This window comes from Solanum dulcamara, chromosome 7 (genome assembly GCF_947179165.1).
Source record: "Solanum dulcamara chromosome 7, daSolDulc1.2, whole genome shotgun sequence".
NCBI classification, from domain to species: domain Eukaryota; kingdom Viridiplantae; phylum Streptophyta; class Magnoliopsida; order Solanales; family Solanaceae; genus Solanum; species Solanum dulcamara.
Window position 1 is genome coordinate 73,474,282 of NC_077243.1, and position 72,089 is coordinate 73,546,370.

A 72,089-nucleotide genomic window follows, 5' to 3' on the forward strand; every position below is an offset into this window, starting at 1 on the left:
ACTTACATTTCCTAACTTAATAAACTCAGAAAAGTAATAAATTTTGTACTATCATCTTATTTTTTCAATTGATGATATTAAATAGGTCTTCTTGATAATCTTTTTTACTGTTTTAATTCATTTTCAATTTTAAATGTGTTATTAATTTGCACCAAAAAGTTACTAAATGAAAATTTACCCGATATATATATTGTTTATTAGATTTTCAAAGTGAAAGAGGTCATTTTGAAAATCATACTAACAACAATATTTGAATAACAACATAACAATAATAACGGTAATAAAAGCGCAAATAAATATAAGACTATCTAGTACATATTAAAATAATAATTTGTAAAGGAATTGGAGAAGTTATCGTTGTTGGAGGTATTGGATGGGCCATTTCTTGAGTCATTGGCCCCTCAGAGATGATCCCACTATGTAATAATATATTGAAGGGCATTTGATGTGGAATTCTCTTTGTCAACCTTTTCTTTCACATACTATTGTTTGAGATTTTGATTGATCATGTAACACATATCGTTGAGATCATAAGGGTCCATGCCAATTGAAATATTTTTTTCATTCAACATTTCATACATCTTATTTGTGAACTCCCTGCAACTGTTTTTCTTTCTTATCTTCCATAGTTGCTCTTCTATTTTCTCGATTCTTTGCTTGGTGAACTTTTCTTGTGTCACCGTGTTTTTTGATTCCTTCAAACTCTGGCAACTCTCTGAACTTTGTAAATGTGTTGGTAGCAACATCTTGATTTGGAAACACTTCAGGTTCACTGTGATAAGGACTATAGATGACGGTAGTCACTTCAACATCACAAAGAGTGCCAAGTCTTTTTCAGGAATCCTTTTTGTCTTTTCTTGTATGAGGTTTTTCTTTCAGTATTACTTTCAATAAAAGCAAGGTTCACTTTCTTTCTAGGCATAGTTAAAGCGGGGAAGAGGAGAATTTCTGTGATTATTTGGATCTGGGGAGATGGAATGACTTTATTATCGTTGTTGTGTATTTTTTTTTTTTTTTGCCTAGAATTGACTCATATTTGGTTTGGGGGTGGGGGTGGGTGGGGGGGGGATTTATATTCTTTAAAATTTTGAATAGTTTCGATTAAAGGATTTTTAATCGTCACTAATGGCTATTTTTGGTATGAAACTAAACAATGGCGGTTAGATAATATATACAGACTACAGTGTATGGCTCTGGTCTTATGCTGACCAATCTTCTTGAGTCAAACTTTTCTTATTAGTAAAATAAATTTGTTGGTTTAAGTTTTTGAATAAATAGTATCCACTAACAATGGTCATAGAGTAATCACAAAAGTGTTTTTCATCAAAAAAGTTAAAAAAATATATTTTTAAATTTTAGGAATGCACAAAATTAAAGATTTAAACAAGCAAATATTTTAAATAATGGCTTAAAATTTTAATATATCAATTTCGACAATATTTGAATATGCGTAAAATGTCAATTCAATAATTATTTTATAAACTACAAATATTTATTGAATATTAAATGATGATATGTGTAAGATTATAATTAATAGAAACACATTATTATTTTCTCCAATTTTGAAAGAAATCATATTTGGTAAAAATATTATGTTCCCTTCAAATATGTTAAAATTTAAATGCTACTTAAATTTGACTTTATTATTGTCTGATACTCACATCATTCAAATCACATTAAAAAAAATTCTTAATGCTTTTGAGGCAAATCAATATGAAATAATTGCACAAAATACAGATCAAAATAATGCGTTTACACAGTGGAAAAAGAAAAAGAGAAATTCTATTCATTTTAAGAAAAATTATCAAGAAGAGGAGAAATTAATTGTAAATTGTCTTACTAGTTTTTTTAATAAATTAAAATAAACATAATACGCTGATGAGATTTCATCCCTTACGATAACTAATTATTGGGATGTTTAATCCCAACATAATAATATAGTATTTAGTTGGTAAGAAAGAAAATAGGAGTCACGTAACTAATGTAGCATTTGGTTGATAGTAATGTATTAAGTTATGTGGATATATAAAATGTAGAATAAGAATACATGTATTAGCAATATGATGATTAAATGACGTAAATGTAAATTTAAGTAGTATCTACAAAAGATAGTCGTAGTGTAATACTAAATGTGTTTTTCATCAAGAATTTTTTTTTAAAAAAATTAATTTATGGATGAACAAAATTAAAGATTGAAACAAGAAAATATTTGAAATATTGACTAAAAATTTTGAAATATCAATTCCGACAATATTTGAATATGTGTAAAAAAAAACATTGATTATTTATAAAAATAAATATTTATTGAATATTAGTTGGGGATATGTGCCTTATTATAATAGTTGCAGCGCTTATAGAAATACATTATTATTATCTTTTTCATTTTTAAAAAAAATAATCATATTTATTAGAAATTTTATGTTGCTTTCAAGTATATTAAGATCTAAATCTTATTTAAATTTGATTTTATTATTGACTGACTCGCGAACATGTTGCTCAACTCACATTGAAATTTTTTTGTTAATTTCTTTTGAGGCAAATAAATATAAAATAATTACAAAAACACTTATCAGAATAATGCATCCACACAGTGGGAAAAAAAAGAGGAGAAAAATTATTATTTTAAGAAAAGTACTAAAGAAGGATAGAAATCAGTTTAAATTGTTTTACTAATTTTTTATTAAATTACGATACACACTATACTCTAATGAGATTTCCTCCTTTGCATGGTAACTGATTATTGGGATAGCTAATCTCAACATAAAATATAACGTAGAATAATATAGTATTTAGTTAATTACATACAGGAAAAAATAGTAATCACATAACTAATGTAGCATTTGATTGGCAGTATTATAAAGTTATGTGGATATATAGAATGTAGATTAAGAATGCATGTATTAACAATACGGTGATTAAACAATTTAAATGTAAAGTTCTCTTTTTAAAGTATATAATTCATGTATAATAATTTATATTATTATTAACCACATCATATATAACAACCCTTTTATTATTAATTATTACATAAATATTAATCTCTTCATTATGTTTCCACATGATTAGTAGTTAGTTATTTAGCCACGGCCAAAATGGCTAAATTAATCGTGGCTAAACTAATAACTTTTTGGTATATATTTTAATTATCCCTAGAAAAAATATATCCAAAACTAATCTTGTTTATATTAATTAAACTGAGAAATGTAACACGAATTATCTTTTTTATGTTAGTCGACCTAAGTTGCATTACTGTTGGATTAAGGCTCATCCTGCGAAGTACGAATTATACTTAAAACAAGTTTTTGCCTCATACAATTCGAGCCAAAGATCCCAAAACGCTCGGTAGATTTGCAAAAACCTAGCAACAGCCGGTCAGGGCGAAGATAAGCTTGCTTCTTCACAAGCTTAACGGAATAAATCCTACTCACTGAAGGCTAAATTTCTCATGATTTTGCGCGAAAGCACGCTCAATGATATACTGGAAACATATAATTTCTCTTTTGCAGCCTAAGGGCAATATAATAACAAAGGTTACCCCCTCCCTAACAGCAAAGTTGTAATGTTCTATGGACAAAAATATGATCAATAATTTTCCTGCATTTTGTTTATAAATAAACCCGCGCTTGCCTTGATGAACAGCAAGTCTGTCGGAAGCTGTATTCCAAATATGTTGATTAATCACATATTCCTACATTCTGACAAATACAATTATACAAACAAAGCTACTATGTTACATCCATTGAGCTCACTCTGATCCAGGCTCCGTTGGGCTCCATACACGAATCTCTAAATCTAGCTGCCCGGATGAGCTCAGATGAGCAAAAGGAACCAGGAGAAAATCCACTGGGGGTAAACCTTGAAATCTACCTGGAAAACTATGAGCAGATGATTTCAATCTCAGTGAGCTGATTCCTCTTTCTGATACAACATCATACAAGAAGCATTCCTTTGATGAGCTTGGACTGATACAAGTAATAACAACGGTATACCCTATACTTTGTGTTCCCTTGGATAGAAGAAAGAGGACCCCGTCTTTTTCTTCTTGTAAAACAAGGAAAGTTTCCTTCTTGCTCAACGAGACACGCAATGGGCAATCATACTGGAAGCGCCTCCCTGAATCCCAGTGCTCACTGCTGAAATGTGATGAGAGTTGTTTGGAGGAATCAACAACTTTACAGTTCTGGAGAGGGCATGGGCATGGTGCAAAAAGGCAGGCCTCTTCGTGATCTCTTTTCTTTGAGTAATCAACAATTTCTGTGCATCCATACTTGATGTTTCCGCAAGGTACTGGTCCTGAACCAGCAGCTACTTCAATCTCTGCACAGACTACATTTCCTTCTATGCTATCTGTGTGTGCATGTTCCTGAAGGGGAGCACCAGCAAATCATTTTGGTCGTCAATTCTAAGAGAATACTTACATTAACTTTTACCATAAATGATAATTTATTCAAAAGAAAAGAAAAGAAAAGAGACGATTGGGGAAGCCTCTCAGGTTCTGAGATATTTAAAAGTATATTTACCCTGATTTAACTGTCATAAGTTATCAGGCACAGAGAGCTACGTATAGTTCTAGTAAGAGTATGAGATTTAAAAAGTGATATTACAACGTTGACATACTCAACAGAAAAAGATATTACAACATCAAAGCATCTTAATCTGCCATGAAATGTAGTAGCAGAGGGAGATCATTTTCACACTTCCACTCAGGCATCAATAAATGAATTCTGGACGTACACCAAATACAAGAGCAATTAGGGTATTGCTGCTAAAATGAAATCCACATATGTATTTGGGTTTAGGATAACTATTTTTTAGTTTGTGATATTTTATTCATGATTTACCCTCATTAGCCACTCAATCTCTTATTTAAGGAACCCAAACAATCTAATTCTAACGTCTCAATATCGTTTGCTTCTAGGTCATAGTACAAATCATGTGTGAAAATGATAATAGTAACATGCTCCTTCGGGTCTCAGTTCAAGGTAAAACATTTTAATTAGTAGAGAGCAAGAATTCGATGGCAAATCACCTGTTCTGTGAAGGTATCCTCATACTCTTGATCTTCCATTTCCTGCAAAGTAGATGAAAGTCACCAAGATATCTATAACACAATATTAGGAAAACAAAAGCACAGATATGGCAACCTGGAGTTGAGGCCCAACGTACTCCTCACCCTACCCCTCATCCAACTACCCCAAAAAAGGAACAAAGGAAAAAACTATTGTAAGTTGTAGCAAATGCTGAGGTAAACATACACCTTGCTATTTTTGATAACCTTCTCTGTTTTATCAGCTCTATGTTGATCTTATTCTCAACGTACTTTCTTTTCTTCTGACAGATTGTCTGCAGGGTTCTTAATTTGATTTATTAAGAAGATGAAAGACCTGTATTTAGCTTTTATCTCCATTAATAAATTGGTATGCGACTTGGCCAACAGTCAATGAGGACTAAGGCTGCCAAATATAGGCAGCTGACAACAGCCTACTATATTCAAACAAATTTAAGCATTGTACTTAGTCAACACTAAACGCCCATATAGATGAATATATTACGACGTAAGAACAGATACCAGGCCTTACTTGATACTTACGAGTTATGACTATTAGACTAACGGGTTACTTATGAGAACAACAAATTACTAAACCACACCTCCCCTATACCTGTGCATGAGAAAGCTCTTGCATTGGTTCCACTGCTCTCAGCGGCATACCATCAGTTTGGGCTTTGTATCCCAATGACCCCATCCCAAGTCCTCTCTCCATGCAGACTACCTGCATGAGAGAATAAAACTAGAATACAACAACCACAACAAGCCCAGTATAGTCCCACCATGTGGGGTCTGGGGAGGGTAGAGTGTACGCAGATCTAACCCCCACCTTGAAAGGTAGGGCGGCTGTTTCCGAAAGACCCTCGGCTTAAGAGAGAGAATAAAACTAGAATAATATGAGAAAATATTGGTTCAATAAATCAGACAATTGGAATGTACCTCCCCTGAGCCATAACCACCAAGTTCCTTCTCTTGCTTTTCTCTCTCACTAATCTCCTCCTCACCCCATGAGAATAGGCAAGGAAAAGCTACAGGGGCTGATTCATATGCTGCTCCAACAGCAACACTCTCATAGTAAAAGAGCTGCAAACCAATGAAAGATTAAATTAAGCACTAATTAGATAAAACAGAGATGGGTATTCACATCATTCACACTCACCTGGAGAAACAAAAGACAGCCCCCAACTGCGCGTTGCTTCCCTTGACGAAAACGAGATATCTCCCGCACTAGCCGGTCAAGCAAGAACTTGCCCCAATTATATTGATGGAGTACATCCATATTTGTCAAAAAATGGAGGAAAGAAGGGCTTACGTCAAGCCTTGCAGTTGGGCACAAAAGAGTGCCCATTACATAAAGCACGAATGACCTTTTGAAATCCTCCCCAGCTTCTGGAGCTGCAAGTCGTTCCTCCAGAAGACGGACAGAAATCCCACGATTGGTTGCATTGTATCTTTTACGTAATTGTAAAATCAATTCATCAGACCCTGAGTTCACCACATCTTTTCCACTGGCAGGCAAGCCCATTACAAGTTCCACATCCCTTGGAGTTAAGGGTATCCTCTCACCACAGATTTCCAAGCTGCGTCTTACAGTATTGAACCTCTCCAATAACCAAAGACACAAGCTTCTTCGAAGAGTCCGACATCTGAGGCCAAGGATGCTACCAAACCCCATGCTCTTTACAGCTTCCTTCTGGTCAGGTGTGAGCCGTTGTAAGACATTTAGTAGACGGCCAGGGGAACACCTTGTGACTAGTTTGGTCTGCATAAGTAATCCATCAATAAAGTTGAGCATAAGAAGTCAAAGATATTAACCATTCTTAGCGTTACCAGTTCCATCATCAAATAAAGAAAACCTTCAGGAGGGGGAGGAGTTTAACCTGTCTTCTTGGCTTAGGAGCACGGGCAGGTGCTGAGCTCAGGTACTTATCCCACACTTCACGGGCACGAGTAGTGTACTTTGCCTTCTCCTCAGGACCCATGAGCTTCCATGCATCTGATGCTGCCTTTGTGGCCTGAAAAGTGATGTGCTCTTACTAACCTGCTTGTGTGTGTGTAACAAACAGGTGTACACTAATGCATCTCATACATACAAATAGATTCTTACAGCTTTCAGGCCTGAAGATTCAGGATGTGTAGCACTATACTCTTTAATAAAGTCACGGCTGAAAATATTATTCCCAGTGTTAGCAAAACATGGTAGTCCAAAAGCAGTGGAAATTAGATAAACATGTTACAAAAAATAAGGTATTTTGCTCAAATAAACATGTCACCTGAAGTGCACCCAAGAGCAAGCAGGACGAGGAGTGGCTACTTGCTTTTTCTTCTTTTTTCTACTCCCTTCTGGTTCACTAATACCTTGATCCTTCCTCTTTCCCATTGCAAATTCTCCATCACAGGGCACCTTAAAATCAAAGAATGGAGAAATTCAGTTACTTATAATACCCATCCACATTAAAAAAAAAAAGAACATGAAAACATGTATGCTGAAACTCCACCCTGTGCGCACCCAAAGTGGCTGCTGGTTTCCCTTATCATCATCAAAAAAAAGAACATGTATGCTAAAATTCCACACCAAAAATGTTACAAACGAGTCAAATCACGACGATGATGCCAAAAAGCACATAGAATCCGAAAAAATGAACTCTTTTGACTGTACAGCAAATGAACAAATTCACCACATTAAGAAAATGCGACTGTTATATGCTATGATGCTCCCAACTACAGCATTAGCTGAAAACATGTCTGCAAGCGGGCTGCAGCATTATGCATGCAAATTCAGCAACTCCTAAAGTCAGGCTTATTCATATGGCTAATTTAGTAAAGATCCAGCTACTCCTCAATGTCAGTTTCTTCATACTGTCAATTTCCTTAATAAACAGTGCATTTGTTTTGTGATTGACATGCTATTAAACCATGTAATGAAGTGAAATATGCTGATAGTCCAATACAAAACAGCCAAGCAGAGCTGATACCTGCACTTTGATAGTATAGTGTCCTTACTTTAAAGACAAAGTTATCATTTTTACATGGTAGATATCCTCAGTCTCTTCAGAATCCCACTAGTACTTTGACAAGTCAATAACTCCGCGACAGGAAACCTGGACTATCATACTTTCAGGCACAAAGGGCTAAATATACAGTACCCAGATTAGATTGTTCCATTTTTCTACATCATCTTTTAAATGTAATTTAATTATCATGTGCCCTGTGCACTACAACTCTGCCTGTATGAGCTCGCTCACATTGCCGGTTCAAGCCTGAATAAAGGAGGGTTGCTGAGGGTCAATTAGAAACAGCCTCTCTACCTCATAAAGGTGGGTGGGTGGGGGGGGAGGCTGCATACATCTTACCCTCCCCAGACCCCACTTGTAGGATAACATTGGGTTTGTTGTTGTTGTTGTTGTGCTCTGTTCACTACCTTCTAAAAAAAGTACAATTGGTACAGTAACATTTTTAAGCAACTCTGTTTTTCTTCGTCCAAACAGTTAAGCAGTTGCCTACTCCCTTTGTCCCAATCTATATGGAACCATTTGACTCGAAACAAAGCTTAAGAAAGAAATGAAGGCTTTCGAAATTTGTAGTCTAAAATAAAATTTGTGTGGCTATACATTATTTCATTAAAGATTAAAAAAAATTGAAGCTAAGTTATTTCTAATTATAGAAAGCTAACATTCTTTGTATAGAGACTAAAAAGGTAAGATTGCCACATAAAGTGATATGTCCTGCTTCAATGAATAATAGCTTCTTCTCTAATTCTAGTAAATTCCTACTGCAGTCTAAAGCTGAACGGCTATTTAACACACAAAAGTACACATAGAAACTGAAAGAGAGCCAAATGATCATGAAAGCTTTGATTTGATGAATGATAAGTGGATGCTGCACTTGGGCGAAAACAAAGAAATCGAAAATTGACTGTAAAGCAACAAAATGAGGTACGATATAAGGAAAAAATCAAGATGTAAAATCGAAGGGAATTGAGAATTAGAACCATTGTCATTGTATAGTGAGAAGGAGAAGCTTTGTCGTTGAGATCAGGTGGAGAAGCCTCAACCTCGACCATGTCGATTATAGCAAAGTACAAACGGAGTATGCTTGGGTTCCGGCGGTGACGGAAGTTGATCGACGACGAGACAGGGGGACAGTTCGTCGGCGTTCGGGGAATTCAGGAGTTTAGATTATTATTTTTTTGTGCTGATTAGGGTTGTACCTTTAGTTCTTTGCTTAATTTGATTTTGTTTTCATCGGTAATAGGAAGAGTACAATCGGGTACCGGTTTAGCCCGTTTCCTTTGTTTGTTCGTACCTGCATTACCAAAGTACTACTAGTACCATTTTTATTTAGGAAATTTTTTGAAAATATACGGTGGTTTATGTGTGCCCAACACAAAATATTTTAGGGCAAATTTACTATGCTAGATAGAGTAAATTTATCCTTTGTTAATAATTATGATTAAATATGTTTTTATTGCTATTAAAATAAATAAAATTTACCTTTATTTTTAAATAATGAAAGCTTAGCACGTGTACCGTAATTAATGACTAAACTTTTTAATTGGAATAGGGAAAAAATTGAGTTCAAAAAAAGTTTGACCTTTTTCCTTAATTTTAAGTTTTTAGAATTTTTTTATTTCTCCTTTCTCTCTTTTTGTCACTACCTCTATCGTTAATCGCTCTTTCTTCCTCCTTCTTCCTTTGATCCCTCATACGACTGCAGGGACCACTAATCTGATTAATGAGACTTCCAATTGTGGTATTAATTTGCAAAGTGAACGAATTAATTCTAAAACAATAAATTACAGATTATTTCATAAAAAAATTGTAATTGCATTTTTTTAATTTAATTTTAAAATTCTTTATTAAATCTTATTTAACTTCTCATGTTAAAATTGCATATATCAATCAATTAAATTAAATTTCTGACAATTTAACTCATTGAGCGATTTAATCTTATATACTTTCCCTTAACTTATTTCATGTGACTAATGGAAACTCTAAGTACAATAAAGGGGTATTATCAATCTCAAGGTCGAGACATAGATTCTATCAACTAATTATTATTTCGCAAATATTATTTGTTATCGTCCAACCTACTAGACATATATTAACTCACAATAGATTCTATCAACTAATTATTATTTCGCAAATATATTTGTTATCGTCCAACCTACTAGACATATATTGACTCACAGTAGAGTCTCACCTTAGATAAGTCAAGATAATAAATCAATTGTATTGGTTATAACAATTATATTCAGATTAAGAGTATAAATACATTTAATGATCTAGAGAAGTTGTTTTATAAATATTTAGAACATAAATAATTATCTCTACTTGATCCTTTCACTACAAACAAAATGTATTAGCACAAGAAGTCGAAGTTATATCATTCTCATAATCAAAATAAATTATATTTAATCTTGTACTACAATCATACATACGATTTTATCTAATTTCCGTCTTAGATTATAAACATAAACTTTATACTTATGAATCAATGATTTAATTTCCATGTTTAATGGTCATTCACCGAGATCTGAAGGCAAGCAATGTTCTCTTGGATGATGATATGAATCCAAAAATTTCAGATTTTGGATAGCCAAAACATTTCAAATGGCTCAAGAGATAGCAAACACTAACAAAGCAAAGGACTAGACTTAATGGATATATCAGTTTTGGACTCTGCAACAGTATTTGATCTTTACATAAGTCAAGCCTATGATAGGGGGATTGATCAATAACATCATATAAGGAGGCCACAACTTATTCCCTCAATGTGGGTCTCTAATTCCTTGTGATAGATATAACAAACTTAGCTTGTAGTTGTACATGTGCTTATTTGTCATAGTTAGTGTAACAACCTATTTAGTGTTACTAAAAATACATACAGTAAAGATATATGAATGTCATTCGTCATAAGAGTAGGATCAATTATTTGATATGCGAGTGCATTAGTTGTGAATTAAGGTCGTACAATGCCCCTAGCACAAAGTTAAGTTGAAAGTGTTTTTCCGATGTAGTTTCAGACTTGAGTTTAAACTAAGGTCAACTTCAAATAACCATAACTCTCAGACTATAATGAATTAGGTGGTCCATAACCTATCAAATTAAAGGTCTATGGGTATTCTTTTCAATGCCACCAAATTTGCCTCATTTGGAGTACGAAGTAAAAAGTTATACTCAATTTACTGAGCATTGTCCTTGCTGATGTCGCCATAGCGGGATTTAGGCTGCCGTAGCAGGATTTAACAGGCCAGAATTAAAAAGGGGCAAATTTTTAGTATCTCCTTCTTCTCTAAAGTTCCAAAATAGATGAGGGTTACCCTAGAAATCCCAAAAAAACTACTCTAGGCTTGGAGAGAAGGAAAGAAGAGATTCCTAGCACAAGGAAGGCTACAACCCATGTGTTTCAGGCCAGTCTCCAGAGTTTCTCCCTCCAAAAATCAGAGATCATGTTATAGTCCTTCTACGACTGTTTGGAGCCCAGGTAGGCTAGGTTTCTCAATTGAATAGTTATAAACTCATTCTCATCGCTTAATATAATATAAATTGATGGGAGATTTCATGTCTAGGCCTTCGGGCACAGAATCTAGGTGGTTAAATGATTGTCAATTATTGTTAAGAGTGAGAATGTATGTTGTGGGTCATGATTATTACGTGACTAGTGATAAAGGTCCAATCTTTGAATGTTAACCTTGGTGAAACTATTTAAAAGGTCAATGACTCTAGTGAGATTAAGTGTAGACAATAGCTGGATCATAATAAAATCCTGAGACTTGAGGATTATGGGCTATTGATGTATATAAAGGGATGTGTTTATACAAATAATTATGTGTGTTCAAGTTGATTATTCCTTTTGAATTACTTGAGTAATGCGAATCATGAAATAAAGGGTGATTGTGAATGACTTAGTGTTGATAAATCTCATATCATGAACCTATTTGATTACATGTGGCTTTAGGTTATGGTTTAGTCTATATCATAGAGAGACTTTTAATAGTTATTGAGTAATACTGTGGTGTTTACTATGCATTTAATTATTGTGGTTGGGTGATTGATATGTTGTTGTGATTTGTGTACAATTTCAAGACCATGAAATTCATAATCTTGATCTTGCTCTACTAAAATTAATGCATTGAATAAAGAAAGCTTGATGAAATATTGTATGCAATGAACCTGTTAGTTGATTGTGCAATTATGTGAACTATTTGCTGTGGACTGTGATTGTATTTGTGATTATGATATTGGATCGCATGTCAAGTTTCGACACATATATTGGATCGACGATCACGTTTTGACACATATATTGGATCGGGTGTCACGTTTCGATATATACTAATTATTGGATCGGGTGTCACGTTCCGACACATACTAACTATTGGATCGGGTGTCACGCCGACACACTAACAGTTTAGGTATGGATTTTGTGAGAGAATCATTATGTGGCTATCATCTCTGAATTGATCTTGAGTATATATGTGATGATAGAGAAATTGACCCGATTATAATTGAGCATGTCCTTCATGTGTAATAATTGATATGAAAAGACTGAAGGTCCAAGGGTTATCATGTTGACTGTTGTATTTGAGATTTACATTGTAAAATTATATATTTGACCTTGAAATGGTAAATTGGTAATATGCTTCTGTATAAGCATGTTCAGATTATGTTATGGTGGCTAGACGCGTTAGCATCGTATGTATGAGGCCGTAGGTAAATAAGTGAAAAGCAGTTGATGGATGATCTAGTAAGATTGGTGACTTAGAGTCAGATATTGATGATGTCCTGTTGGTACATGTGAAGAAAGGGGATTGGGAGAGAATTTGGAGATTTTGTCTCAAGGCAAGATGCCCTGGCAAGAGGAATCCTACTGTGGCGAGGCCGCCAGAGCAGGTTAGGTCCGCCATGGCGGGCCAACGCTGTTAGAATATGAGCCTTAGTCCACCTAAACATTTTCATCTTTCAAGTGAGATGTTATTTATTCTAGGGCCAAGTGTTGGTGTGAAAGCTGAAGGCAATAGACTAGTTAGATAGAGTTGGTGGTGGGCCGTAGTTCGAAAACTCCTCTATGTGATAGAAAGGCTAGGCCTGATCTGTAATAAAGTTGCCAGTAGACCAACTAGAAGGGATGGGAGTTAGGCTTGAACGACTTTAATGAGGTTAATGACAATGATAAGAGTTTGTGCATAAGGATTTGGCGAGTGCATTTCCTTAAGAGCATATTTTCTTCTTGTTGATTTCTTTATATATATTATGCAGTGGATATCGGGTTGACCGATGATGCCTACCAATACGTGTTGTTTGTACTCATACTACTCTTGTTATGCCACTTAGTATAGTCTGGTTGAAGGGTCAGTGATATTTTATAGGTAAAGACGAAGATAAGTATCCAACAGCTTTTACTCTTCCTTCCTTATGGTGAGAGCTGTATCTAGGGGTGTACATGGACCGGGTTGGTTCGCATTTTTTACAAACCAAACCAAACCATTTGTGTCGGGTTATTAAATTTATAAACCAAACCAAACCAATTAAAGTTGGGTTTTTCGATATCAATTTTTCTCGGTTTTTTTTGGGTTTTTCGGGTTTCTCGGATTTTTTTGAGTTTTTTCGGTTTTTTTGGATTTTTCGGTTTTTTTCATAGTATCTACTAAAAAGCACAGAGCAATGCTTCTTAAAAAGAGTTCTAGTACAAAATATCAACATATAAGATGGATGCGGAACACTGTTTGAAGTTTTAACTTTATAATATAACTTTATACGACGAGCTTTTTTTGTATATTATTTAGATGAGCTTCTCAAGTCCAAATCTAAATGTAAGAAAGAAAACAAAAATTATGAAAAAAATTTAAAAAATATTTATAAATTACATTTTAATAAATATTTTTATGTATAACATAGTTTAAAATTAGTATATCTATAATCGGATCGGTTTGGGTTCGGTTTGGTTTTTTTTAGTTAAAATCAAACCAACCCTATAATGGTCGGGTTTTTTTTCCAAACACCAAACCAAGTCAAACCAAACCACTAGTCGGGTTTTTTTTCCGGTTTGGTTCGGTTTGTCGGTTTGGTGCGGTTTATCGGTTTGCCCTGTACAGCCCTAGCTGTATCTTGTTTTTATTTATAAACTGTACTCTTAGAGGCTCTTGTACCTGTTTATACTAGTATCCTTGGGGGCGTTAAAGTTTTTTTTGTAATAAACCTTTGGAGAGTTTTTAATTTAACATACAGCGATCTCATATTTCTTTTAGACTTTTAATCTGCATTTTGTCAAACTTTCGCATGTTCTTTTGTTTAAAGGGTTGAGGGTTCTCCTACCTAAGTGTTAGAGTAGGTACCCGTACGATCCGGTGGGTTGGATCGTGACAGTTAGACTAACTTTCCTTGTCAAATGAGTACAATATTGGATCACTTGTAAAATTCAGTTTTGTTATTTAAATCAAAATTCAGTTTGTGTTCTTCCCTTCTTTTCGTAATCTGTATTATCTTCCTTTCATCCATGTCATCATGACCACTCCATCGCCTTTCCTCACCTTCATCATCATAATAAATTCCTGCTATTATATTCATCTTTGCAGGCATTTTATGCAGGAGGATAGCAAATCAAAGATGTAAGCTATGCTTTTAATTTCTGGATTGAACTGCCGAGTACAATAATAACGTAGACCAGTAGTTTAGAGATTCACAAATAATCTTTTTGATTGGTATAATTGGCAATTATGTTATCCTCTGTTCTCTTCTTAGGATGGAAACTATCAATCATTAATCTAATGGTTGTTGTAAAGTGAGAAGGAAGGATTACAAACGTCCATCTTACCAGAAGTACTTTTTTAGAATGCGCTTTTGAAATAAACACTTTTCAGAATAATATTTCTCTTGCATAATATCATCAAACATAATGTGGAAAATCCTTTCAAAACAAGGGACAAAGTAAATTCAACAATACAAATTTAAATCCCAAATATAGCAACACCAATCCAATAACTGCAATGGTTGCAAATGTTGATGTACCATATCTTCATGATGTAAAATCTTTTTTTTTTATTATTTTATGTTTTAATTTGTCGAATAATTATTTAAGTTGTTTGGCTTGATGTTCTTAATTATATTTATATCATCATGTTGATATTATTTTAATATTTAATATTTTTATTGATTTGTATATGTATAATATTGATTCATTGAAAATTTTGTAATATGTACTTTTTAATTAAATAAAATAAAATTTTAATTTAATTTTTTATAATAGATATTTAAAATATTTTTTTCTATAAAATAATAATATTAAAAGTGCATTGATAACTCGTAATTTGACTCTCAAAGCAATTTTTAAAAAAGCTTAGTCAAACATATCGGTTTATCAAAATACTTTCAAATGAAATGACCAAACACAAATTGCTTATTTTTAAAAAACACTTTTCTGAAAAACTATTTTAATAAAAGTGCTTATAAAATAAGTAGTTTTTAGCCGCTTGGCCAAACAAGCTCGATTTGCATTAGCTTGTTTTAAGTGTTTTTAAGTCAAAATAATTCTTAAACACTTATAGAGTATTTGGATAAATTTTAAAAAATACTTATAATCATTTTATTTTAAGCTAAAATAACAAGCCATAAGCCAAAAAGCATTTAAAATAAGTCAATATAAAATCAAACAGATTATAAGTCATAATTTATAACTTATGGCGTTATAGTATCAAAGTAATTTTACTTTTAGTTTCTGCATATTAGAGAATATTGTGTGCCTCCCATGGAACAAACAAGTAACCAAGTAGCAGCCAAGCAACAAACATCTACCGGGTGATTTTCTCTTTTTGAGTACAAATTCAAGTGATAAATCAAGGAACCAATAAAGACTTTTTAGGAAAAAAAGTAAAGGTAGTCAACAATCAGCTAAAGCAAAAAAGCAGCTGGGAAGCTACCCATATACTAATTGGGCAGACAAGATACAAGAACAATACCAGAAGATCAAAGAGAATGCAGAAACTTACCCCTATGGTTTGCTTATAGACGATGGAGAAAGTTACGTAAAATCGAGAGTCGAGTTCGAGTCCTTCAAGAAAGACTCCGAAAAATTATCGAAGCTGAGGAGTCAGTAAGTTATCTTCTTATATATCAACCAAGTAGATAGTTGTTTTTACCAACACAAGTGACTACCTTTTTCTTTTGTGCTCAATACTAAATTGAAGTTGTCAACTATAAGGATATCACTCCTTATGTGATGATGCGTGATCATAAAGACAAACTTGGCTATGAGTTAGCAGGCATATGAAGAAAACAATATCACTTACTAAAAATTGATGTACATTTCTTGGCATTTTTGAGACTCCTGACCCATAATGATGATTGAAAACAAATGCTGGGATATTTATATATTTTTGGGGGCTTAAAATTAAGGACTTAAAAACACCTTTTGTTTTAATCAAATACTGATAAAATGCTTTTAAAATCATTGTGGATTAAAAACTCTTAAAATAAATTAATTTAAACGGACTTTTTTTAAATTTTCAACTTATGACTATAGACTTCTGAGTCAATTTATTATAAATATTTTTTTGTTTATTTAAGTATTTGATAAAAATCAAAATTGCTTATAATCAAATGTTTATAAGCCAAAATCATAAAGTCATATCTACCTTATGATTTTACAGCTTATGGACATTTTTGTTGACCTTTTATGATTTTACGCTTAATATATTTTATAATTTTTCAATCACTTTTCTTAAAATGTATTTGTAATATTTCATATAACTCTTTTTGTTTTTTGACAACCAACTCTTATATTAATTACCAGAAACGTCATTACATATCAAGTAACTAGACACAACATACTTTGTTCTCATTTGTATCCCTCATTACTTGGGCTCTAACAAAACTTATTGTTAGTACTAAGAAAACTTTGTAATCTAACATGAGACTTAACAATGGTAGTGTAGGCTATCTCTTTGGCCACTACTTCTTCTATTCTACTCCTCTTTACAAAGACTCTATTGTTCCTTTCTATCCATACTCCATACACACATTCAGCCATAATAATTTTAAAAGCTTGTTCTGATAATGCCCTGCCCTTCCCTTGGTTGATGCACCATTGCAAGAAATGGTTTCAATCTGTGGATGGAAGGGCTGTCTTCTAAATCCATTCTAGTAATCTGTTCCATAATTTGATGGAGTATTGGCATTGGACAAACACATGTTCAACACTCTCATCTGCACATTGATATAATGCACATGTTCTGTTCACTTCCAATCTCCATTTGGTTAGCCTATCAACAGTAAGTAATCTCTGTTGAAGCAGGAGCCACATAGTGAAATAAGCTTTTGGCCTGACTTCAATCTTGAATATAAGACACTTCCATTCTACTCTGGTCTGATCCCCTATCATAGTCAGGTAGATTTGCCTAATCATACTTCCCTTTCCGCTTCTAGCTTGTTGCATTTGATCCACCATCTATTTAGCATTCATGATTTTCCTGACCATCCAACTTGCCTGTCCTGAATTTGGCGACGTCTCTTGTTCTTTTATATAATAAGTGTATATCCATTTGATCCATAACTTGTCCTCTTTGTGTGCTAAATCCCAGCATAGCTTGGCAACTGTTGCTTTGTTCCATAGCTGCATATTAATCAAGCCCATGCCCCCTATAGATTTAGGACTGCATACTCTTTCCTAGGCCACAAGAGCCTTTTTTGTGACTTGTCCTTCACCTGACCATAAGTAGCTCCTGTATAATCCTTCATGCAGCTTAATAATTTTTGCAGGAATAATGAATATCTGTGCCCAATAAGATTGAATCCCAAATAACACTGTTTGAACCACTTGTGCTCTCCCTGCATAGGATAGTTTCCTAGTAGTCCAAGAGTTAATTCTAGCCATAATTTTCTCAATCAGAGAATACCACTGTAAAATAGTTAGTCTCTTTGATGACAATGGTATACTAAGATACTTAAAGGGAAGTTCACCAATTGTGTATCCTAGTTGTTGAATAATTTGTTGTCTAATTAATGGTGCCACCCCTCCATAATAAATGGAACTCTTACTCAGATTGGCATGCAGACCTGAAGCTTGAGAAAATATAAAGAATTTCTTTTGGAGGGATTTGATGGACTCTATATCCCTTTTAGAGAATATTAGCAGATCATCAGCAAAACATAAATGAGTGATGCCTAATTTGGAGCATTGTGGGTGAAACTTAAATGTTTTATCCTCTTTTAGGCCATTAAGATATCTACTAAGGTATTCCATTGCTATAGTAAATAGGAAAGGAGAATAGGATCTCCTTGTCTAGGTCCTTTAGCTGCTGCAAAAGCTTGTGAAGTGTTTCCATTCACAACAATAGCATACCCGACTGTTGTCACACATGCCATGACCCACTGTGTGAACATTTCAGAAAATCCTAACTCCTTCAGTACTTGTTCTAAGTAGAACCATTCCACAGAATCATAAGCTTTATGTAGATCAAACTTCAGCATACTCCTAGGTGATATGTTTTCCCTAGTATAAACTTTTACCAACTCATGAGCTAGTATAATGTTACCAGAGATCTTTCTCCCAGGTATGAATCCTGCCTGACTATCATTAATAATTGTGGGCATAACATCATGCAATTTGTTGGCCAAGACCTTTGCAATAATTTTATTAAGTACAGTGCAACATGCAATGGTTCTGAACTCTTTCACAATACTTGGACTACGTACCTTTGGCACAAGAGTTACTAGAGTACAGTTAATAGGATCATATATCTTTCCAGTGAAAAAGAATTGCTTCACTGCATCAATAACCTCATGCTTGATGATATACCATGTGTGTTTGAAGAAGAAAACATTATATCCATTAATATCTGGGGCCTTATCATTACCTATGGCCTGTAATTCCTCATATATATCCCCTGTTCAGACACTTTTTCACACAGCCTAATCCTCTGTTGCCTAGATAGAATAGGCCCTCTTCTTATTATATGAGATAATATTTATAGCTGGTAGAGTATTTGCTGAAGATCCCATTAATCATTTATAAAACTGCACAAACTCATTTTGGATATCTGTAGCCTCATATAATACCTAGCCTGATAATGCTGTTATACATTTAATTTACTTTTATTGAGTCCTATCTTTGATCAAGGCACTGAAATATTTGTTGTTGGCATCCCCAAGTTGTATCCATTTTGCTCTCGATTTCTGTCTTAGTGCATTTTCTTCAATCAAGGACCACTTCTCTAGCCTCAGTATTGCCTCTCTTTCCTGATCAATCAACGCATCAGTGACTTGGTTGTTGATACTCTCTTGAATTCTAGCAAGGTCATCCCTAGTCTTTTCAATCTTCTAGCTAATAAACTTGAATTCATAATTATTAAGCTTCCTCAATTTTGATTGTAGTGCTTTAAGCTTTTTCCACACCTGCTCCATATTATCCCCCCCACCCCCCCACCCCCCCCTTATAACACTGCTTCCATATGTCGTCAACTATATGCATAAAGGATTCATGTTGAGTCCACACATTAAAAAATTTGAAGTTCACCCTAACCTCCTGTTGATTTTCTTGTAGAGTAAGTAGCATAGGACAATGATCTGATATTCCAGGCTTTTCATATCCAGTAGAAACATGTCCCCATTGCATCAACCACTCACAATTACCAAAAGCTCTATCAATTCTACTTGAGATTCTATCTACCCTATACTGCTTATTGGTCCAAGTATAATATGCTCCCTTCCAAGGCAATTCAGTTATACCTATATTTTGAATACATTCAGCCAGGTCCTTGACTTCATTCATAGTAACTACTGCTCCAGCTAGCCTATCTTGAAGGTATAAAAGTGCATTAAAATCCCCAGCTATAAGCCAAGGTAGGGAAATTCCTTGTGCAATTGTATTCAAATCCTCCCACAAACTCTTCTTTAGCTCTATAGTGTTGAAACCATAAATCACAGTTAGCATAATATATTGTTCCTTGTTCCTGTGCTTGATTTCGCAATGCATTACTTATGCAGTACTTAGTATTCCTTCAACTTCATACCAATTCTCATTCCATACCACCCAGATTCTTCCATTAGAAGTTGCATGATAATTATTCAATATCCCCTATCCAGGTGTTATTCCTCTCATTGTTGCCTTCATATTATGTTCCTTTATTCTAGTTTCCACCAGTCCAGCTAACTTTATTCTTTTTCCCTAAAGGTAGTTTTTGAGTTCCTTTTGCTTATACCTTTTATTCACACCCCTCAGGCTCCAAAATACCCACTTCATAAACCAGCTTTAGGTGCTCCACCTCTATCAACAGGTAGTGAAGCAAGTTTGCTGTTCATAGGACTCTCATACCCATTTCTAGTTGATATAGTTGCCAGAATTGGAAAGTTTTCAAGACTAAGTTCTGGTCTTGCTTCCCCTGCATTGGACCTTTGATTAAACTGTTCTCATCTCTAACTTTAGGTCTAAGACTAGATACCTGCTCCTTCTCTTCACTATCCACATGTTGCATCTGAGGTTGAATCACACCTTTATATTGCCATTCTTGAGTTACTTTTTTCACAGGTCTACTACTCCTTGTCTGTGCATCCTTGTTCATTTTAGGGGGTTGACATATGTGTCCAATCTGCTGACATTTATCACAATATTGAGGCTTCCATTCCAGTTCCATTTGTTGCAAAAAGGTTCCTTCACTAGGATCTATCACAGTAATTTGCTGAGGGATAGCTTTGGTAATATTAACTTCAATAAGCATTCTGACATAAGATATTCTAGTCTGCTTAGTAGTGCATTCATCAGCAAATAAAGGTACTCCAATTGCATTTGCTATTCTACTCAAAGATCCTACTCCCCAATAGTTAAGAGGCAACTTTGGAAATGTTACCCATAACGGTATTTCAGTTAAAAATTCATTTCCAAAGTCAAAATCAGAACTCCATTGCTTCAATATTATAGGTCTATTATTAATAGTATAAGGCCCAGAGTATAGTATCTCCTTCATATCATTCAATGACTCAAATTTCACAATATAATAGCCCTCCTCATGAAAGTATACATCAAGTTTTATCACAGTTGTCCAGTTCAGATTCACATATCTTTTCATGGTATTGTACCCAGGGCATTCTCCCACAACATAATCAATAAGTGCACATTTCCACTTCTCTTCTTCCGATTGAACATCCTCCTCTTCTAGTTGTACCACAGCTTGACCCTCTATTACTTGCGGAGTAAAATAAGCTAGATTCATACCATTGTTAGCAACTCGATTATTCTTAAACATATTGTCACGGCCCAATTCCTTAGGTCATGATGACACCTACTATAACGCACCAGTAGGTAAGTCAACCCGTCAACCCGGAACATCAAGTAATGGGTTTGAGGGCAGAAACTAAACAAGAGTGGAGAATTATAAAGATAAGTAGAAAGATTAAGCGGAAGTAACTCAAAATATGATATAAACAACTAAAGATCCCTTCCAAAACCTGGCAGTCACAAGTACAGAGCTGCTACAAAATAAAAGACGAGTACAAGTCCCGAAAGTGGACCGAAAATATATACAACAACTGGCTAGTCTCAAAAGGCAAAAGACGGGTCATCCATACTGAAGGAGACAGAAATGATCCAAAAACGCCACTGCAACAGGCTCGATCTATCCACGGCGATAGCTGGTGCTCTGTCAGGCATCACGAAAGTAGATGCAGAGTGTAGTATGAGTACCAAGACAACAGGTCCCCAGTAGGCATCATAGGCCGACTGAGAAGAAAAGGTAGAAACAATATGAAAAAAAGAAATAAGCCTAAATAGGAATCAACACGAGCATCAAAAGGGAAAAGAGTACTATCTATGAGAACTATAACTAACTATATCCAACTGGCCCCCCATAAGCCCAGTCAGTACACTCGTGCGCAAGTTAAATAAAAACCCGGATGAGCCCCCATAAGCTCGCCGAGTACACAAAATAGCTACAACTACCAAGGCTAGGAACCAAGAATCTGCAATGTCAGGAACCGAAGAACTGTAGCATTTCCAAAGCCCCAAATCTCCAAGAGTCAATAAACAAGGGGTGCTTTAGGGGTCAAGGCCAGGACTAGGACCCAGATGCTCGCTCGAAGGTTCAAAGTGGCCAAGGCCGAGATTGAGTACCCGGATGCTTGCCATAATACATTGGTACAGTCGAGGTCGGGACAAGGTACCTGGATGCTCGCTATAAAACATCGATATGACTGAGGCCAAGACTGGGTACCCGGATGCTCGTCATACTAGAAAGCCGGCAGAGGCCGGGGCTGGGTACCCGGATGCTCATAGATAAATTATCCCATGATGCCAAATATTCTCCTTCCCAACTAGAATACAACAGTACCAAAAATCTTTTCCCCAATGAGTCAATTGATATACTGCCAAAACTTGAACTGGAGCCAAAGTCAACGATCACGAAATCTATTATTGCCGACGCATCATGAAAGTCACGATTATACCGAGTTATGGATGAGGGTATGCTTAATAGCGACGCTTAACTAAGGCCAAGCTACTAGGCACTAGCCCGCTATACCATTCTACAAGGATTTAAGTCCATCGGAGCGACGTCGTGGCATCTAAAGCAAGTTTACATCCTATACTAAGGTCAACATACTCCACAGTATCAACAACATGCTCATTTAAATCTCCTTATAATACTAACAAATAACGACAGGATACACATGCTTCTAAATACCCAAAAACCCCGATAAAAAGCCTAAATCATGATTTCTTACGCCTAAGATATACAATTAAACTACCCAACCCTATTTCCAACTATTTCTACATGCTTTCAGACATTCCAGTTCAATCTAAAGAAAGGAAAACCGTAACCTACCTGTAGGCTAAATACGTGAGCTCTAAATTACTGTCCCGAAGCTTTTCCCTTCTGAACTGCTTTGGAATGCTATCACGCTATCAAAAACAGAACTACGACGTCGATACAGTCATTTAGACACTAATTTCATAATTTTTGGAGGCAGACCAATTTCGGGGTCTAAAATAAAAATTGTGAAACCCGCATATGAAATTCTGGATTTGACCCCCCTAAACAGGTTCCAAACGTCACCCCGAGCTCACAAATCATATTTATAACACAATTTGGGGTGGAAATTTACGCGGGACGAGCATGCAATCAAAACTCATAATTTCCAACTAAAAGACCTAAAAATGACAGCATCAAGATCAACTAATTCCGAAGAAACGAGACCCTTCCAACCTAAACAAATTACACTACGATGATCCTTGCAAAAAAATCCACAATGTAGCCTCAAGAATCACTCAAAATGGAGTTATATTGACCAAGATACACTCTTCCAAAATTCAACAAAATTTCATTTCAATAAAGACTAAATCAGTAAATAAACACGCATTTTTACCTCAAACGAAGCTTCACTTCACGTATCTGAGCTCACTAAGAGATTTCTCACGAAATTCTCTTGAATTTAGACCCTTGAATCACCAAAATTGGGTTTATATAGGTCAAAAAATAATTTCTCAAAGTTCTTCAAAAACTCAATTCGAAAATAGACACTGCTGCAAATAAAATTACGATTTTTACCTGAATCGAATGCTCCAAATCAGCTTTCAATCTATCCAATACATTCTCCACGAGAAATATCACAATTTTGTCTTTTGAATCATCCAATTTGGAGCTCTATAGCCCAAGATAAAGGGTTTTAAAGTTGGAGGAAATATCCCAAAATAAAAGGGCGGCTGCTGCTGCAATTTTTCAGATTTTGGAAAATCCAAAATCTACGATGGGGTGCTCGAAATTCGTTCGGAATCTGATAAAAATAAACCATATATGCTACCCCACTAAATTCGATGTTCCGGACTCAATGGCGCATTCATAATTTACATACGAGATCATTTTAATAGAAAGTGAGTCTCACACCCAAGAGTCATTTTAAGTCACATTCTACAAAGGGCCTCAATATTAGTCTGAAAGCCTCGAAAAGTGAACGAAGGGTCGTTCTAGACCAAAATCGACATTCCAAAATTAACCGCGCTGTCAGAATTTTTATTCGGACGCGTTTTCCAAGAATGTTGACCAAAGTCAACCATATGCTAACTTTCAAAGTCAAAAGCGTCAAATGACCCCAAACTCGTATCGATTGTCTCGATGGTCATGCCAACAATGCTACTAGACTAATTTGACCATTTCGGAGCTGATAGAATCATCAGAATTCGAATTCGAGGTTTTCTTGACCCGAAACTCGAAAAGTCGCAACTAAACCAACTTAGGCCTTCAAAATATCAAAATGGGCTTGGGACCTCTAAAACTTCAACTAACATTTCTTCTAGACCAAAAATCCTCTCCCGAACCTAAAGGAGTCGTCGGAATTCCATTCCGAGCAACGGAACTCCAAAAGTTGACCAAAGTCAAACCTTGGTTTAAAGTTCCTCAAATTCTCAACTCAAGGCCTCAAATCTTTGTTCCAACTCCAAAACTGATTTCGTAAAGTCTCCTAAGCCAATCTCAATATTTCAGAGCTGTTGGAATCGACGGAATTCCATTCCGAGACCTGTAACTCCGATTGACCCAAATACTACTTTTTAATATTTAAAGCTTATGAAACTCAAAATTTCCAAAAACTTAACTTTTCATAGAATTTTCTAAAAATCAACACCTGGTACCAATCAAAAATGACCCAGGACAACTAAAGAGAGAGGTAAAATGATCATTTTATAAAAATTTCAAAAATGACCTTCTGGGTCATTACACATATTTACCCATGTCTCCTTGTGCTCGTCTTCATCTATCTTCTCCTTCCCTTTGTTGATCTTTATTCCTTCAGTTTCCCCTTCTGTTACTTCTTTCGATTTTGCAGCTACAGTGATAACAGATTTTACTATTCCATTGATCCCATTCTCCTCAGATTGCTGAACACAAGCTGGATCTAAGGTTCCTTGTTTCCAGATGCAGCTGGAGGAGTCTCACTCAGACTCAATCTCCGAGCTACATCAGATCTTATTATGCCCTCTAGATCTATTTGTTGCTCCTCATTTATTTGTATCTCTTTGTCTTTGTCTTGCACCTGCATGTCTTGTTCTCCTATCACTCGTGCCCCCACTGAGCTCCCTATTGTCATCAATGGAATTTTCCGGCCACGCCCTCGTTCTTTCCCTCTGCCCCTTCCCCTTGCCCATATAACTCATTCATACTTTTATTTATAAAATACTATGAAGAGAAAAATTATAAATAACTTTAACAATGTTTCAATACTTCTAAGTTCTAATAGAAGAAATGCTTCTTAATATATAGTTTTTATCACACTAATTATTTATTATTAATTTTTAGTACTTTTCTCCAACATAACTATTTATATTTATTTATAAAAAAGTTCAAATGGGCACCTAAAATGCTTTTCCAAATTGATGTTCACCAGTTACCACTACTTTAAAGTAGCTAACTCAAAAGAGCTTATATTTTACCTTTTTCACGCTATATTTTAGAAACTAAACGACAAATTCTAAATATTAATTCTAATTTAATAATTGAATCATAATTTAAGTAATATATCATAGTAAATTTATTAATAATATAAAATTCTTTACTCCATGAGTAAATACTATTTAATTCCTTTAAATATAGTAGATAAAAGACAACATGTTAGTTTATGTAATAACAACAATAATATATTTAGTGAAATTCCACAAATGAGGTGTGAGAGTAGATTGTACGCATATCTTATCACTAACTCGTGGAGGTAGAGAGACTGTTTTTGGAGGATCCTCGGCTCGAGTATAACAAATCAAAGTAAGTGAAAAGGGAATTAAACTGACTATGAAAAAAACATAGCTACTAATATGGAAACAGTACAACAAAAAAAATAAAGCAATAACTGAAAAATCATAAATAACAAATAATAAAAAAACAAGACACTACCAAAATAAAGCTAACACTAGGGCAAATGATCTTGGGCGCATTTATAAGCCCATGCACTATGTTTGGCCATTGTTGTGTGGCATTCTGAGAAGATATTGAAGCCAAATGACTTATTTTGGATGGAATATCAAGCAAGTGTGCAATAAGGTATGAGTTCCAACATATGCAGGAATTTTGCAAAGCAAAAGGCAGAAAAAATGGTCATAGCGCTATAGTGGCACGATGCGCCACTACAGCGCCAAACTCTGCACAGATTCTAGTGGCGCGACGCGCCAGGATGCAAACTACTAAGGCTTGTTTTGGGTGCAATAGTGGCGTGATACCCCACTGCAGCGCCAAGCAAAAAACTACAGGCATACTCTGGGCGCGATAGTGGCGCGATGCCCCACTGCAGCGCCATCAACTTTTCAATTATTTATTATTCTGCCCATCAATAATTGAAAGGGAAAAGCACTTTAAATAGTTTCTTGTACTAGGGCAAAAGGGAGAGACGTTTTTGGAGGCAGAAAAAGAAGAGAAGAAAGAAAAAGAGAAGCACAAAAACATCTTAGGTTCTTTTCTTCCTTTGTTGTATTTTAATTTGTATGGAATTGATTCCTTGGTGTTGTTATTTAACTATGAGTAGCTAAACACCCAAATTCTGGGGCTATAGCTACGAAACATGGTTTAATAGCATTTAAACTTGGTGGACGATGGGTTATTGATTTTAATTACTCTTCCATTCTTGTGGTTATGATTTTAATGTTTGGCCAGCATTAAGATATATGTGTTGTCTATCTTGAAATCGAAAGAGGACAGGTAGATAGAACAAAGAATGGAAGGAATGTGTTCATACTAATATATTTTTGCGTGATTAGCAGATAGGATGCTTGTGACACATACCTATTTACCACATTTGGTTATGATAAAGGATGATAGTTAAATGCATTTTTATTGTTTCATACCTATCACCACTCAATGATGTAGTTAGGTTGGCAATGAAGATAGGCAATTATAGGCCAGGAAACCATAATTGAATTATTAACCCTTTTTATCAGTAATTAAATAGCCCATCGGAAACTAAGATTGAATAATAGTAAACTTGATTTCACGTTATGTTATAGCCCTAGAATTTCTTAAAGCCTGATTAATATACATAACTATTGCATTGTTTTCACTTCGAGAAGGTTTTTATACTTCCAAAAATCAGTAACAAACAATCTTAAACTCATTGCATAACTATAATTAGTGTAGTCATTTGAAAGAAACTGTTTGCCTTATCAAGGTCCCTGTGGGTTCGATATCTGGCTTGAAAGAGCCGCTTTACTACTTGAGAGACTACGTACACTTGCGTGTGCAATTGTAGCTACAACAAGTTTTTGGCGCCATTGCCGGGGACCTTAGAAATTAGGCAAATTGATTGTGCTAGTGTTAACAACTTGGTCTTAGTTGTGAATTTTTGCAGGTAACTTAAACATTATGCTGGACAGAGACAAAGAGCTTGTAGATCCGTTATCCGAGCCCGAACGATTCTTTCAACGGAAAAGACGAACAGTGGCTTCGCAAAACTTAATACATAAACTAAATCTGGCGGAAAATCATGATTTAGAAGGAGAGGTCTTGCCAGAGGAGCTCCCTGCAGCCATGGCAGCCAGGATAGTACGTGATGTGGCAGTCCCACTCACTGCAAATGTCACCTCCAGCATTCAGAAACCGTTAGCTGGAGGGAGATTTGAGTTAAAACAGAACATGGTGCAATTGTTGCACTCTAATGGACAGTTCATGGGATTGCCTCATGAAGATCCTCAAGTTCACATCCAAAAATTTTTGGAGATCAGCGACACTTACACGCCAATTGGGGTATCTCCTGATTATGTGTGACTAACATTGTTTCCTTTTTCTTTGATAGGAGAAGCCAAGAGGTGGTTGAAGTCGGAACCACCAAATTCAATCACTTCATGGAATAATTTGGCCCGCAAGTTCCTTATAAGGTTCTTCCATTCGGGGAAGACGGCTAAGTTGAGGACTGAAATTTTAAGCTTCGAGTAAAAGTTAGGAGAAAATTTGTACCAATCGTGGGACAGATTTAAATCATTACTCATTAGTTGCCCTCATCATTATCAAGCTAACGAAGTGTTGGTCCATACCTTCATAGAAGGGTTGGAACCTAACATTAAAATTCTTCTTGATTCAGCTGCAGGTGGGCAAGCCTTGGAGAAAACATATGATGAGTTATACACATTGTTAAATCGCATATCCCAAGAAAATCCGGAGTGGAATGGAGGAAATGCTAGACCTGGCACCCAAAAACAAGCAAGCATGTTAGAGGTTGATGCAGTAACTGCATTGACAGTACAAATTGCAGTAATGCAAAATATGATGACAACACATTTCAACACTCTAGCAAAAGGAAAGTAGCAGGCTTCAGTGAGCATGGTTCAACAACAATATATGTGGTGCGAAGTATGTGGAAGCAGTAAGCATGTGGCCGAATATTGTGGAGAAAATCCAGAATCAATAAATTTTGTAGGTAATGCACCTAAGGGTGTTGGCAACCAAAACTATGGAAATACTTACAACCCAAATTGGAGAAACCATCCTAACTTCTCATGGGGTAGAAATCAACAAAATCATCTTCAAGGGCAAACTTAATACAGATCACAAGGAGGTGGACACCAATATAATAATCCTAGTCAAGGATACAATGCTCAAAGTCAAGGTGATCAAGGATCAAAAAAATTGGAAAGCATGAGTGTTGAGGACATGTTGAAACAAATCATGACAGACCAAGCCAAGCTAGCTTCCGATGTTCGACAAAATCAACTGGCTACCTAAAATTTAGAGAAACAGCTTGGGCAATTGGCAAGTGCATATAGTTCTCACCAACAAGGGGGCTTACCAAGTAACACTGATCCCAATCCCAAATAGATGAATATCGTGAGTATTCGCAGTGGTCGCCCACTCACTGAATTAGCTCCCAAAGCACAATCGGTAGAGGAAAAAGGCAAAGAGCAAGTCGGGAAAGAAGGTGAACCTAGCAGTTCAAAAGCAATAGAGGAACCAAAGACAAAACCTCCTCCTCCATTTCCTCAAAAATTTAAAAAGAAGAAAGAAGAGGAGTGTTTTGCAAAGTTTATAGATTTGTTGAAATAGGTGTAAATTAATTTGCCTTTGATTGATTTTTTATAGGGAATCCCAAAGTATGCTAAATTCTTCAAAGATATTATGGCCAATAAAAGCAAGTTAGCTGAATTTGCAACTGTGGCACTCACTGAAGAGTGTAGTTCAAGAATTTTGAACAAAAGTAAGCTTCCAGCTAAACTAAAAGATTCAGGTAGTTTCACGATGCAGGTAACCATCGGTAAATATAGTAATGCAAGAGGTCTCTGTGATCTGGGTGCTAGTATCAACTTAATGCCTAGATCCATGTTTAAGAAATTAGGCCTGGGAGAACTTAAAGCAATAACTATTTTGCTACAATTAGCGGATCGTTCTATAGCTAGACCTGATGGTATCATTGAAGATGTTTTGATATAAGTAGGATCCCTCATCTTTCCTGTTGATTTTGTCGTTTTAGATTTTGAGCCGGACCCCAATGTTCCTTTTATCTTAGGATGCCCATTCTTAGCAACAGACGGGGCACTAATTGATGTGGCTGCATGTAGATTGACTATGAGAGCATATGATAAAGTGGAAGTGTTTGATGTATATCATGCACTGAAATTGCCTGCAATTTATGAGGAGCTATCTGTTGTAACCATCATTGATGAGGAAATATCAACTCAATGTACTACCTCAAATGATCCGTTGGCGAAAGTCGTAATGGGTCAAGATATTGAAGAGGACATAGAAGCTAAGGAGCTAGCAAGTGTGCTTGATATGCCAAATATTAGCATGTGGAAGAAGAATGTAGAACCCTTGAACAGAGAATTGGGTCCTTCACCCAAGCCTTCTCTCGAAGAAGCCCCTAAATTAGAGTTAAAAAACTGCCAGCATATCTCAGGTATGTTTTGCTTAGAATAAATAACACTTTACCTGTAATCCTTTCATCTGCTTTGTCTGAGGCACAGGTCATAGTAGCATTGGAGGTACTGAAGAGGCACAAAAAGGCAATTGGGTGGCAAATGGCTGATCTTCATGGCATCAACCCTACTTTATGCATGCACAGAATTTTCATGGAAGAAGGACATAAGGCTAGTGCACAACCACAACGCTGGTTGAACCCCATCATGAAAGAGGTTGTGAAGAAAGAGATAATTAAGTGGCTAGATGCAGGCATAATAGACCCAATTTCTGACAGTAAGTGGGTAAGTCTAGTTCAATGTGTACCAAAGAAAGGGGGAATGACTGTGATAACCAATGGAAAAATGAGTTAATCCCTACAAGAACAGTGACTGGGTGGCACATATGCATGGACTACAGAAAGTTGAATGATGCAACAAGAAAAGATCACTACCCTGTGCCGTTCATTGACCAAATGCTTGATAGGTTAGCAGGCCAAGAATACTACTGTTTCTTAGACGGATATTCAAGTTACAATCAAATTACCATTGCACCAGAGGATCAAGAAAAGACAACATTCATATGCCCTTACGGGACTTACGCATTCAAGCGTATGCCATTTGGCCTTTGCAATGCTCCTACCACTTTTCAGAGGTGTATGATTGCAATATTTCATGATATGGTGAAAGAGTTTGTAGAGGTTTTCATGGATGACTTTTCAGTTTTCGGAGAGTCTTTTGATCTTTGCTTGAAAATCTAGAGAAAGTACTTGCAAAGTGTGAAGAAACAAACCTTGTCTTAAACTAGGAGAAGTGTCATTTCTTGGTAAAAGAGGGTATTATGTTGGGACATAAAGTGTCAAAAGATGGGTTGAAAGTGGACAAAGCAAAAATTGAAGTGATTGAGAAACTTTTGCCACCAATCTCAGTAAAAGGAGTTCGCAGTTTTTTAGGCCATGCCGGATTCTACCGGCGTTTCATCAAAGATTTTTCAAAGATAGCCAAACCAATGTGTGGGTTGCTCGAAAAAGAGGTAAAATTTGTTTTTGATGATGAATGTTTGCAGGCATTTGAACTCTTGAAGAAAAAGCTGATTGAAGCCCCTATCCTGCTAGCTCCTAACTGGGAGTTACCTTTTGTGCTGATGTGTGACGCAAGCGACATAGCAGTGGGTGCAGTCTTGGGACAAAAGAAGGAGAAATTTTTTCATTCCATTTATTATGCAAGCAAAACTCTTGACTCTGCTCAGGCCAATTACACGGTCACGGAGAAGGAAATGTTGGCGTTGGTCTATGCATTTGATAAATTCCGCTCTTACTTGGTAGGTACAAAAGTGATTGTTTTTACTGACCATGCAACTCTTAGGTACCTATTCAACAAGAAAGATGTCAAGCCAAGGCTCATCAGATGGATTCTATTGTTACAAGAATTCGATATTGAAATCAAAGATAGAAGGGGATGCGAAAATCAAATAGCAGACTATCTATCAAGATTAGAGGGTTCGTCCCATATGGCTGAACAGAATCCGATAAAGGAGGAATTTCCGGATGAGCAACTGCTGCAAGTAGAGGTACAAGATCTCCCATGGTACACAGATATTGTGAACTACCTTGTTAGTGGAGTGTTTCCTCTTGATGCTACCTCACAACAAAAGAAGAAGCTTATGCATGACGTTCGTCTCTACATATGGGACGAGCCTTATTTATTCAAGCGAGGTGTTGATCGAATGGTGAGGAGATATGTGCTAGAAGCAGAGGTACACCAACTATTGGATGCATGCCACTCATCACCATATGGTGGCCATCATGGAGGAGAGCGCACTACACATAAGGTACTTCAATCGGGTTTATTTTGGCCTACGTTGTTTAAGGATGCTGTAGTTTATGTGAAGAACTATGACCAATGTCAAAAAACGGGCACCATATCACGAAGACATGAAATGCCTTTGAACAACATTCTAGATGTTGAAATCTTCTATGTATGGGAAATAGACTTCATGGGTCCTTTTTCGTCCTCATGTGGAAATCAATATATATTAGTGGTAGTGGATTACGTGTCCAAATGGGTTGAAGTCGTGGCCCTTCCCACAAATGATTCGAAAGTGGTGAGCAAGTTTTTAAAAAAGCATATTTTCACTCGATTTGGCACTCCCAGGGCAATTATCAGTGATGGAGGGTCACACTTCATAAATCAAATAGTAAAGAATCTCTTGGCTAAGTATGGGGTGAGGCATAAAGTTGCTACAGCATATCATCCTCAAACTAGTGGGCAAGTTGAGGTATCCAACAGAGAGGTAAAACAGATATTACAAAAGACTGTGAATGCTCAAAGGAAAGATTGGTCGGAAAAATTAGATGAAGCTCTTTGGACATACCGAACAGCGTACAAAACACCCATTGGAACCTCCCCATACCAAATGGTATTCGGTAAAGCGTGTCACCTACCAGTGGAATTAGAACATCAAGCTTACTAGGCAATCAAGAAGCTTAATTTAAATCCAGAGCTAGCAGGCTGGAAGAGGTTGAATCAATTGCACGAGTTGGAAGAGTTTAGGCTCCATGCTTATGAAAATGCCAAGCTCTACAAGGAGAAAACAAAGCGATGGAATGACAAGCACATCATCACTCACACTTTCAAACCAGGAAAAAAGGTGCTCCTCTTCAATTCTAGACTCAAGCTCTTCCCTGGAAAATTGCGATCCAAATGGAGTGGACCTTTTGAGGTAGTGCGTACAATGTCACATGGAGCTTTGGAATTGTGGAATACAATGAAAACATCTACATTCTTGGTAAACGGACAAAGAGTAAAAAATTACTTTGGTGAAGATGTTCGGGAAGAGGAAGCCATTGAACTAGAAAATGAGTGAGGCAACAGCTGGGTCGTGCCACGACAGAAAATAAGGCACTGCACGGGAGGCAACCCGTGATGTGTATCGTAACTTAGGACTTATAGTTTATAATTTTATTTTTCTTTAAAAATAGATTTTGATATTGCGATTATATGTATATATTGCATCGAGTCACGACCAAAAATAAGGCGCTAGGTGGGAGGCAACCCACCCAGTTGTTTATATAATTGTGAAAATTTCATGTGCAGAATAGCAGATAGCAGTGTAGAACAAGCTGGAGTTTGGAGAAACATAGGCAGAAAAACAGCTCTTGGCGCTACACTGGCGCGATGCGCCACTGCAGCGCCATAATGAAATTCTGCAGAAATTCATTATGGAGCTACACTGGCACGATGCACCACTACAGCTCCCAAACCTGCAAGTAGTTTAGTGGGGCGCCGCGCCAGGAGAAAAACTACTGAGGAATGTTTTGGGCGCTATAGTGGCGCGACGCTTCATTATAGCGCCATAACAAAATTATGCAAGATTTCAGTGTGGAGCTATACTGGTGCGATGCGCCACTATAGCGCCACCAGCGGGTTCAGGCCAAAAGCCTGAATATCAGATTTAAAATAGACCAAAACCCCCAAAACCCTCCATTACCTCCATTATCTCTATTTTTTCTCCTCCACGAGCCAACCCTAAAACTCCGACAACCTTTCTCTTTCAACTTCCCACTTTAATTTCTAAAACTCCCAAAACTTTTCCCTTTAAACTTCCACTCTAATTTCTATAAATCACCTTCCTCCACACACATATTATACCACAAAACATTTACCTCACCAAACCATCACTAAATCTTCCTTCTCTCCTCTTTGAACTTTTTCAAACAACCACATTGCCAAGGATTCGATTTCTTTCTTCCAAATTACCCTTCTCATCTCTAATGGCATCCAAAGGAAAACAAGTAGCCCAAGGAGTTGGCAGCAAGAGGTCCCGAAAAACTGGGACTTTTTCAACCACTAGACAAACAAGCTCAGGGATACCACCGCATCGATTTGGTAGGCAAGCAGTGGAGCAGTATAGACTAGATTGGTTTGACTCCCAGAAAGAAGCTAAATACATGGGAGATAAATATGTGAATGAAGGAAAGGTACAGACAGAGTTTCCCCGAATTCACGAGATGGTCTACAATCTGGGTCTTCAATTCATTTTTGAAGACCAAGGTGAGTGCAATCTAACTCTTGTCCGTGAAATTTATGCAAATTGGAACACTGATCAGTCAAGTACCAATAAGGTAGAGGTTCGGGGTAAAGTTATACGTTTTTCAACTAGAAGTTTGAATAAATTTTTGGGGATACCACATTGTGATTTTAATGAATTTATAGATATGAAAGAACAACCACCATACAGAGATATTCGTTATACTCTTTATGGTACTAACTCCGTTGCAAGATGGGAGAGAGCAAAAGACATTGGTAGGCACAGTATGCTGCATTATTCACATTTGAATAGTGAAGCCAAGGTGTGGTTGAAAATCGTGTGCAGTGCCTTGTTGCCATGTAAGCATGTGTCAGAAGTGACTAAGGAAAGGGTTGTGCTAGTTTACCATTTGATGAAGGGGTTGCAGGTAAATGCAGGATCGGTGATCAGTCGCAATATGCTGAAATTCAGAAACAATAAGAGGTGGTGTTTCTGTTATGGAAGCATAATAACCCGAATGTTGAGGGCTCAAGGAGTTGAGGAAGAAAGTCACGATTTAAGTGCACCAAGGGTGCCGCATTTGATTTGTAAGGTGGTTGACGTGACAAAAATAAGGAGTCATGACGTAGCATAGAGACAAATATTATCGGTCGGAGAACGACAAGCTTGCGACGAAAGTTGGATGGGTCGCATGTTTGGAATGGAAGAATTGCAATTGCGTATTGGTGGTCATCCGACAACGGACAACGAGAAGACAGAATTGGCAGAGCGCTATCCTCTTATGGATAGTGCTATGCATATGTGCAGGGTGGGGCCAGCTTTTCAAGAGCCTCTGGATGATGATGAACCCACCATGGAAGAGGTGGGAGAAGACGAGGAAGATGAAGAACCAGAGGATACGGCTACCACTGCTATTATGGTGGTAGATAACACAACCACCATAACTGGAGGAGATGATGACTGAGCTATGCAGGGAGTTCTTTCTTTCACTCTTAAAACTATGCATTGTTATAGAGCACTGGGGACAGTGCTTTATTTAAGTGTGGGGTGGGAGTTGGAATTGATCATTGTACCTTTGTAGAAACTTTATTTAGTGCATTTTTCATTTTGGGTTTCTTGGTAGTTGTTTTCGGTTCTTTAGCCAAGGATAGTCCCTTTTGAACCGTACAAAATAAAATGTGTTTCAGTCTGTTTGTATGGAAAATGTCTGACTAGGCTATGCATGTGAGGGAAGGCATGTTATGAAATGACTAGTTTAAGATACTTAAATTCTTGTATTTGACTCAGGTGATGCATGCTTAATTTTAATTCATATGATTATGTAGTTGGCATTCAATAGTTATCATCCTTCAATTGTACATGTGTTATGTGTGAGTGAGGATTGTATGTATTCAGTGCAGACATATCGAGAGCTAGAACTTGCCTGGGGTGTATGCGAAACAAAATAAAGATTGTATAGTTTAGGAAAGAAAATAGGCATTTCTTAGATAGCCTTGGTTATTTTCCCTGGTTTTGTACTAAACCCAAGCTTTCAATCCCCTCTTATCCTTATTAAGCCTCATTTTGCAGTTCAATTACCCAAAGTCCTAAGCGCTCGGAGAAATAGATAATGATCGGAAAAAAAAGGATAAGCAAAAAGGAGGAGTGTATATTAAATATATATATATATATATATATATAAGAATGATTCTTACCTTCCCATCATTTTACATCACAACCGATGAATACCTAGTAATCCTAATACTATTGCATTCTTGTACTAGTAGAGTAAAACACTAAGGGCAAGCCTATGGAAATCTTTGTGTCGCACTTGAAATCATTTGAGAGAGTGAGTGATTGTGTTGCAATATACCCACAACACTAATTTAGCGCTTGGGTGTATTTTGATGTGGTGAGATGCACATGTTAAATTGTAAGAATTTGATAATCTGTAGAATGTCCAATTAAATGATGCATATGGATTTGCTGTGTTATAGAGTCAGTTCTTGAGTTTAAGAGGTGTTGAACTAGTTATGATGATGTGAACATGTGTATAGCCAGGTGCTCAATGTATATCTGAGATAGATTGCCTTATGTTCATGCTATGATCAACGTCTACGCTCAATTCAGGTGTTTATTCGAGGACGAACAAAAGTCTAAGTGGGGGGTGGTGATCTTGGGCGCATTTATAAGCCCATGCACTATGTTTGGCCATTGTTGTGTGGCATTCTGAGAAGATATTGAAGCCAAATGACTTATTATGGATGGAATATCAAGCAAGTGTTCAATAAGGTATGAGTTCCCACATATGCAGGAATTTTGCAAAGCAAAAGATAGGAAAAATAGTCATGGCACTATAGTGACGCGATGCGCCACTACAGCGCCAAACCCTGCACATATTCTAGTGGCGCGACACGCCAGGATGCAAACTACTGAGGCATATTTTGGGCGCGATAGTGGCGCGATACCCCGCTGCAGCGCCAAGTGAAAAACTACAGGCATACTCTGGGCGCGATAGTGGCGCGATGCCCCACTGCAGCGCCATCAACTTTCCAATTATTTATTATTCTGCCCATCAATAATTGAAAGGGAAAAGCACTTTAAATAGTTTCTTGTATTAGGGCAAAAGGGAGAGACGTTTTTGGAGGCGAAAAAAGAAGAGAAGAAAGAAGAAAGAAAAAGAGAAGCACAAAAACATCTTAGGTTCCTTTCTTCCTTTGTTGTATTTTAATTTGTATGGAATTGATTCCTTGGTGTTGTTATTTAACTATGAGTAGCTAAACACCCAAATTTTGGGGCTATAGCTACGAAACATGGTTTAATAGCTTTTAAACTTGGTGGAAGATGGGTTATTGATTCTAATTACTCTTCCATTCTTGTGGTTATGATTTTGATGTTTGGCCAGCATTAAGATATATGTGTTGTCTATCTTGAAATCGGAAGAGGACAGGTAGATAAAACAAAAAATGAAAGGAATGTGTTCATATTAATATATTTTAGCGTGATTAGTAGATAGGATGCTTGTGACACATACCTATTTACCACATTTGGTTATGATAAGGGATGATAGTTAAATGCATTTTTATTGTTTCATACCTATCATTAGTGTAGTCATTTGAAAGAAACTGTTTGCCTTATCAAGGTCCCTATGGGTTCGATATCTGGCTAGAAAGAGCCGCTTTACTACTTGAGAGACTATGTACACTTGCGTGTGCAATTGTAGCCATAAAAACAGACACCACTTAATCAACCGGACCAACCTATGCAACCCAAACCAAATTCGGCCTCTCTTCCTCAATCTAGGTCGCAGTCTTACACGGGCCCAGATCATACCTCACCTCATGCTGCTTCTCCTACACCCAGCCTAGCTATTTTGACCCTTCCTCACACCACTTCTAGCCCTACTAATCCCATTTCACACCGTATGACCACTCGTGCATCTAATGGCATTTTTAAACCCAACCCCAAATACTCTTTCAACTACCACACTACGATCACTATTGATATTTCTTCTATCCTAAAAAATTTTGTTAGTGCGCTTCATGATCATAATTGGAAAAGTGCAATGTTAGATAAAATTAATGCTTTAATTGAAAATAAGACTTGGGAATTAGTGCCTAGGCCACCTAATGTGAATGTTATTCGGTCTATGTGGATTTTTCATCATAAACATAATTCTGACGGTTCTTTTGAGCGTTACAAAGCTCGTTTTATTGGTAACGGAAATACACAATAGCAGGGCATTGATTATGATGAAACATTTAGCCCCATGGTTAAACCGGCCACCATTAGAGCAGTTCTCAGTATTGCTCTCTCTAAATCTTGGCCCATTCTTCAAATGGATGTCAAGAATGCTTTCTTACATGGTCGTCTCAGTGAAACAGTTTATATGCATCAACCCATGGGTTTCCATAGCAAACAATTTCCAGACTTGTTTGCCTTCTGAAAAAGTCTTTATACGGGTTAAAATAAGCTCATCGGGCTTGGTACCAAAGATTTGCTGATTTGTGGCTACCATTGGGTTCTCTCATAATAAGTCAGATCACTTTTTATTCGTTTACAAGAATAGTTCTGCTATTACTTATATTCTGTTATATGTGGATGACATTATTCTTACAACTTCTTCTGACCATCTTTGTAAGCATATTATGGCTCTCTTGTCTTCTGAATTTGCTATGAAAGATCTTGGTCATCTGAGTTTCTTCTTGAGTATTGCTATCACCCATAACACCCACGGTGTCTTTTTATCTCAGACACAATATGTTGCAAAAATTATTGAACATGCCAGAATGTCTAACTGCAGTCCCTGTCCTACTCTTGTTAACACTAAGTCCAAACTTAGTGCAACTGCAGATACTCCGTATGATGATCCGACTAAGTATCGTAGTCTTGCAGGTGCTCTTCAGTATCTCACATTCACTCGACCAGACATTTCATATGTCGTGCAACAGGTCTGTCTTCATATGCACGCTCCGACTAATGAGCACATGCGTGCCCTCAAGCGTATTATACGTTATCTTCAGGGTACTTTAACCCACGGTTTATATTTGAACAAATCCTCAGTTAATCAACTTATCTCTTATACAAATATTGATTGGGGTTGGTGTCCTGACACTCGTCGTTCCACTTCTGGATATTGTATTTTTCTTGGGGATAATTTGTTCTCTTGGTCTTCCAAATGGCAACCTACTCTCTCCCGTAGTAGTGCAGAGGCGGAGTACAGGGGTGTTGCTAATGTTGTTTCTGATTCATGCTGGATTCGAAACCTACTACTAGAGTTGCATTATCCCATTCAAAAGGCTATCCTAGTTTATTGTGACAATGTGAGTGCGATATACTTATCTGGCAACCCAGTTCAACATCAATGCACTAAACACATTGAGATGGATATTCACTTCGTTCGTGAGAAAGTGGCTCGTGGCGAAGTACGTGTGCTACATGTGTCGTCCCATTATCAAATTGCTGATATTTTCACAAAAAGGCTTTCGCGCATTTTATTTAATGATTTCCGGGACAGTTTAAGCATACGAGAACCACCCGCTTCGACTGAGGGGGTGTGTTAGAATATGTTAAAATATATTATGCCTTTAATAATATATTTTGAATATATTCTAATTAATATTGTACTTTTGTATTTATAGCAAGTATATGTTAGAATGTGTTAAAATATATTATGCCTTTAATAATATATTTTGAATATATTCTAATTAATATTGTACTTTTGTATTTATAGCAAGCATATATTTAGGTTCCTTAGTTTTAACTATTAGTATCAATCTTTGTATTTAGCATATCTGGAAATTTGTATATATTGACCAAGTTCAATGAAATTAAACAAGCAATTCACTTCCTTCAATATATTATGCCTTTAATAATATATTTTGAATATATTCTAATTAATACTTGCTATAAATACAAAAGTACAATATTAATTAGAATATATTCAAAATATATTATTAAAGGCATAATATATTTGAACATATTCTAACACTTCCTTACCTACTAGCATTCTACCCTAATTTGTGACTTCCACACCCTCCTAAGTCATATCTTAGGTCATGTCCTCGATAAGCAGAAGTTGCATCGTATCCTGTCTAATCACATCTCCCTGGTACTTTTTTGGCCTACGTACCTCTACCTCTCATTGTACTCACTATATCTAACATTTCACACCTCCTCAATGTAGTATTTGTACATCTCTTCTTCACATGTCTAAACATGTTAGTTTTTGCAAGGATAAATCTTACCAAGATGATTATTCAATTTTGAATTATCGCATAAAAATTACTTAGAAAAAGGAAAAAATGCAATGTATTATCCTTAGTTTCATATTGTATTTTTACAAGTAGTCTCTTCACACGTAGAAGATGTGTATTAAATGAAAATTTAGTAATATGTTCTGTTATATGTCTAAGCTTCTTATTTATAATTTGATGAACAGGTTAGGATTTTATTATAACTTTCTTGTTTTGGTGCAATGTATAAATAGACTGATTGGCAATGAGAAAATATGAGAAGTTCTTCCCCATTTTGACAGGGTGTCATATTAGAGTCACACCAAACAACTCCAAAATAACCTAAGAATATCAGTAAAATGGTTTGAATCGATGACGAAGGAACGAATATCATCAATGGATTGGAATGAACCAAAGGAATACATGTAAACATAAGCTTTAAGCATTGGCGTTCATGCTATCACATAAACTTATCGCATATCAGGATCTTAAACATGATAATCTTACCAGAAGACGTTACAGAGAACACACCTAAAGTAGAGGATAATATTATATATAGAGAAGCCGAAGCATTAATTGAAAATTTATTTCTACCTTCTTTCCCTAACTTTATGTTACCGTGGCGCTGTCAGTGATGAAATTTGCAGAGAATATGTGTTGACCGTAATGGGTGAAGAAGGAACTAATTTATAGAGGTTGAGATGTAATCTAGCACGCTTCTCAAGTAACCAAAATCCAACCGATGAGATTTTTTATTAATTAAATATTAATTATGAGCTTTACATTAATGACCCGCGCATAAAATAATGAGAAAAGTTTAACATTCTCCAACTTGCGCAATGATCACATAACACTAATATTTAAAAACATATTCATTGATTGTCAGTTGCATAGTCAAATCTTTTATAAAGGGTGTTCAAACTTTGGTATAGTAAATTCAAAAAAAAATTACTCTACTGAGATTCTAACTTGGGCGCCATGTAAATTTTGTGCATACCATTGCCACTGTGCTACAAGTTTTCATTAATTCTAAGGGTGATCAAGATACTATGTATACCAATAAACTAAGATTTGACATAATATATAGTGTAATTTTTTGACAAATGGTGTCCAACTGGACACCCTGACACCACCGTAGCTGCGCCCCTATTGATTGTGTATACAACAGATCACTTCTATAGTGTCCATCATACATACTTTTAAGGGGGCTAACTCATGATGATCTAACCCACTTTGGCATCCTAACGCTTTAGACTCAACCTTTCTTTCTTTTCACTCAATCTCGTTTCACACTTAGACAATGCCTACGAATATAGAAACACACCAGCACATACAGGAACAAGTCCCAACTTTGTATTAAACTCGTGCCACAAAGAAGAACACAAAATCAACCTTACAAATATCTGACCCAATGACTCTCTACATGTGACTAGTCTGCCTGTGCCAATAAATAGGCCACAGCACCCAGCCGCATATCATTCGTATGCCTTACAAAGTCAGTTGACATCCCCAACTGATAGGCCAATTTAAAATTTGAAATAAATAGCTTATCCAAAATGCTGACAAGGCCAAAATGGCTAGAAACTGCCCAACTGCCCATGCATGTGCGAGGCACATGCGGGCAGCCTTCAATTTTGGTGCCAAAATCATTCTCTGGCCACCCAAACTCGCGCTTGCCCACGTTCCTGCATTGTGTCCAGGTCCTGCCTCACACGGCTTGCCGTTATGGTCCAGTCTCCTCAACTTTTGCCCCTTCGTCCAGCACTTAGCCCACGAACTTGTTTAGCCACGATCTTTCCACAACCATAGCCTTGCCTTGCCTTAGCTTTCCCATCCCTTGTCATGCCTTAGCCACATCTTGCCTTTCATACCTTAGCCACGATATTTTCAAGATCTTGTCAATTAAACTTAATCATAACTGATTACATTGAATCTTGACTAGGTTCATCATGTAAATCACTAGCCGTGTCCGAGCCACTCAAACCATCAAGCTGAGGGTCTAACAAACTTTCCCCACTAGATGAGCTCATCTTCCTCGATGAGGTAGAATCTAAGTATGCATTTATCTCATCCTCAACCTGCCACAAAGATGAACCTTTCTCCCATGTAGTATCACACATTGGCTTCCCTTTCCATTAAATTAGAAATTTTGTTCACTGATTCTTCTTGCTTTGACCCAAAGTGCTGTGATCCAGAATCATCTCAAGTTGTTCTTCAAACTGCTTTCTTATAGTAGGAGGAGCACGTCTGGTTGCTGACCTTGTTGGATCTTCAGCATCTTCATGAAAAGACTTCAGAAAACTCACATGGAATGTATGGTGAATTTTCAATCTTTCCAGCAAGTTTAACCGATAAGCAACTTCACCCACCTTCTCTATGACTTCAAAAGGCCCATTATATTTCAAAATCAGTCCACGATGAATCATCTTGCTACTAATTTTCTTCCAAATTTGAGGAGTAAGTTTTAGCAATACCTTATCCCCAACCTGAAATTCCAAAGCACACCGGTGTTTGTCAGCATACTTCTTCATTCATTTTGCTGCCTTCTTCAAGTTGTCTTGTGCCTCATCTAGAAACTCTTGCTTGTCTCGGGCATAATTGTTAGTAGAAGGGCAACTTCCTTGTGATTTAGACTTAGCAACTTCTAGTGGTGTGTTAGGCTGAATATCCAACACCAACTAAAATAGACTCTTCTCTGTTGCTGACGACCTATGTAGGTTGTAGCAGAATTATGCACTGTCCAGCAAATCACCCAATTCCTCTGACTTGCAGTCACATAGTGCCCGAGATTTTCTTCAAGTAGATGATTGATTCTTTCAGTCTATCCATTAGTTTGTGAGTAGTTTGCCGTTGAGAACTTCAAATCAATACCCATTGTTTTGAACAAAGTAGTCTAAAATTGGCCAGTAAACCTATCAACATAATCACTCATATTATCCAATGGAACACCAAAATTCTTCACAATATTCTTATAGAATAGCTCAATAGTTATTTCAGAAAAACACAAAGTAGCGGTAACAATAAAGATACCGTATTTTGAGAATCTGTCAAATACAACCATGATTGATGCTTTGTCATTCACTCTTGGAAATCCAGTAATGAAATCCATTAAAACAGAAGCCCACGAACGCTCCGCAATAGGTAGAGGCTGAAGTAACCCAGCTTCCTTTCTTCTTTCTGTCTTTTCTAGTTGACACACTAGACATGATTTCACATAGGCCTCAATGTCATCTTCCATTTATGGCCAGAAATAATTTTGCGACATTAATGCCATCATCCTTTCAACACCTGGATGACTAGCAATCCAGCATAAACAGTATCAAGTGTCTCTTTTAGGAGTTTTTTTCACAACCTATCACCTTGAAGAACAATGATTCTCCCCCCTTTGAAATAGAGCAGATCGTCCTCGATCCAATACTGTCTAACTATACCCTTCTTCACTTGATCCATTAACTTAACATATAATGAATCATATGTAGCACTAACTTTGATCTTATCATGAAAATCAGATTCAAGTCTAGTAATTGCATAAACAGCAACAAATACCTCTTTGCGACTTAGTGCATCAGCCACTTAGTTTTGCTTGCCTAGTTTATGTACCCACACGAAGTCATATTTAGATAATATCCTTTACCATCTAGCTTTCCTCGAACTCAGTTTCTATTGAATTTTGAAGTATTTATTAGCCACATTGTCTACCTTAACAACAAACTTCATTCCAAGTAGATACACCCTTTCAATTTGAAGACAATGGAGTACTGCCACCATCTCCTTCTCATGAGCAAAATACCTTTGCTCTGTAAGATTTAATTTTCTGCTTTCAAATGCAACAGGATGTTTACCTTGCTCCAGCATGCCGCTAACAGCATAATCAGAGGCGTTAGTATGTACCTCAAAAGAAAGATCAAAGTCAGGCAGCCGCAATATTGGTTCAGATGCAATAACCTTCTTTAATAAATTAAAAGCCTTCTCTCTTGATTCTGACCAAGCCCATTTCACATTCTTCTTTAGCAAATTCGTCAATAGAGCAGCCTTATTTGAATAGCCTACTATGAACTTCTACAATAGTTTGCAAGTCCTAAAAATGATCTCAGTTCTTTAACCCCATTGGGTGCTTGCCATTCTACAATTGCTTGCACTTTTTTTTGGGTCCATGCGCACTTGGTTTTCGCTTACCAAATAGCCCAGAAACTTTATTTCGCGACTAGCAAACTCACATTTTTCCATTTTGACATAGAGTTGGTATTCTCTAAGTCGTTGCATCACCTTTCTTAAATGCAGCAGATGATCTTCTAGAGTCGTATTATATATGACTATATCATCTAAGTAGACTACTACAAAGTCATCAAGATACTCATAAAGTACATTGTTCATTAAGTTGCAGAAAGTAGTTGGGGCATCATTCAGCCCAAACAGCATTACAAGAAATTCATAGCGACCATATCTAGTGACACAAGTGGTCTTTGGGGCATCCCCTTCAACAATACGCACTTGCCAATAGCTAGACCTCAAATCTAACTTAGAAAAAAAACTAGCCTTAGACAACCTATCAGGTAGATCTTGAATCAGCAGCACTAAATACTTATTTTTCACAATCACTTTATTCAATGCCCTGTAATCAACACACATCCTAAGACTGCCATCTTGCTTCTTTTGGAACAGGATAAGCACACCAAATGGTGCCTTTGAAGGCTGAATCATTCCAGCATCAAGCAACTCAGACAATTGCTTGCGAAGTTCAACCAACTCCAATGGGAACATGCGATAAGGAGGTCGTGCCAGTGGCACTGATTCAGGAATTAGTTCAATCCTGTGATCAATTTTCCTCCTTAGAGGAAACTCTTTAGGCAGTTTTGGAGGCATTACATCCTTATATTCAGTCAGAAACTTAGAGCATCTGGAACTTCAATCTGCACATCTGGCTTCACTTCAACCAAGGCAACAAGATAAGCCGGTTCACCCTTCTTCAATCCCTTCTCAAAAGTCATAGCAGACAGTAGTGCAACAATTCCAGTATTCTTCTTACTTCCCTTATCAAAAAGGTGGATTTCCTTCATAAATCCAGGATCCTTCTCACCCATAAACATCAGACCATCTAAATCAGCAATAGGATCAACTTTGAACTTCCTTATAAAGTCGATTTCCAAAAACATGTTGAAATCATCAAGTGGTACAACAGTCAGATTATGCACACCAAACCAATGCTCTATTGTTAGAGGCATGTCAAGAGCCATGCCATAGCCTGGTTGTGCGGCAGAATTGGCTGCTTTCATCCTTGTTGCACAATCAGTCACATTTAAACCATATTCTTTGATAATCTTCGAGGCAACAAAAGTATGAGTAGCACTAGTAGCCACCATCGTAATTACACTCTTTTACCCAATATTCATGTTAGTGTACATTAGAGTTCCATAGGCATCTGATAAATTATCCACCATTTCAGCAGCATTTATGTAGGCAACATCAGCAGTAATATCTTCATTTGTGTCTATTTTACTAACACTAGACAAAGTGTTTAGCAAATGCACAAGATTGACATTAGCAGCAATTTCCTTGCCCTTTTCTTATTTCTTCTCTTTGGCCAGTAAAGCATTTATCTTGCCCTGCTTAGGACAGTTCCTTGCTTGATAGCCTGATTTTTGACAAGTCCAGCAAACCTTTTCACCAGTGGGCTTGCTTTGACTGGACGACGCAACATCTATCTTCCTCTTTCCTTTTTCATTTTCTTCTTGCCTTCGGTTGTCTTTCTTCCCGTCTTTATCCTTCTCCTTCCTCTTAGTCTTGGACGAAATAGTTGGGTTAGTAGTGGTACTATTAGATTGAAAATCAATTAAGGCATCCGCTACAGCAATTGCACTTGGCAGATTTGGGACTTTCTGCCTGCGCAATTCATTTTGTGCCCACCCCTGTATGCCAGAAATGAAATTGTGCAATTTATCTTCATCGAGCATATTCTGAATATCCAATAACAATGATGAAAATTCCTTCACATACTCCCAAATAGATCCCACTTATTTCAAACATTTCAACTTGTCCCTAGCAACCCAAGAAGAGTTACTTGGCAGGAATTTTTCAGGAAGTGCATCCCTGATTTTTTCCCACGTATCAACCTTGGGCCTGTTTGCACTCTCATCATCAGCATTCTTCATCCGCCACTAGAGAATGGCATCACCACAAAAGTAACGAACTGCAATAGTAAACTTATCATTTGCAGGGACATAAGCACTAGTAAAGTAATGCTTCAGATCCCCAAGAAAGTTTCCAATTTTTTGGAACCAAAAACACTATCAAACGACTTAGGTTTAAGAACTTTGATCTTGGCATGTTCTTCGCCTCCTCTGGGCATATTTGCAACATCTAGATGAAAAACTGTCATCTCCGTCTTCAGATCTCCGTTTTCCTTCTTAAGGCCCTCATGAAAAGCCTGCAACTCGGAAAACTGGCCATCAAAATTCCCACAATAAGTCTGCATCACTGCATTGATGCCTTAAATCTGTGTCAGAACATCAACCGTGCCTTCATAGCTTGCTGTCATGCCCAGAATGTCCTCCAATCGTGAAACCTTTTTCCGTAAGTCATTGTAACTATTTTCGTTAGCCATTGTTAGTGTCGAAACCTTTTCCTCTGATACCAATTGTAAGGGGGTCAACTCACGATGATCTAACCCACTTCAATAGCCTAACACTTTAGATTCAACCTTTATTTCTTTTACCTCAATCTCATTTCACACTTAGACAATGCTTACAAATATATAAACACACTAGCACATATAGGAACGAGTCCCAACTTTATATTAAACTCGTGCCACAAAGAAGTCCACAAAATCAGCCTTACAAAAATCTGACACAATGACTCTCTGCCTGTGACTGGTCTACCTATGCCAATAAATAGGTCGCAGCACCCAGTCACATGTCAGTCATATGCCTTACAAAGTCAGTTGACATCCCCAACTGATAGGCCAATTCAAAATTCGAAATAAACAAGTTTATCCAAAATGCTGACAAGTCCAAAACAGCTAGAAACTGCCCAACCGCGCAACTACCTACGCATGTGCGAGGCACACGCGGGCAACCTTCAATTCTGGCACCAAAATCATTCTCTGACCGCCTAAACTCGTGCCTACCCACGTGCCTGCACTGTGCCTAGGTCCTGCCTCGCACAGTTTGCCGTTGTGGTCCAGTCTCCTCAGCCTTTGCCCCTTCATCTAACTCTTAGCCCATGAACTTGTTTAACCACGATCTTGCCACGACCATAGCCTTGCCATGCCTTAGTTTTCCCAGCCCTTGTCATACCTTAGCCACGTTTTACCTTGCATGTCTTAGCCACGGCATTGCCAAAGTCTTGTCAATTGAACTTAATCTTGACTAATTGCATTGGACCTTGACTAGGTTCATCATGTAAATCTCTAGCCATGTCTGAGCCACTCGAACAATCAAGCTGAGGGTCTAACACATATCATAAACACTAATGTGAGTGTTGACGATCATACATAATTTTACGCTATATATTCCTTTTCATATACTAAAACATTAGCAATTTATCATACTGTGTTTATAAGTTACAAAACATTTAACATTATGGTTTACAATAATATCTCATTGAGACTTATCATATAATATCTAAAACAATAATGTGTAAACCCTTGTGAAAAATAAAATTCATTAATGTATATTAGAAACACATAATTGACTTACTGTATATCTTTAATTTATTCTTTAAATGTCTTTAGTTGCAAATTTTTATTAATAGATCTACAATCATAAAATCATTATAGTTAACACCCTTTATTTTTGAATCTTCTCTTTGATGACAAAATATTTTCATTTAATATTTTTGATACCATTAGATTATTTGTCATTCTTAAAATAGAACTCATAAGTTTCAAAGCCTTGTTAATGATGTCGACAACACCATAATATGTACTTTCTTCCTTATTATTCTTGTGAAGCTAGTTTTTGATGTTGGTCCGCTCGGTACAGGTTATACTTGTCTTGGTCTAAGCTCTTATCTGAATGGAGGAATTTCAGAAGAAATTAAGTTTGGAAGTTGTTGTTATCTAATTTGTATTACCAAAATACTTAGAACAACATTTTTGCAGAAATTCATCAGAGACAACAATGTTTAAAGTATGTTTTCAAAACCAGAAAATTTAAAAACTAATATTGAAAATAGAATTTTTAACAAAAACAGAAACAATATTGAAAAGAAGAACATCGAACTCACTAAATGCGCAATGTGTCCTAAAGAAATGATTCTCCTCAAGTACCCGAAGTTAATGGAATATATTCTTTCAGGATAAAACGATTTACTCACTGATGTATCGGTACCAAAAACAATAGTGTCAGCGAACCACTCAATGGGAGCAAAGTACACTAGATTTTTTTGTACAGAAGAATAGTGAAAAGTTTGAGGAATCACAGGTATTTATACTTAGAACAATAAAAGACAACAAAGTTTAAAGTATGTTTTCAAAACCAGAAAGTTTAAAAACTAGTATTGAAGATAGAATCTATAACAAAAACAAAAACGATATTGAAAAGAAGGAAAATCGAGCCCACTAAATACACAGCGTGTCCTTAAGGAAATTATTCCCCTCAAGTATCTGAGGTTAAAGGAATATATCCTCCCAAAACAGAATGATTTTACTTATCGGTGTATCGATACCAAAAACAATAGTGTCAGCGAATCACTCATCGGAAGCAAAGTACACTAAATTTATTTGTGCACAAGAAAAAGAAATAGTAGTTCAGAAATTTTCGTAGTGAGAAGTATGAGGAATCACAGGTATTTATAGACACTGAAGCAGATCATATAAAACTTCATATAAAACTCGAAAAGAAAGTCCTGCCACCGTGCTTGCTTTGGTGACAACTTCAAGCACTGTTTCTAAAAATTTGCAACCTTCCAGAATGGCCTTCCAGAATAATTACTAATTAAGAAACGATTGTTAGTCATTTAATAAACGACGTAAAATTTAAATAAATCCAAAAAAGAAACTGAATCAGATCGTGCGGATCCGATTCAGAACAGGATCGTTCGGGATCATGCAGTTTTAACATTTGGGACTTGTTATCATGACATCCATCCCTCGTAATTGATCAAATATACCTGTAATAGAATGTTACTTTACAGGTGATACATCCACAGACAACTTGGGGAATGAGCAAGCATTATCACAAATTTCATCAACCTTTCTCTTTTTTTTTTTATTTCCCGCTCGGTATTCAATACCCACATTGGAGTTTGATTAAATCCGGATTGACACCGAAAAGTCCCACATTGGGGGTAAAGTGACTCCACTACTATACTGGTTGGTCATCAGAATCTTTCAAGTGACTCAAGAGCTAAACACTCGGAGAATTGTGGGAACATAGTAAATATTTCCTCTATTTCTGCATTCAACAATTAAAAGTTATGTTATAGCAAATACTGACTTATATATATATATATATATATATATATATATATATATATATATATATGTTTTAGTCACCTTTCAATGGCTCACTTAATTATGTGCGAGGAATTGTCCTATTGAGTAATGGAAAGCGGGCTAGTCCCCGAAAATACCCCGTCCGTAAGTTCTTTTATCGTTGGGCAAAAAAAAGAATGCTTATATGTCACCTGAATACACAATATAATTTTTCGTCGGGGTTCGCCAACCCAGCTCCCACCCTTGTCTATCACATCAAATCCAGTCTCTGTATAGCATGACAAAAAAGGTTCCAACACTTCTTTTTCTTTTTGTTAGATAGTTTCATCACTGGATGTCAGTGTTGTCAAAAACACACTTAAAGCATGCTTAATCCCCGTAGAGAGGTTCAAAACGTTTTGCTGCAAAACGGGCACTCCGGTATCGTCATCAATGAGCATAATCCTCTTTGATATTAAACGATTGATATTTCACTTTATCGTAATCTTTTTTCAATTATTTGTTCATATATTTGTTATTCATGCTTATAATTTTTAGTCTTGGACTACACATATATATTGTATTTTTTTTTCTTCATCAAATCTCATATTTTATGTGCGCTTAAAGCCCCAATGGGGACCTTAGAGCTTTTCTGCAATGGCATATTGTTGGATGAACGTTGGATGAACATAATTTACAAATGGGTTTGGTGAGGATAGTGTGACACAGACCTTATTCTTACAAGGTAGAGAAGCTATTTTCGATAGACCGCATCAGCTTCAGTAAAAACATTACAAAGTAGTTCAAAATAAAGAAAACAATGAGAGTGAAGAAGTCGAGACAAAATGCTAAAGAAAGCAGGGAAAAACATACTAATATGTTGCAGCTCCCTGTTGTTCTTCGAGAAGTCTGAAGTCTACAGCTTCTGCGTTTTGGTACTAATTGGCAGGAGAAACAGAAGATTTTATGACACCAGCATTTGAAAAGAAGTTTTTGAGAAGAAAAAAAAATAGTTTTTGCTCAAAATTATTTATTTTGAAAAGCTTGATAAAAATATACTTAACACTTTTAAAAGCTTGATCAAACACTAATTGTTGCTCATAAATGTTTTTAAAATTTATTGACCAAACAAAAACTACTACATACCAGAAGTATTTTTTTAGAAAGCACTTTTGAAATACACACTTTTCAGAACAAGCTGATCTTAGAATATCAAACATAATGTGAAAAATCTTCTCAAAAGAAGGAACAAGGTAAATTCAATAACACAATTCAAATCCCCAAATATAGCAGCACCAATCCAATAACTAATTGGCATAAAATTTCTAAAAAAGATACCAAGGCAATGTTACATGAACATGCCAAAACATAATAAAACAAGATTACATATATGGTACATCAACATCTGCAACCATTGCAGATGTATTCCTTCTCTTCTATGAAAACATCCAACTTCAGCCGAGCCCTGGCATTAACGACATCTCTTGGGACCAGAAGGAATTTTTTCAAAGGAATATTTTCTGACCAGTTTGGGACACTCTCTGCAACAGATTCTAGTTTAAAAGAGCTCTCCCCATCTGTTAGTACAAGCTCGTATGCGAACCTTCTCTTCTGCATAGCTGGTCCAACACAGATAATGTTGATAGCACTTCCAACACGGTCACTAGCATGGTTGATGATGAAAAGTATACCTTCTGTCCTCATTTGTAGAACTTGGCAACATTGATCTTTTTCTATGTAAATTGGATGGACAGCATTGAAAAAAATGTGCTGGGCTGAAGAAAAATGTGCATGGCTAAAATGTGCATATACCTTTGTTGAGGTACCTATAAAGTCACAGGCAGGGGAAGGACACGAACAAGGCACATAGATGCATGCATTTTCATGGTCAGTTTTCTTACTATAACTCAGAATCTCCTTGCAACCATACCTTTTGTTCACGCATGAGACTTTCACAGATTCCAGAACCTTCTCCATAGCCCGACAACGGTTATATCCAATTGGCCAACAACACGATGGACACTTATTAGCAATCTTGATGCAGCAAGAGGCACATGCTATGTGCCCATTCTCACACTATATTTTTGTCCAGAAAGAAAAAAGAATATGTCAGAAAAGATGTTCATCGTAGGCAGTTTGAATGTTTGCAGATGACAGCTTACACCACTCTACCTGCTTATAAATTTCAAGGTTTCTTAAAGTACACAGCTTAAGAAGTAGGGAAAACGAAAACCGTGTTACATGGAAAGTGTAAACAAATTGCACTTAAAATTTCACTATTTAGCTCTTTGTATTAGCATTTGCTATAAACCTAGAGTCCTGGCTTTAATTTCTTGCTTGGTCCAAAAGGCTCATACATCCACTTTCACTTCACTACTTAGCCTTTCATATTAGCATTTGTCACATCCCCCTATAGTCGTGCTCTTCATTTCTTGCTTAGTTCAAAACGCTCAATAATTCATTTAAACAAGTTCATGCATTAAAATGTCCTATTTTGTTCCAATAACAACAAATTGATTACCAATAGCTATATTCTACCTTAGAGTAAAACCATAGTGGCTGTTCTGCAACTCTTAGATGAAAAAAGACAGAAATTAACCACTCTGGCAAGGAGAAGGACGTAGATCTTAGGATCTGAATCTCAGTTCTTTGTATGCCTTTAAATACAGTACCAAGATTAAATCTGAAGTTACTGTGAGCTAAAAATAAGAGTTCTAAAAAGAGGCCTAGGTACATAACTTCTATCACAATAGATCTCCAACAAAGGAATAGTATACAGTTAATAACTTTTATCATGAAAGATCTCTAACAAAGGAATAGTAAACAGTTAATACCTTCTATCACTGATAATACCCTAATCTTTTGTGGGGCAGAGACTCTCCAAGTTCTATATCTCAATCTAACTCTCATGATATTTGAAGATGTCTCTGGATTACATATTAACATGATGAAGAGCAAGATCTACCCTGTCAATGAAGTCTCAAATTTGAATACCCTGGTAGGAATTCTGGTACGTTACACATGCTCTTTCCCCTCTACTTGGGGTCTCCCTTTGGGTGCAAAATACAAAGCACTTGAGATACGAAATGGAGTGGTGGAGAAGGTGGAGAAGAGACTATCTATCTATGGGAGGAAGGCTAACCCTATCAATAGTGTACAGGACAGCATACCTACCTACACCATGTCCCTCATCCCAATGCCATATGAGGTGAAAGAGCAGCTGGATGATCTGAGAAGGGCATTCCTATGGGAAGGAAACCGAGAAGAGCATAAATTCCACCTTGTGAAGTGGGATAAAGTCATATTGCCGAAGGAACAGGAAGGTTTGGGTATCAGGGACCTTAGCAAACACAACAATAACCACAAGGGAAGAATCTATATCTCCAGATCATTTGCAAGAAAGAGAGCCTAATGACAAAGTAATTTAAACCAGATTAAATCGGGATGCGAAAAGAAGAACCCCGTTTTCAATGATTCTTATTTGTTCTAATCGGAAAGGGATTCAATTTTGTCTTTTAATACTCCATCATACACCAGTGCTTCCTCTAACTTGAATATTACGCCATTAAGACTATGACTTCACCAGAAGAAACAAAGACCTACACTAGCCAATTATTCTCCAATTTTGAATGAAATGTTATAACTTCAAAGTTCGAACCATATGAGATGGGATAAACACCTAAAGCAGTCATCCCTCTGTCAGCAATTCTCCCAATTATAACCCTTTAATAGATCCATACTTCCTATGCTACTTAATGATTTCTCTATTATTTGCTATGTTTGCTTTACTTCTGTATTTTATTTCTTAAAACTGCCTCCACAACCCCACCTGTTGGATTAACAAAAAAGGCAACTTTAACACCTCCTTTAGAGCAATAAACTATATGGGTCAGATTATAAATGCCAATATGAATTCCCTTCTATTCAAGGCAATCAAGAATTCTCCAAACACAATTAATTCAAGATAAATTATTATACTTCCTAATAGTAATGAATAGGGTAAAAAGAAGAAACCTGAAAGACAGGAACACAGAGATGTTCAAGGCAGATTGGGCAATCCAACACATCCGGATCCGATAACGTCACGGAAATTGACCCATTTCCTCTTGAACCCTCCAAATTCTGATCTGGGTCCTCAGCAGAAATGGACCTGTTCCCTCTTGAAACCTCAGAATCACGAATTCGCACTCTCCGATCACCACTCAGTCGGAAATTTCCCTCAGATTCCGATTCCGATTCCGATTCCCAATCCCCATCTTCCTCCTCCTCCTCATCTTCTTCCTCTTCCACCTCCGCCTCCTCTTCGTGCTCTTCCTCAACAACCCTTTCTTCAATTCCACCATGCCTTTCCCTTTCTCTTTCTTGTTCTTGTTCTTGTTCACGACGAACGGCGCTACAAGAGAAAGTGCCGGCTGTAGTTCTCCGTCTTTTGGGTACAGGTCTTCTTGTGGGGCTACTGGGTCCTTCATCGTTATCATCTTCTTCTCTTCCTAGGGAAAATCTCGCCATTTCTGCTGCTTCTTCTTCTTCTTCGCTATGGTTCACTCTTATCATTGTCATAAAAAACGAGTTAACTCGGTTTTTGTAAATATTATTTCCATATATTATTATTATTATTATATTATATATATAGAAAAATATATTTTCTCTTTACAAAAATTTGGTAACAAAATCGAATTTTGGGAAATGCTATGAGATTTAAATTTTAAACGTTTTCTTGAAAATGTGTTTAACTATAAGGAAATAATTTTATTTAATTTATAAATAAGGTGTCTAGATTTAATCTTCATGAATTAAGAAAAAGAGTAATTAGATTACCAATTATGGTTTAGCAAGAAATTTGTTTAATGATTAACTTTATTTGAATAGTATGTGTTTTTTATGTCATTAGTACATTGAACTTGGACGGTGTTTGATTAACAATCCGTTAGAATTAACTTGTTTTAAATGTTTTTCGGTGAAAAATAATTTTTATATATTTTTAAAGTATTTGAATAAATTAAAAAAGATATTTATAAAAAAAATTCTTCAGAAATTAAGAAAATGAGTAATTAGATTTCCAATTATGATTTATCAAGATATTTATTCAATGATTAACTTTATTTGAATTTTTTTTACGTCATCAATATGTTGAACTTGTAGGTTGTTTGACCTATTTGGCCAAGCGGCTAAAAACTATTTATTTTATAAGCACTTTTATTAAAATAACTTTTTAAAAATATATTTTTGAAAATAATAATTATTTGTGTTTAGCTAATTCATTTGAAAGATACTTTTGTTAAGTATATTGTGTTTGACTAAAAAAAATTAAAAGTGTTTTGAGAGGTAAATTACGAAAAAAATAATTATCAATACACTTTTAATATTAAAATTATTTAATTGAGAAAAATTATTTTAAATATCTATTATAAAATTTTAAATCAATTGTTTATGTTTATTTAGTTAAAAAGTACATATTATAAATTTTCATCGATACTATAGATAGATAAATCAAAGCAAATATTAGATATTAATATAATATTGACATAATTATTTAAACATAATTAAAAATATCAAGGCAAATACATTAAAAAATTATTCCACAAATTAAAATATAAATAATAACATATAAAATGTAAAATAAAATAAAATCTAGAAAGAAACTTGACCAAACTTATGAGATATATTAATTAATTAACAAGGGATATATTGATAAAAATATATAAATAGTAGGATATTTATATCTTGGAAAAAATATTTTTTTGCTTTTGTTTTTGTTTTTTTTTAGAAACATAATTTTTTGGTTTCTTCCCAACCGCAAAAAAGTGCTTCTATTTCTATTTAAAAGTAGTTTTACCAATTAAATGAGCACCTTTAATTTTCAAAAAATATATTTTTTTTCTTTCAAAATAAAGTGTTTTTGACCTTCCACCGATTAGGCCAAACATGCCAAAAGCAGTCTTTTGAAAAAAATAATAATATTGGTTTAGAAAATTAAGGTGCTTGAAAGATAGGAATATAAAGATGTTCAAAGCAAATGGGGCAATCCAACACATCTGGATCCGATAACGTCACGGAAATTGACATATTTCCTTTTGAACCCTCCAAAACACGATCTGGATCTTACGCAGAAAATAGACTTGTTCCTTGTTGAAACCTCTGAATCAAGAACTCACACTCTCCAATCACTGATCAATCGAAAATTTCTCTCAGATTCTGATTCTGATTTTCAATCCTCGTCTTCCTCCTCCTCCTCCTCCTCTTCTTCCTCGTCCACCTCGCCTCCTCTTCTTCTTCCTCAATAACCCTTTCTTCAATTCCACACGCCTTTCCCTTTTCCTTTTTTTTTTTTTTGTTCTTGTTCACGACATACGGCTACAAGAGAAAGTTCCGGCGAAAATTCTCCGTTTTTTGGGTATAGGTCTTTTTGTGGTGGAATTAAAGAAAGGGTTGTTGAGGAAGAAGAAGAAGATGCGAGGGTGGAAGAGGAAGAGGAAGAGAAGGATGAGGGTGGAGATAAGGATTGTGAATTGAAATTGAAATCTGAGAGAAATTTTCGATGGAGCAGTGATTGAAGAGTATATAAGTCAAATACTTAAAATAAGTCAATCAAACAAAATATAAGTCAAAATTTCTAATTTATGGCTTTTGACTTCTTCTTTTTTGGTTTAAAATTAAGTGCTTAAAACACATTTTGTTTTAATCAAACAATACGAAAATGTTTAAAAACTATTTTGGATTAAAAACACTTAAAATAAGTCAATTCAAACAGGTTCTTTCAAAATTCTCAACTTATGACTTTAGACTTATAAGTCAAATTATTATAAATATTATCATTTTTTGCTTATTTACGTATTTGGTAAAAATCAAAATTGCTTATAATCAAATGTTTGTTTGCCAAAATCATAAAGTCATCTCTACCTTATGATTTTACAGCTTATGGATGTTTTTGTTGACCTTTAATGATTTTACCCCTAAAATATTTTGTAATTTTCCAAACACTTTTCTTAAAACGTATTTTTACTATATTATAGAACTCATTCATCCTTTTATTTATAAAATAATATAAAGAATCTTTTTTAAAAAATAACTTTAACGATGTTTCAATATTTTTAATAGAAGAAATGTTTATTAATATACTTTTCTATCAAACACATTAACTATTTATTATTAATTTTAGTACTTTTCTCCAACATAACTATTTATATTTATTTATAAAAACAATCAAATGAGCACCTAAAATGCTTTTCCCAAATTGATATTTACCACTACTTTAAACTAGCCAACTCAAAGAGCTTCTATTTTACCTTTTCCACTATATTTTACAAACTAAACGACAAATCCTAAACATTAATTCTTATTTAATAATTGATTCATAATTTAAGTAATATATTATAGCAAATTCAGTAATAATGTAAAATTCTTTACTCCATTAGAATACTATTTGATTCCTTTAAATATAGCAGATAAAAGACAACATGATAGTTTATGCAATAACAACAATAATATATAATAATATATTCAGTGAAATTTTACAAGTGAAGTGTGAGAGTAGATTATACGCATACCTTATTACTCTCTTGGAGGTAGAGAGGTTGTTTTCGGAGGCTCTTGACTCGAGTATAACAAATCAAAGTAAGTGAAAAGGAAAAATGATAATGAAGAAAACATAGCAACTAATACGGAAATAGTTACAACAATAAAATAAAGCAATAACCGAAACACCTCCTCAATAATAAAATATCTGCATATCTCTTCGTCACATGCTCAATCATGTTAGTTTTTGCAAGGGTAAATCTTACCGCTATGATTATTCAAAGTATCACATTTGTATTTTTATAAGTAGTCTTTTCACACATAGAAGATGAGTAGTAAATGTAAATTTAGTAATATCTTCTTTTATGCATTAAGGTTCCTACTAATAATTTGATGAACAAGTTAGGGTTTTATTATGACTTTCTTTTTTTTGGTGCAATGTATAAATAGACTGATTGGCAATGAGAAAATATGAGAACTTCTTCCACATTTTGGCAGCGCGTCATATAAGATTCATACCAAACAACTCCAAAATAACCTAAGAATATCACTGACATAGTTAGAGTCGATGACAAAGGAACGAATGTCATCAATGAATCGGATTAGAGGTATCAAATGAGCGGGTTGGATTGAAATTAGAGATATTAAAATGGGTTGAAGTAGAAATTGGATTGAGTCATGACCCATCCAAATTTACTTTAGGCTCAAATGGCCTAAAAATCGAATTGGGTCCTGATCCGCCCAATTTGACGCAATTAGTCTCAATAGTTTTAACATATTGTTATTTATCTTTTATAACCACAATTGAATTCCAACTCAAGAAAATAAAAAAAATATGTTGTAAATAGATAGATAAATTCTAGAAGATATAAAATGATAGTAATTCATACCTTCAATATGGGAACATAAATTACACCAATACAAATAAAGAGTCTTAAAACGGGTGAATTTGAAGATAAATTGGGTTCAATTGAAGCCCACTAGGAAGACCCGCCTTTCATAACAAAAAAAAAAGATAGAACGAAGGATGAATTTCTCAATTTGGCTGGAGAGGCCAGAAAAGCATAATTTTCTTACAATGGGTAAATACTTGAGCGGGTTGAGATTGACCCAATTCAATTATCCTGAGCTCAACCCATAAAATTTTGAACGAATTAAGCGAGTTATCTATATCTGAACTCATTTTGAGACCCCTAGATCGAATGGAACCAAAGGAATACATAACATAAGCTTTAAGCACATGCATTCTTGCTGTCACATAAACTTAATGCATATCGGGATTTTAAACATGATAATCTTACCAGAAGACGTTACAGAGAATATATCTGAAGCAGATGACAATATCACATATAGAAAAGCGGAAGCGTTAACTGAAAATTAATTTTGTACCTCCTTGTCGCTAGTGATGAAATTTATAGAAAATATGTATTAACCCTAATGAGTGAAGAGAAAACTAATTTATAGAGATTGAGACTAATCTAGCACATCCATCAAGTAATTGAGATCCAACGGACGAGATTTGTTATTATTTAAATATTAACTATGAGCTTTACATTAATGGTCCACGTATAAAATAATGAGAAGTCTAACATTCTCCAACTCAGCCCAATAACCACACAACACTAATATTTAAAAACATATTCATTAATGGTGTATAAAATAATCCTCTTCCGTCATACATATCATAATAAGACAAACCACTAATGTGAGTGATGACGATTATAAATAATATTACGCTATATATTTCCTTCCATATACTACAATATTAGATACTTATCATACCAGCTTCATAAGTCGTAAAACATTTAATATTATGGTCCACAATAATGTTTCATTGAGACTTATAAATCATATAATATCTTAGACAATAACTTATAAATCCATATGAGAAATAAGAATTCATTAATGTATATCATAAAAACATAATTAATTCTAAAGTGTCAAAATATCATTAGTACAATCAAGACTCGTTATATGTATATATATTTTTAAATGTCTTTTGTTGCAAACTTTTATTATTAGATCTACAATCGTAAAATCATTTTAGTTGACACTCTTTATTTTTGAATCTTCTCTTTGATGACAAAATTCTTTTATTTCATAATTTTAATACCATTAGAATATTTGTCATTCTTAAAAAAGAACTCATAAATTTCAGGGTCTTGGTAATTTTGTCGACAATCCGAAATTCCGAGATAAAGTTATACAATCATAACACGTGAATAGTGACTACAAACATAACGTGTGAATACCAATTACCTTTTATCAAGAAATATATCTAATAATTAACTTCGTTATGAATAAAATTTTTTCATGTCAGTAGTGCATTGAGTTTGCAGGGTGTTTGGGTAAGTTCATAAATTCGTCAAACTAATTAACCACCACAATTGCTTATAAATCAAGTATTTATAAGTCAAAATTAGCCAAAAGCACAAAGTCGATCGTTTCTAAAATATGATTTTTCAATTTTAATATATTTTTGTTAAACTTTTATGATTTTATCCCTAATATATTTTACAATGTCTTAAACACTTTTTCTAAAATGAAACTTTTTATATTCTCCATGTAATGACTCTGAAGGTCATTTTTGAATCTTTTTACAAAATGACTGTTTTACCCCTCCTAATAGTTGTCGTGAGTCATAATTGATCAATGTTTAGAGTCAGTTTTGGAAGTTCTTTGAAAAATTTATACTTTTGGAAGTTTTGCGTTCTCAAAGGGGTTAAGTTGTTCAAAAGTGGTTTTTGGTACCAATCGGAGCTATGAGCCTCAGAATGGAATAATTTCGTCAGTTCCATCGCCTCTGAAATGCAGAATTTGCTCTAGGAGAGTTGTTTGTTTCAGTTTTGGAGTCGTATCATGAATTTGAGGTCTTAAGTTGGAAGTTTAAGCTATTTGGACTAAGGTTTGAATTTGGTCAACCTTCGGAATTCGAATTTTCAGATTGGATTTTTGATGATTTTGTTGGATTCAGGAGGTGATATTAGGCCTAGGAAGAGTTTCAGTGTATTTTTGGGAGTTCAAGGATGTTTTGGTCTTTTTGAGCCTTAAACTAATTTAGTTGCGACTAAAAGGATTTTCGGATCAAGGAGACCTCGAATTTGAATTCTGACGATTCCATTAGGTTCAAAACATCAAATTTAGTGGGGTAGAATGTTTGGTTTGTGTGCACGGGGTTGCGAATGAACGCCGATGATCCATTTCGTGATATCTAGTGTCTGATGCACCACTCTTGGCATTTGCGAAGGCTCAACTGCGTTCACAGAAGGTCAGATCATTGACCTCCGCGTTCACGAAGGTGGAATGGTTTTCTCCTCCGCTTTTGCTGAGCATGTGCCTCATTCGCGGAGGGTTCCAGTACATTGCCTCCGTGTCCGCAGAGTTAGTGGACCGCGTTCACATAGGGTAAAAGTCACCTGAACAGTGACTTAATTCACAAAGTCGGGAAAGGGCCATTTCTCCGCCATTTTTGAGTTTCTAAACTCGCGTTTGGCGAATTCTTAAGAGATTTTCGAGATTCTTCAATTAGGTAAGTGTTTTTAACGAAGATTCTTCAATACCCATGATTTTGATTCCTTGATTTTGATTCCAAAAATAGGAATTTTGCTCAAGAATTTGAATTTTACAAAAAAAAAGTGATTATGGATTGATTTTAATCTTGTTTTTGAAATAGTTTTCATTAATAGATTCCTAATATCTTGAAGGACGTTTTCATATAAAAAATTCCACATTTACCCATTCATTTTCGGAATTGGGTTTTTGGATCAATTTCGATCCGATTTCTAAAATTGATAATTTGGGTGTCATTGTGCTAGTATTCTTATTGAAAATTCTTATTTGAATAGATTTTTTTGATTCAGAGAGTCGACGGGAAGGGAGGGCCCAAGTTTCAGAATAATTTGTGATTGAACTGAGGCAATTGAATTTCTAAACCTTCGTTAAAGCTTGTAAAATCATGTGCTTCTTGTTATGTGTATTGGGAAGTAATGAGGATTGATTCGGGTTACTTGTTCACTTGATTGATCTTAATTACGAAAAAAAGGGGTAATAAAATGGTAATTTGATGATTTATATCGATGTGATTGATGTGATGATGACTTTGGTACATTACGGATACGTGATGTGATTATCTTGATATTAATTATGTTTTTTTATTGAAATCATCATATTCTCGTAATTGTGTGAACATTGTCTATTTGTATTGATTCTAATATACTGTGATGAGATTGAAATGATGATTATGCCGAAGAAAAATGGTTCCGACGGATACATGAACCATATGAGTCCCCATGGGTTTTGGCCTGCTAGTCAGCAAATGTGTATCACTAGGATAAACATGCATCATTATACGTGACATTTCATTGTATTGCATTGCATATCTTTTTCCATTTGTGGACTATGCTTACCCCTTGGTGTTTTCGTGATTGATACACTTGATCTTGATATAATTTGATCGAGGTGTTATTGAGCTATTATCGATTGTGTATTATATGATATACGAACTGTTAGGTTGAGATGATTTCTATGCAGGTTGTAGCTGATGAGGTTCAATTGGAATGACAGGAGTACTTGTATTCTTTTAAGCTCTGCTTAGTATTAGTAGTCTGCTTGTTGAGTACCATGTTGTTTGGTATCACTTCTTGCTTCTACACTTGTGTAGGTTGTGAGCCCGGACCCGCATGATTTACTCGTATTCCTACCACATTTGAGGCGACTATCTTGACTTGTTGAGGTAGCTGTTGCATCCTTCCGACAGACATCTCTTACCCTTTCTATGTTTTAGTCCTGCTCTTGAGACAATGACATTTGTAACTGTATTTCTTTTTGCATATTCTGTATTATATTAGCTGCTTGTATACGTGACAATCAATCTTAAGGGATTTTTTAGTATATTTAGCCGTGTTTGCTTAAAATATGTCTTGTACTATCTTGTTACTTCCGCATTTACTTCTCATTGTCTTTAGGTTGACTCATCTCAGTGGGTTAAGGTGAGTGCAATCATACCTGAATTCGAATTGTAACACTCTCTCTATTTTAGTTTATTTGTCTGACTTCGACTTGACACGAAGTTTAATAAAATAAAGAAAACAATTAAAATTTGGTGGTAGATCTTAAACTAAATATACATAGAATGTATCAAAATACCTTTAATCTTGTGGTTTTAAACATGACACGTGCAAGATATAAGTTAAAGAATTGTCAAAAAAGAAAAGAGGTATTCTTTTTTAAACAGGCTTAAAAGGAAAAGTAAAAGGAATAAATTGAAACAAATGGAGTATTATATAACTTGTTTTCATAACTCATCCTTATATTTATAAATACTTTTAATAATCGTTTGAGTGTTACTTCTAGTGAGTTGCACCTAATATTTTATTTTTACTTTATAGGTACACTAAAAATGAAATTTGGGATCAAATTTATTTGTAATGATTTAAGGCATGTATCACAATGAAGACATATTGCATCTAGGGGTGGAAAATGGGACGGTCGAGTTGGATATGGGTTGGTCAAAAATGAGTCAGGTGAATTCTAAGCTGCTCTCGCTAGCAGGGAATCTAGTTCAGCAAGGTCTCGAGGCTTACTAGACGGAATTCGATCAAAAATGTCTTCTTAGAACGTATTGATTTGACCCCATAAGCGGGACCAAGCATGTTGCCGCCAGAAGCAAAACCCCGTATAGAATCTCCTAATTGTTCCAAAGCGCCCTAACTATGGCGGAATATTTCCGAGATGCCTTTGAAACCAAAAAAAGAAAGTACTTAGCACTCACCGCTACAATTGGCGGAAATTAATTGGCCCTTGCTAGGCCCTGATGGCGGAACTGGCATTTTGGGGGGGAAGAAAGCGGCCCAAATCTATTACTAATTTAGTTGCTGCTGCAACGCTGAAGAAAGCAAAGCCTATCGTATCTCGCGCCATCCAAATAGGTTTCAAAGCAAGCAGTACGGCGCAACAGAGGAGCATTCTTCTCTCTGAAAAATAGAATATTGCTCAAACAAGGGGACTACTCTCTCCTTTGGGCCCTTCTTTTTGATAAGGGGAGGCTAGTGTCAATTGGGCGGTCTGTGGACTTTTGTTGCTCTCCATGGAGCTTTTTTTTGGTCTAATAGGTTTCATGTTCCCCGACTCCTTTCCTATTTATTAGCCTTCTTTCTACTTCCCTCCTATGGTGAAGAAGATTAGTGAAGTAGCCTTTGAGCGATTAGGTTGAAAAAATAAAGGATTTCTAACCATCTGCACCGCTCCGTGGGCTTGCCAGTTTTCACATTAATGAGACAAGTCTGGTAGAAAGAGGACGTCTTTGTCCCCCCGCTCATAACGGGTGCGCTGTACCTATTTTGTTATTTTCTTCAGCACAACAACGACATGGAGCCGCCCTCTCTCATCATGCCTCAACAAAACGGAAAAAATGCAAACAAGAACCAATCCCAAGGAAAAGGCCGAATAAATTGGATTGGGAAGTAAAGTGTGATAGATGATTGTTTTAGGAATTACTCATATCCAAAGCAGCTTTTCACAAGCACCCCACCCCATACAACTAGTTGGGGGGGCTGTTCGCCTTTTGAATCAAACAAAGTAAGTAGTAGGGGCGTTTTGTATCGTACAAGAAAGGAATTCCATTTGTGTATGTGCTCCCGATAAAAAGAAATAAGAATTTGCACCTATTTGTATCTATTTAGTGATCCATTTTTATAGGAACTTCTGTACCAGAAAGAATGGTATCTCCAATTATAGCCAGGACGTCGTTGAAGACAAGTTATTACAAATACAAGAGCGGGCGACGCATTGTATGAACCAGCATGCGGACCGTGCGAATCAAATTAACAGAACAAGCGGATACAAAAGGAATTCAAATACAAATTACGGGGCGTATTGACGGAAAAGAAATTGCACGTGTCGAATGGATCAGAGAAGGCAGGGTTCCCCTACAAACGATTCGAGCTGCCTTTCCTGTGCTTCGAGCTCTTGAAGTCATGCTTCAGGCTCGCTAGTAGAGATCTGAGAATAGGGCGGTAGACTTCTTTCATAATGGCTCACGCTTTTTTAATGATCTTTTTATGGTTCTGCCGGCGATGATAGGTGGATCTGGTAATTGGTCTGTTCCGATTCTCGAAAGCAGCTTTAAAAGACTGAAAAGATTAGAAAGAGAACTTCTTTTTATTATTCGAACGCTTGAGGCAGATTCAAAAAAAAAGCAGTTGATTACTCGGATTGGTTCTCGCATCCCTGTGCCCAACCCCCTTTTTTGGTGAGGTAAGGCACCTCCCACTTTCTGCTAGAGCAAAAATGAAAGAGCGAGAGCGGATTGGGGGTTTGAAGAAGCCGAAAGCAAGCTGCATATCTTTCTTCTCTTTTCAAAGATGGGGCTGATGGGCCCCTGCTGAGATTCATTCCTCGTATCATCTATCTCGTGCGGAATTCTTCCTCTGTTGAGGCTTCTCTTTCACTCCTTCTACTCTAAACTACTATACCCCCTAAAGCTCAGCTCTGCGAAGGCCTTTCGGAGATTGACCTTTCTTTCTCTTCTTCTCGGTCTGATCGGTCGAGCTCTCCGTGGACTATAAGGAAAAGATAGAATATCGCCCGGCAACAGCAGCTCGCCGGGATGTCAGCAGGTTAGGCAGCTCTAAGCAAGCTTTCGAAGTCTTGCATTCATTTCTGAGAGCGGTACCAAATCGAGGCAAACTCTGAATACTAGATATGACCTCAAAATAACAGGGGGGCAAGGTCGGCTAGAATATCGTATTCATCTAGAAGAAAAACAAAAATTGCGTTTTCATTATGGTCTTACAGAACCCTCCTCCCTTTTTAGTAACAAAATAAACCAAAAAAATCTTGCTCCAATCTGACCTAGCTGGCGAGCGATCCCAGTTCGCGACTCTCCCAAGCCTGATGAATGGGAAATGGCGCTAGATCTATCGAATAATCAAGTTGCACCGGAATGTCTACGCGGATCAACTGAGAGAAATCCTGAGTAACGAGAGAGATTCTCCACACGAACGAACGACCCGTCAAGTTCGAACTGACATAGGTGAATCGGACCAAAGAGCAACTTTTCTCAAAATCTCACTCAAGCCACCTTTTTCTAAAAAGGATTGTAGTAGACCGGGACAGCGGCTGGGGATTTCCCTTATGTGATATCCTAACTAGTACCAATCTAACCAAGAGTCATCTGCTAGGCCAGCTTCCTGTGAGTGAGCCAGTGCTAAAGAAGAGCATTCTTTTAACTAACTGAGGAAGAATTTGCAAATTGATAAAACCTGGTGGGCGAATTTTCCATCTCCAAGGGAATCTTGTGTTCCAATAGAAGCAGAAGGGATGTGCCCTATGGAGTAAAGGGAAGTGGATGAATTCTTGGAAAAAGAGGGAGCGAGATCTCATTATGGTGGTTCGCTTTGATTATTCTTCTAATTTTCCTGTATCTCCTCCTCTTTTTCTTCCACAAAGAAGAAGAGTATGGTTCGACCTTTCTTTCTTACTCAAGGGCTTCCGCATCGGCGAGAGAGAGAATTCCTATTTGATATAGCTATTTGTGCAAGTTGGTCAGGGCGGTTCACAATTTCTTTGCGGAAGGCTGAAAATCAGTTTTATTTTCAGGCAAGGCTAGCTGCTGATTTCACTTAACCTCTCCTCGGCTCACTCGCTGCCTTAGCCTTAAGTCTGAACCTTGTCAAATTGAAATAAGGCCACCTTTTGATTGCAGCGAAGCCTATCGCCACGCCGACCATCAAATACGAGATTGGGCCCCTTCTCAAAGATTTGATGGAATGGCCCACCCCACCCAAGAGCGCTTATGTCATAAGGGAACTCATGGATGGAAACAATCATTGATTTTGTCCGGATCCCACCTTTTTTCCGAAAAAAGGGAAGGTGCATAGGTACTCTTCGATGCAGCGGGGACGAGACGACGTGACATACTACGATCACGTACAAAAGTACTGCAAATCTCCCCAAGTAGGATTCGAACCTACGACCAATCGGTTAACAGCCGACTCGCTTTCGCTACGGCTCCGGTGGGTTCCCTTAACCAAGCCACTTGTCTTGCTTGCTGGGAGAGAGGAAGATTCCGGACCATCTTTTCCAGCCAGATTCGGAAGCAGGACCTTCCCTTTCCTTTGACCAACGGGCCCTCTCAGAGAGGTTTGAAGAAAATTTTGGGAAAACGTCAACGGGGCTTTCACCTAAAGATTCTCTTTTTAGGGGCCGAGGCCTTGCTTATCCATTTGGGTTTCCTAAGCAAAACGGGGCAGCTCTCTGGGTCCCTACCGACGCTGAGGTGCGAAAGCATTCAATCATAAACCACTTTGCCTCGGCGTCCAAGCAGTTACACCCTGGACTTGGTTCACGCTTGAAAGAAGCAATTCATGAATAAAATATTTTACTGATTCATGTTGGATTTCGCTTTTGATGTAGTCAGCAAGAAGCTAAGTTCCGTTTTCAATTGCCTTTTATTATGTGAAGAAATAAGTACTTCTACATTAAAAGATTTTCTTAATTCTTTTTCTCCTTTAGGGTGTACTGTTTGGTTGAAAGAAAATATTGAATAAAAAAATTAGTCCTGAGTCGAGGTTAGGAGGTCAAAATTTGGTTCTCGAATCGTTGTCGGGAGTTAGGACGGGTTTAGAAGTTGGATCCCAATTCTAGAACCATTTCGGTGGTAATGTTTAAGAAAAATTTTGAAAAATATACTCCTAATTTAAGGAATGCTTTGAAATATTTTCCCCTTAATGTATGTGTGAAAGCCATTTTTCTTAAATCATAGGAACATAAGACGATTTGAAAAATATTTTTCAAAACATTTATGCCAACCAAACTAGTTTTCTTCATGCCAAACACATTTTTAATAAATATTGTTTTCACAGGTTCCTGCATCCTTACATACATTAAGGGGAGTACAATTGGTGAATACCCATGAATTATCTATATTTTATGATGGATATTATGAGTTGATCCATATTTGATCTATTTTTAAATGATTGAATAAACAACCCATTTAAAATGGATTGGATCAAATTGATAACCATAAATTTTAGTATGAATTTTAGAAATCTCATAGTGTTAGGAGCAAATTATATCTTAGCCCTAACCTTTTTCAATTTACAAAAATCCTTTCACTTTAATGGCATCCGGATACATCCTAATTATAACCATCCGAATATATAGCAACCGATACATTTAAAAAAATCATTACGCTTTAAAAGAAAAAAGAAACGTAAAATTAAATATCAAATCCACAAATTGTGCAATCACGTTTTCTTCAAATCTCTCTTAAATCAGTTTCTCCCAATTCATAACAAATTCAAACAATTAAAAATTCAAATTGCTTCTCCTCAAATCGTAAGAAATTCTTTCAAATTTGATTCAAATCGTTAGGGGTTTGAAGAAGTTCTTGAGCTTCTCTGAGGGATCTCAGCCTCTCCTTTCGTGCATCTATCGCTGCCTCTCTGGCTTTTTTCTCCTCCATCGACATAAACAGGTTGCTGCCACCGCCTCTATGGCATTTTCCTCCTCCATCGACATAAAAGGGAAAAGTAGAAGAACACAACATTGATAGAGTACTAGTGACGTTCAGTAAGTTTGAAGAACTACAACCACTAGATAAGTTTGCAACTCCTCCTTCCAGTCCTACTACTTCGGGCAGGGAACGTCCATCAGGGGCGCAACCCTCAAGTTCATCATGGTTTCAGTGGATAAAAGTCCCATATCAACATCCTAGTTCTTCTATAGGCAGTCCAAGTAATAGGATCGAAAACATTCAAGATCCCTATGCAGTCTCTCAAGATTACACATGGATATCAGCAAAAGCAAAGAGAAAGAAAATGCAGGAAAAGCAAAAGCCAAAGAAAGGAAAGAGTAGCTGAAGTAACTTGGATCACACGAGAACGTGTTACATTCTTCATTGACTGATCTTGTTTTAGTATTTTTCGAAATCTGAGTAAAATATTGTGGGTGGTATAAAGTTGAAATTCACGATTCTTAAAAAAAAGATACTGGTTAAATTTATACGTATTAATTTGTAAATTTTAAGTATAAATAGTGTGGTAGAACACAACATTTATGTATCACGCCCATAAAATTGTGCATGATGCATTATGATTTATGTATCTTATTCGAATTGAAAAATACTATAGTTTACAAAAGATATATTATACATGTAATTGTTTTGTAGCTGTAGTTAGTTGATACATATAATAAAGTTTGAAATTTGTTGAATTTGATATACATTGCGTTAAACAAGTGGTGCAACTATGCCTTAAATTGTTACTCAGAGGACTGCAAATACATAATAACATCTAATGCATACATCAGAACAATGTTGCAGATATATACACAACATGTTGTAATGTCGGCGAAAAACACCGTCAAGGAGTTGATAAAGGCTGCCATTGATAGTTACGTGAAGGAGAAGCGGCGGCGGCCGTTGATGCCTAGTAGCGATTCTCGGTGTTACTCCCAATTTAGTTTGTAGAGTAAGTTCTCTATTTTGTTCCAACTTTTTGGAGTGTATAATTCTACTTATAGACAGTATAATTTATTCATTGAATCCCTTTGCACCTAGATACAACCAACTATTTTTCAATTTTCATGATAGGAATGCACAAACTTGAAGCTTGAAGAAAAGTTGCTGAATTTGGGATGATTTTTGGATCTGATATAATTTGCCGGTCGGATATTCTTGGATATTAAAAGACCAAAACAATGAATTCAATATTTAATAGAAATTATGGCTGTTAACTGGGCCGGGCCGGGTCAAATCGGCCCCTTTTTTTGGTCCACCAGTTCACAGGCCGGGATGAGCGGGACGACACCTTAATGGGCCGGTCCGGTCCGGTCTCATATAGTAAAAATAATGTGAAAAAACCGGCCCATGATCCATTAAGGAATAGTGGCCTGTCTTAATGGGCGGGGCCGAGTGGGCCCGTTGGGGCGGGCTGGGTTGGCCCGTTGGGCTTGAATTTTTTTATTTCAGCGTTTATTATTCAAAAATTTGAGTCAATCATCAATATAGTGTATCATTATCTAGTTAATTTAGAGGTAAGTATAATAATTTATATACTCACAATATACTATTTATTATCGTGATATACTTAATTATATATTATATATATATACACTTACAATCTATATCTAATATACTAACATTATACTATATATGATAGTGATATAATTAATTATATATTGTATATATACTTACAAAATATACCAAACATACTCACAATATAATGTCTATTACTATGTATATACTTACATTATACTATATATACGTACTATATATATGAAGTATACTAACATTATACTATCTATTATAGTTATATACTTACATTATATATACTTACAATGTATATCTAATATAATCACAGTATACTATCTATTATAATAATATACTTATGTTATATATTATGTATACTTATAATGTATATCTAATATACAACAACAACAACAATAACCCAGTGAAATCCCACACGTGGGATCTGGGGAGGGTAAAGTGTACGCAGACCTGACTCCTACCAAGTTAGGACGGCTGTTTCCGAAAGACCCCCGGCTCAGAAAAATCATAAGAGAAGTCAGATAAGGATAAGAAGTTCAAATCTTAGCAAATAACAGGAGCAACTCAGATAAAACAGAGCAATCAAAGTACAGGAGTACAGGAAGTAATAGATTATAATAGAAAGCAGACCACAAGAAATTATAGTACGCTAATACGCCTACTAAAAAGGAATAATAACGAAACTATGGACTACCCTTCTACACTAATGTGGGTCCTCTACACCCTCCTATCTAAGTTCATGTCCTCGGTAAGTTGTAAATGCGTCATGTCCTGTCTAATCACCTCTCCCAAATATTTCTTCGGCCTAATATACTATCTATTATAATAATATACTCACAATAGTATACGTACTATATATATCAAATATATTCATAATATACTATCTATTATAATAATATACTCTCAATATACTATATATACGTACTATATATATCAAGTATACTAATATTATACTATCTATTTTAGTTATATACTTACAATGTATATCTAATATAATCACAATATACTATCTATTATAATTAGGGGTGTACATGGACTGGGTTGATTCGAATTTTTTACAAACCAAACCAAACCATTTGTGTCAGGTTATTAAATCTATAAACCAAACCAAACCAATTAAAGTCGGGTTTTTCGATATCATTTTTTCTCAGATTTTTTAGATTTTTTTCGAATTTTTTGGATTTTTTCGGGTTTCTCGGACTTTTCATAGTATCTAATACAAAAACACAGAGCAATGCTTCTTAAAAAGAGTTCTAGTATAAAATATCAACATATAAGATGGAGGCAGAATATTGTTTGAAGTTTTAACTTTATAATATAACTTTATAAGATGAGTTTTTTTTGTATATTATTTAGATGGGCTTCTCAAGTCCAAATCTAAATGTAAGAAAGAAAACAAAAATTATGAAAAATTTTAAAAAAATATTTATAAATTACATTTTAATAAATATTTTTATGTATAACATAATTTAAAATTAGTATATCTATAATCGGGTCGGTTTGGATTCGGTTTGACTTTTTTTAGTTAAACCAAACCAATCCTATAATGGTCGGATTTTTTTTCCAAACACCAAACCAAGTCAAACCAAATCACTAGTCGGATTTTTTTCCCGGCTTGGTTCGGTTTGTCGGTTTGGTGAGGTTTATCGGTTTACCCTGTACATCCCTAATTATAATAATATACTTATGTTATATATAATATGTACTTACAATATATATATCTAATATATTCACAATATACTATCTATTATAATAATATACTCACAATATACTAACACAATATACTATCTATTAATATGTATATACTTGCTATACTATATATACGTACTATGTATATCAAGTATACTAACATTATACTATCTATTATAATGATATATTTACATTATATATACTTACAATGTATATCTAATATACTCACAATATACTATCTATTACTTACATTATATTATATATATATACTTACAAAGTATACCAAATATACTCACAATATACTATCCATTATAATAATATACTTACATTATATTATATATATACTTACAATGTATATCTAATATACCCACAATATACAATCTATTACTTACATTATATATCATATATACTTACAATATATAGCTAATATATTACTTACATTATTTATTATATATATATACTTACAATGTATAACAAATATACTCATAATATATTATTTATTATAATAATATTTTTTCAAGTATTGAAATCTTATAGTGACTACAAATTTAATTTTCCTTAGACGATTATGTGAAGTAAAAATAATTATTTAATTGAATTATACAAAATTTGTAGAGAAAGAAATTAAGAAATGCCAAGACTTTGACTTTATTAATATATTGATAAAATTCAAAACATACAAGTTACAAACTTACAACTAGTTGTATATAATAAATTGTAACTTCTACAAATTTCGAATCATTTTCTTCAATTCATCTGTATTAACATTAACATGAATTGACTCATAATTTTCAAAATCAACTAATCCGTAATTTGGACTAACTTGTGCCGAAGGATCTCCAATGGACATTATTTCTTCAAATTCTTCGTCTTCTTTCGTATCTTCTACTCTTTCTTTATTCCTACGCTCTGATCTAATCCAATCTCCGAGGCAAACTAAAATATTCATGGCATTGCTCCCTAGCCATCCCTAGCCATGGTTGATAATACTGGATATTGTTTTTGATTGTTCTTCCACCATTTCAGTGTAGTGAAACTATTTTTTTATCATAGATCTCTAGAGCCTGTTTCAAATAATAATTAAGCTTGTCCCAATTTATGCTCCGTTATAATATAGGTTGTATTCTATTCGAAATAGATAAATTAGAAAAATCATGGGCAGGCACACCACGTGCCTGCCTTTTAGAAGATGATGGTTCGTCAGAAGGACGAGATAGAGGAACAATATGAGTAGAGGTAGCATTATCAAGTAAATCGATATAATGATTATATAATGTTTGCATATGATCACTTGTATCACCCATCGCCTTAAACAAAGTAAGATCTTCATCTTTTTCAATTTATATAGAAGTATATATAAGGCGAACACATTCAGACATAGTATTAAATTTCATTTACGGATTTAACATAGCAACAATTAAATAAATAAGAGGAATAAGAAAAAGATATTTTTTAAAATTTTGTATCATTTCAGCAACAATATCTTTGTAATCAATTTTTCTTTTATATTCCATGAGCAATACAGAAATTTCGGCTAAATAAGCTAAAATATTAGAAAAAATAGGATAATAAGCATTGGAAAATTCAAGAGTAGCCAAATAAATTTTTTCTAAAAAACACAACAACATCATTAATTTTAGTTCAATCAGATTCTTCCAACATGACTTCGAAAAATTTATATGCATATTGATTAAACTTTGTAGTTATATGGATTTTATAAATATTACAAGTCTTTAAAAAATCATAAGTCGAATTCCACCTAGTCTTAATTTTTTCGGGCATTAATCTAGGTC

General features: G+C 35.7%; 3 protein-coding genes and 1 pseudogene across 4 annotated transcripts; 2 read left to right on the plus strand and 2 right to left on the minus strand.

Annotated features, from left to right (window-relative positions):
• Positions 1 to 3,579: 3,579 nt before the first annotated feature.
• Positions 3,580 to 9,345, minus strand: LOC129895868 (uncharacterized). Of its 2 annotated transcripts, XM_055971640.1 has the most exons (9): positions 9,039 to 9,342; positions 7,321 to 7,451; positions 7,155 to 7,212; positions 6,928 to 7,062; positions 6,207 to 6,809; positions 5,987 to 6,130; positions 5,661 to 5,771; positions 5,030 to 5,071; positions 3,580 to 4,363 (listed from the first exon to the last, which is right to left on the minus strand). In XM_055971640.1, the coding sequence occupies exons 1-9, from the start codon at positions 9,108 to 9,110 to the stop codon at positions 3,746 to 3,748; spliced, it is 1,914 nt and encodes a 637-aa protein (XP_055827615.1). In that variant the 5' UTR covers positions 9,111 to 9,342; the 3' UTR covers positions 3,580 to 3,745. The 2 variants fall into 2 exon arrangements, with proteins under 2 accessions (XP_055827615.1, XP_055827617.1); XM_055971642.1 differs by lacking the exon at positions 5,661 to 5,771 and having other exon boundaries at positions 9,039 to 9,345.
• Positions 9,346 to 27,365: 18,020 nt separating this feature from the next.
• On the plus strand, positions 27,366 to 33,086 carry LOC129894865 (uncharacterized; annotated as a pseudogene).
• A 4,579-nt stretch (positions 33,087 to 37,665) lies between these two features.
• LOC129894866 (uncharacterized mitochondrial protein AtMg00810-like) lies at positions 37,666 to 38,959 on the plus strand. Its single transcript, XM_055970477.1, has 2 exons — positions 37,666 to 37,829; positions 37,966 to 38,959. The coding sequence occupies exons 1-2, from the start codon at positions 37,666 to 37,668 to the stop codon at positions 38,957 to 38,959; spliced, it is 1,158 nt and encodes a 385-aa protein (XP_055826452.1).
• An 11,324-nt stretch (positions 38,960 to 50,283) lies between these two features.
• LOC129895997 (putative E3 ubiquitin-protein ligase SINA-like 6) lies at positions 50,284 to 53,640 on the minus strand. The gene is made up of 2 exons (XM_055971803.1): positions 53,058 to 53,640; positions 50,284 to 51,119 (listed from the first exon to the last, which is right to left on the minus strand). Exons 1-2 carry the CDS (start codon positions 53,601 to 53,603, stop codon positions 50,442 to 50,444), a joined length of 1,224 nt encoding a protein of 407 aa, XP_055827778.1. The 5' UTR covers positions 53,604 to 53,640; the 3' UTR covers positions 50,284 to 50,441.
• Between the last annotated feature and the right edge of the window lie 18,449 nt (positions 53,641 to 72,089).

Bases quoted from the DNA above. Each gene is read 5' to 3' on its own strand.
- LOC129894866 (XM_055970477.1), top strand. From the start codon at position 37,666: ATGGTTAAACCGGCCACCATTAGAGCAGTTCTCAGTATTGCTCTCTCT. The intron at 37,830-37,965 runs GTTTGCCTTCTG...TTACAAGAATAG, and splicing joins AGCAAACAATTTCCAGACTT to TTCTGCTATTACTTATATTC.
- LOC129895868 (XM_055971640.1), bottom strand. From the start codon at position 9,110: ATGGTCGAGGTTGAGGCTTCTCCACCTGATCTCAACGACAAAGCTTCT. The intron at 7,213-7,320 runs GTGACATGTTTA...TAATATTTTCAG, and splicing joins TGCTCTTGGGTGCACTTCAG to CCGTGACTTTATTAAAGAGT. The intron at 5,772-5,986 runs GTACATTCCAAT...TCTCTCATGCAG, and splicing joins GTGGTTATGGCTCAGGGGAG to GTAGTCTGCATGGAGAGAGG.
- LOC129895997 (XM_055971803.1), bottom strand. From the start codon at position 53,603: ATGACAATGATAAGAGTGAACCATAGCGAAGAAGAAGAAGAAGCAGCA. The intron at 51,120-53,057 runs GTTTCTTCTTTT...ACAAAAATATAG, and splicing joins TCTGTGTTCCTGTCTTTCAG to TGTGAGAATGGGCACATAGC.